Source organism: Microcebus murinus, chromosome 5 (genome assembly GCF_040939455.1).
Source record: "Microcebus murinus isolate Inina chromosome 5, M.murinus_Inina_mat1.0, whole genome shotgun sequence".
Taxonomy (NCBI): Eukaryota; Metazoa; Chordata; class Mammalia; order Primates; family Cheirogaleidae; genus Microcebus; species Microcebus murinus.
Genome location: NC_134108.1, coordinates 67,246,621 through 67,318,709, shown reverse-complemented (window position 1 = coordinate 67,318,709; position 72,089 = coordinate 67,246,621). Strand labels below are relative to the sequence as shown.

General features: G+C 39.1%; 1 protein-coding gene across 1 annotated transcript; it reads right to left on the bottom strand.

Annotated features, from left to right (window-relative positions):
* Positions 1–21,923: 21,923 nt before the first annotated feature.
* CNR1 (cannabinoid receptor 1) lies at positions 21,924–45,575 on the bottom strand. Its single transcript, XM_012750964.2, has 2 exons — positions 44,842–45,575; positions 21,924–27,858 (listed from the first exon to the last, which is right to left on the bottom strand). Exon 2 carries the CDS (start codon positions 27,793–27,795, stop codon positions 26,380–26,382), a length of 1,416 nt encoding a protein of 471 aa, XP_012606418.1. The 5' UTR covers positions 27,796–27,858; positions 44,842–45,575; the 3' UTR covers positions 21,924–26,379.
* Positions 45,576–72,089: the final 26,514 nt, after the last annotated feature.

Here is a 72,089-nt window from a genome sequence, read left to right as displayed (position 1 = left end):
GAGTCAATAGTTTCATGTTGCCTTGCAATCCTGCAGCTATCAGTACAAAATCGTATGGCCTTTTAAAAGTCCTGATTATTGATTCCATATCTTGACTTCTGACAACTGCTGAATCCCTTGCTCTACAAATGCCCTGAGTTTATTTCCCATTTGCATCCAACTTTATGCTTTCATGTATTTGTTTCTTTTCTTTTTTCATGAAACCAATAGGCCGTATCTCCTCTCATGTTAGCTTTAGGCGTACTTTCCAAAGAGGGAAGTTTCTGCCAAAACCCTGCAGTTCACACCACATACACTCTCTCTCACACATACACAGAATGAGAGAGAGAGAGAGAGAGAGAGAGAGAGAGAGAGAGAGAGAGAGAGAGAAAATGCACAATTCCAAAATTATACCTTTCTTCAAAGACAAAATTGCCTTTGTGTCCCCTTGCTCCCGGAGCCCCTCGTGTCTGCCTGCATCTGTTTTCTTCACCCCACTCATCCTGGTCTTCTTGCTGCTTTATTATTGGAGATCCACTCTTAGAGCCCTTCCAGGGGGAGTCCAGATTCTTTCCAGGGTCTTTCAAAGACTAGATTCTAGGAGTTGATGGGAGTTTCCCTTTCAGTCTCTCCAAGTGATCAGAAGCCCAGTGATACTAACCAGACTTCCCATCCACCTGATGCATTTGTCAAATCCCTATCGGTTCCATTCAGGTGCTGGGCAGGAAGTAGAAAAATTTCAGTGTAAATCATAGCTGTCAACCAGTTCTCTCTGACCCCTATTGGCCCTAACCAGCCCCAGAAGGGCCATTAGAGATGCATTGTGCTGAACTAGCATATATGTTTGTCACTCTCCCAGGGGAGACTTTCAGACCCTTTGAACCAAGGGATAATCATCTTTATCAACTTTTTAAATGCAGATGGTGGCTTTCTCATACATGCATTCCTGGGGAGCATATATATCTTTTCCTCTGTGGTCATTTTAACCACAATGAGAATGCTAATAATATATTTTATAGCACCTTTCATCCAGGAATCTCACTGTACTTTATCAACAGTAACTAATTGAGAGAGACTGCTGTGTATTTATTTAATAACACAGTTGTATCCTGTGTTTTAACAAAATGTTCAGTTCTTAACTGTTTATTATCAATGTAATTTCCTTCACATAATACAAATTAATGAGGAGAGAGAAAAGCAAATTTGTTTTTCATTAGTTACTAATTTAAGGATTTCCAAGCTAATTAATCAGAGCTCTTCCAGCCCATCTAGCACCCCCTCAGTTCCCATGTACTCAATGATCAAACATTTTTCTTCTAAGAATATCATTTGCAGTTAAATATTGGATTCTTTAACCTATACCAATTGCCCATTGGCTTATATAGCTGCATATATTTTTTTTACAGTTCTATTTTTTCTTCTTCCCTCTTCCACATAACCCACAGGCACCTGATACCAACAAATTGTCAATGGAAAAGAACTCAAACTCTGTAAAATAATTTAAAGAGGTTTATTCTGAGCTAAATATGTGTGACCATAGCCTGGAGAGCCATGCCCAAGAAGCCTTGAGCAAGTGGTCTTGTCATGGTTGGGTTACAGTTTGGTTTTATATATTTTAGGGAGTCACGAATTACATGTAAAGTCATAAATCAATACATGGAAGGCATACATCGGTCTGGCCTGAAAAGGTAGGACATCTTCAAGCTGGAGCTTATAGGTTATAGGTGGGTTTAAAGAGTGTTTGATTTGTAATTGGTTAAAGAAATGAAGCCTTGTCTAAATGCTTAATTTTAAGTTAAGGTAGGGGAGTCTATTAATCAGAGCCAAGGTACTGAACATATATGGGATGTATATAGTGAGACTCAAGTGATCATTTAAGTAAATTGATGACCTACAGGTGTTGTTTAACCATTGTCTTAGATGACCTTAGGCCTGTTAATGATTTTGTATTTTATTGTTACAAAGAATAACTCCAAAGGGGGGGGGGAGGGTGATAAGGCATGTCTGACCTTCCTTCTCATGGCCAGCAATTTAGCTTTATGGTTTTTCTGGTGCCCTTGGCCAAGAGGGGGCCAGTCAGTCAGCTGGGAGAGCTTAAAATTTTATTTTAGTTCACAAAATATCAAAATATACATGCTTTCTTGCCCATTTTTTTAGCAACTCCTTCTTCTTTTTTATCTAATCTCTCAAAAAAATATGCTTGTCTTTTTTTTTTTTCTTTCTTTCTACCTTTGAATTTAACTTAGTGGCCTCAAGGGAGATATCTTTCAATTTGGAGTTAACTCCAAATAAACACACAGAGATGATAACTTTCTGCTACTGAGGAGATTATTAACTGCTCATACAACTTTATCACAGAATTTTTTTTTTTTTATGTTCTGACAGTTGCTTGTAACGTTTGTATTTTTCCTCGAGTTTTCCATCAGAGTTTCCATCATCATCACACATCTTCTCCTTTATTGGGCCCACAGGCAAAACCCAATTAATTATTAATTGTGCAATACGTGGCTTTTTAGCAGGGAGAGAGATCCCTCTCCTTTCATGGGAACTTCCTAGCAGGTGTCTTCATGGGTGTGCAACCTGTGCGGTCTCACGGGGCCTATGCTTAGAAGGGCTCCAAGCTGTATATAATGCTCTGTTGTCATGGTCTTGAAAGTTTTAATAATTTTTTTTTTTTTTTTTTAGTAAGGGGCCCAGTGTTTCCATTTTGCAGCAGGCCCCACAAGTTATGTAGTCAGTGCTACTTCTCTGGTGGTATTTACTTCCTCCTTCCAAATCAAACACAGCACTGATATTGCCCTGGACCCCCACATAAAGTTGAAGGGGTCGGACTGGCCCCTCGCTGCGTACTGTCAAGGTGGGGGACGCAATGGGTTTCTCGCATCAGGAGGCACTCCTACCATCCTGTTCACCTCCACTGAGAGAACCTCTTCTGAGTCTCCTAGGCCATTTGGTGACTTTCAGGCCAGCACATTCTTACCTCCAATATTAGACCTCACTTCTTCTCCTAGGACTCTCCATCTGAACCTTGTCTCGCTCTCTCCTACCTTCAGGTGATTTATCCTGATCAGGTGATTGGGAGTGACACAACCCAATGATTCAAGGGCACAGACACTGAACCTAATATCCAAGAACATCTGGCCCTGAAGTCTGAGCTCCAGTATTCAACATAGCCTGAAAAGAGATCTTCTGGTAGTGACTAAAGTGGTATCTGGAAGCAACTGCCACCAAGAGGTGACCTGAGGGGAAAAAAAGAAAAAGCTACTTCAAAAGAAAGGAATTAAAGGATGATAACAGAATCAACAGAGATAAAAATAAATAAATAAATAACTGCATCTGAGGAAGAGGCACATACTCATTACTTATGAAGATATATGCATAGTATGCAAAACTAAGTGAAAAGAAACAAAGAAGGTCTCCCAATGAGTGTAAAACTGATTGAAATGTCAGCTGTCATCTCTGTTATTTCAGGACCCATCTGTGAAGGAGAGCTGAGACTCTATGAGAAAACAGTTCTGACAAGAACTGGACTTGTCTTTCTCTTTTAAACACACAAAACAACAACAACAACAGCAGCAATGACAACATTGTTCTACCTGGCTCATTCTGTTAGACGAAGGTCTTTATCTCTTTTTCCCTAGACACAGTATCTAGTACTCTGTGTGTGCTTTCAAAATACAAGATCAATTCATGACCCTTCTTCTTAGCATCTTTGTCTTCTGCATTGACAATGATATTCAATGCAGATGCAATAAGATTTGAAGAGTAATGAGCTTGCAGTAGGCTTCTCAGATTCAAATGCCCATTTTTGCTGTCACTCTATGCCTCAGTTGCTCTATGCCGCAGTTGCTGTATCTACAGAAAGGTTGTTGTGAGGATTAGAATGCCTGGCACATCCTAAGCACTCAATAAATGTCAGCTATTATTGTTGTTGCTGACTTCCCTCTCTGCCTTGTGAGAGAGCAGGGCTGGCTTGTGCAGTGTGCACTGAGGCGCCTCTTTCTGGGGCTCCAGAGCCCCATTTCCTACTTGAGGCAGGGGCTATCAGCCTCCCCGGATTCTGTAGCAACCTCACCTCCCATGGCAGGAGCAAAGTTTGATTAGAACATATAGCTTCAGGGCCCTCTTCCCAGTCTCTTTCACCTTCCGGGCAAAAGTGATATATTCCATGCTTATTTTCTGAGGAGACTTGTCAGGAAGAATGTTTCTGACCATTCGCATTCAGAGCAGACTACAGAAATACGACTATACTGTGTGGGTAATGTTATTTCCAGGTATTGACAAAGCTGGTGCAGTGGTGAGTGAGACAGCCAGATTGGGTGATATATCCAATGCATAAGTAAAAACAATGCATATTATACTTGGGGAAAACCTCTCTGGGAAGTCAGCGGGATCAAATGGTGGTGATCCTCACATGACTGATAGGACTACGGCACCCAGAGAAAGGCAGTAGTCAACTTTCTCTCCACATTTCTGCAGCCCCTACAAAGTAATAAAATCAAACCAATCACAAAATAAAATATTTAGAACATATATTTTAGTCTAACCTGCTAACATAATGATAGACCTTGGCATTTTCCATTGTTTATACTTTCTTTGTGGGAGGAATTCTCCCCATTAGGTGACAGCTGTCCTTGACGCTAAAATAACATTCAATCTCTCTTCTTTTTTTTCAAATGCAAACCAGGCACATTTGTGACTTGCTTTCATAGTGTCTAAAACACTTGGGTTTTTAATTCGTTATTTTTTAGAACAGCCAAGCTTGCTGTTGGAGAATTCTTTGAATTTTCAAACAAAGCCCAATGCCACAGAAACCCTGCAGAGTACCAGACTAAAGCAATGTTATATCCCAAAGAAGGTATTTGATTTCAGGAGCAGCCAAGCTAACATCCATCAACAACACCCTTCACTGCCCCCACAGATGCACGTAAGTGGACTCCTGCTGGAGGAGATTGTCATGGTCTGTGACCTTCCTGGTTTCTCCCAACACGAGTCTCAGATGCTCAGACTGCACTTGCTGCCCAGAGTCAGAGAGTCTCCAAAGAAGAAGTCGAATTATCAAAAGGCAATTGCGATGGATAGGAGACAAAGGAGAAGAAAAACAACCTTTCTGTCCCAAGCTGCTTTCCTCAACAGTCTCCATCCAAAGGGGCTATGTGAGAACATAAGGGAGATTATGACAGCAGGGCAGAATCTTCTAAGCCACCTGTGCTCCCCGAACACTGCACTGTCAACAACTGAATTGCCCATTGCTTAATCTAAGCTTTTTGAATACTTTGCACTGGTTAAAAAAAATTGAAAGTTTAAAAAAATACATTCCAATCCTTATATTTCCTCAGATCACAGCTGGGCGACCCTTTCACTCTTTTTGGTGCAATGGCCCGTGAGGATGAAGGGACTGTAGAGATACAACATGCTGGTAGCGTGTATTTAACCCACCGGTCTGTGACACTAATGGAATACATCGCAGACATGGTAATATCAAACAATTTGCATTAACTCTCCCTCGTCGCTGGCAATCATGCTGCGACAAGTGTCATCTTCGATGAGAAGATAACCTTAAACATCCCATTTTGACACAAACATGTTTTACTACTAATAAGGAATCCCAGAAAAACAAGTGCTTCTACATAGATCGCCCTTGCGTACACTGACCTAAGGTAAGGAGATGACAAAGCTGACTAATTAGCAAGATGTTTGGAAGCTAATACTCAGCAGTGTCTACACTTCTGATTTCCATTTGCAAATAGTTTTATTTTTCTCTGATTGTAATGAAATCTGAAACTAGTAAGAGTTTTGATTGGCTTTAAGAGTTTTTTTTTTTTTTGGTTGTTTTATTGTTTGTTTTGTGGAGGGCAGAGGGAGTTGGGGAGCAGAATTTCCTTCTAGTGTGAAGATAAAATGTTTGGTGTAGACGTTATGTACACCTTTGCAATGTTTATCCTACCAATATTTCATTAGTTCAAAAATTAGAAGGATTTGATCTCCTTCCATATAAGGAAGACTGGGGATGGAGCCCTTTAGGGTCTAGCTGAGAGAGTGCTTCTTATTCTCTCTCACTTGAGGGCTTCAAGGTGATGAAGTTTCCAGAACTTGTGTGCAAAGGAATTGTAGTTAGAACAAAGGAAAACAGTGGGAGGCAACTCATTAACTCCACAAAAGCCTAAATTAAAAAAAAAAAAAAGGCAAGATGCACAGCCAAATGTTTCAAGAACCAAAGAGATTCAATGAAAGAAAAGACTCAAAATAGAGGAAAGGTGAGCCAAGTGAATTCTCTAATTTGGGATTCTGATCCTCATTTTTGCTCTAGTAAGGTCCCCATGGTCATTGGACTTGGTGTGTTGGGAAGGGCCAATTCCAAGCGGCCTACATGACTCCTTTCCATATGTGGGCTTTGTTATTTTTATGTGGCACCAAGACATGTCCAAGCGTCCTGCATTTGGACAGAGTTTTGTCCTATGGGAAACCTGGAGTATAAAAATATGGGTCAACAAAGAAAAGAGGCACAATTTCTATGATGGGGCACATAATTCCTTAGTAGACACACAGGTCTTTCCATCATTCTCTTGCACTTTAAATTTAACCCTATTGCTATGGTCTGAGTGTGCTCCCCAAATTCACGTGTTTGCAACTTGATCCCCCTAGTTCAGCAGTGTTGGGAGATGGGGCGCTAGGGAGTGTTTAGGTCACAAGAGAGTGGCTTTACTCTCTTCCACTCTCCTGCCATGTGAAGATGCAGTAAGAGGGCACTCACTAGATGCTGGAGCCTCGATCTTGGACTTCCCAGATTCCAGAACTGTGAGAAAAAAAATAAATTTCTGTTCTTTATAAATTATCCAGTCTGTGGTAGTCTGTCATAGCAGCACAAAATGAGCTGAAATACCTATCTTCCTAATTGGCTCCAGTCACTGGGTGGGGGATGGGAATGCTGAGTGCACCCAAAAGGATGGAGTTAGAGCAGAGCAATGGAGGGTGGAGGTGAACATCTTCACTGTGGGTAGGCAAGGTAGAGGGATTCTTATGGACAAAAAAGGCTTGGAGTAAATTCATGGGGTTTGAGACACAGCTTAGAAGATAGCTAGGTAGAAAAGATAGCTTTAGTGTACATGAGAATGGTAGATATTAATCCAAAATACTCAGGAGAAAGGATGGAGAGGAGTGGAGCAAGGTTAGGTCCAAGAGAATAAACCTAGGTCTAGAGCCCTCCAAAGCACATGTTTAGTGGTCTCATTTTTAGGACTGACTGCCAAAGGGCCATGTTTGCCTTGACTAGATGTCAATTGAACCCAGTTCAATTGGCCTCAATTGATGGGCCTCAGTTTAAACAGTGTTAGGCTAAAACTAGAAGACTTGAATTTTTTAAACTGGCCAGGCAACTTACTACCAATAAGCTTTAGGTAACTCACATCAACTATTTGAACCTATAGAGTTACCTAGAATAAAAGGGCCTACTACCTGGCTAATCTTTCATGTGAGTTATTAAGTGGATGACATGAGAAAGCATTTGAAATTATTCTAAAAGTACTTTCTAAAAATACTTAAGTGGACTTTCAGCAACACAGCAGACTGAGAAGACAAGAATGGACTCTCACATCGTTACAAATAAAGGTGCTGGAAAAATATTTCTTCACCAATTATTTAGTATATAGCTTAGTCCAAAAAAATGAAAAAGAAATCCTAAGTGGCAGAAATTAAGACAAAATCCAAAACCAGAACAGTAAGTAGGAGATGATATCACTTGCCCACATGGGTTTCAATTTAGTGAAGGTTTAGATGTTGGTGACTGGAGACATGGCCTTGGACCTGCGTGAAGTTGAGAGTCTGAAAAATAAATCTGTGCATAAAGCTTGGAACTATAAAACTCTGCCCTGTTTGTGAAACTTTGCCAATCAGCTCTGAAAAACAGAAAGAAAGCTCACTATTTGTCTAAGGCCTTGGGAGAAGAGGGAAGAGTTACTTATGAGAAATTTAAAGCCTCATGTAGGTTTTGGCAAATTTAAGTATAGAGTCTGAATTCATTCTGCTAGGGTGGTACAGAAGATTTAAGCCATGAAATTAGCATTAGACGCTGGTTTCGCACTATTGAATGCCTTGACATCCTCAGTGAAAACACATCTGAAAGGACTCAAAAGCGTTTTTCCCCCTTCCAGATCCAGAGCAATCAGCATCTCCAGGGGAAAATAGGCCCTGCAGAAGATGAGTTCACAAATTAAAAAATTACAAACCACACGAGGAAATGAATCACCATGAAGGAGAATCAAGACATAAAAATCAAATGAAAATTAGCTACCCAAACCTTGAACATAATAAATTTGAGACTATGTAGATCTTGCAAGAACTAAATAGAACTTTTGGAAATGAAAATAGAGATTAAAATAAAAAATGCTAAAAAGAATAAAGTTTAGTGAGATAAGAGGTTTTATTAATGTATCAGAAAGAGGCATGTTTTTATTTTATGCAATAATAACTATTATGAGAATAATGGAATTGTATATAATATTTATGAATGCCCACTATGAAGATCTATATTAAGTTCTAAAGATGACAAACTCAGTTAAGACCCACCCAGTCCCTGACCTTGTGGAGCACTTATTTGAGGGCAGACAAACGATGGTGGGGAAAAAAAAAACCAAATGAAATGTTATAAATGAATAGGGCACAATGAAGCTGTAAATGAGGAAGTGATCAAGCCTGTCTTCTGGGGTTGCAGAGAGGGCAGTCAGAAAAAGCTTTGTAGAGCTGGAGATGCTTGAGTTGAGTCTTGAAAGATGAGAGAAAGTTTTCTTGAAAGATGAGAGGAAGACCCATAAAGAGGGAAAAGACGTTAAAAGGAAAAGGTGGGTGCTAAAACAGCACAGTGTGGCTGGGCCGCTGGGCGTAGGGGTAAGGGAAGGGTAGAAGAAGTAGGCAGGGGCAGACGGTGAGTAGTGTATGGTAATTTTATTTTTTAATTTCCATTTCACTATATTATGAGGGTACAAACATTTTGGTTACATTTTATGTCTTTGCCTCACCCAAGCCAGGATTAGAGGCATGCCCCTTCCCCTCTACAACGTTCACTGCATCCATTAGTTGTGAGTTTACCCCCACCCCACCCCAACCGCCTAATCCCTGGAGAATATTACTACCATGTGAGCACCATAGTATTGTTGATCAGTTAGTGCCAATTTGATGGCGAGTACATGTGGAGCCCATTCTACTGTACGGTAATATTTACTAGGACGTGTGAGGGAAGCAATAGTTCATTACTTACTGTCGTGAAAACTGTCTCAAGTTATTTAATCTCCCTGGATCTCAGTACTAGAAAATCTTCAGAATATTGTTGTGATATTAAATGAGATTGTGCCTATCAACACGTGGCATGTTTTAAGCACTTAATGATCACTAGCCCTTGTTATAACTGCTAGTCTTATTAAGATAAAGAAGATTTTGAGAGAGATGGAAGCAGACAGGAAAGCAATAAATATCACAGCATTTATTCATGCAACAAATATTTTGAGACAGTACGAGGAACTGGGGGTATTGTAATGAACAAGATGGACTCAGTTCCTGCCCTCAAGAAACATTCTCAAGGAGAAGATAAATATGAAATGACTAATCATCACCTTAACTTAATTACAATTGTAACAGATGTCACCTAAAAAGACAGAGAAAAATGCATTGTCTTGATCAGCTACACCTGGGAGCTTGTCAGAAATGCCAGTTCTCAGTTTCTACCCCAGATGTACTAAATTGAAAACTCTGGGTCTTAGGCCCAACAATCTGTGTTTTAACAAATGCTCCAGATGATTCTAATGCAACAAAATATTGGAGAACCACTGCACTAGGCTTTTATTTGTCAAGTTTAATGGAGGCAGCTCTTCATTGTAGTTGAAAACACCCAAACAGCACCTGGAATGGAGCCATTGAGAATTACTGAGCCCCAGGTACTCTTATTGTGCCTTCAGCTTTTCATGGGTTTTTCTGAGAACTAATTTAAGTTTATGAGGACATTGTTTCTTAAATTGAATCTTGGTAAATCTTAAGAAATAAATCAATAATTAATTATAGTCTGACTTCCCCTCTTCACTACCCTCTGGGAAATAGGATACGAGCCTGCTGTCTCCAGCAGGGGGCTCCACAGTCATCCAAAGGGCAAGGAGAGGAGGGTCCCTAACCAAGATCAGGAGTAAAGGGCAGCCACACACACACACACACACACACACACACACACACACACACACACACACACACGCCGACTCTGCTGAGAATACAGCCCACAGCTTGCACCTATTGCCCAGCCCTTTTATGCTACTCAAAGTACCTAAGTGGTCAATCATAGAGTGCCTTCTAATAAAAAGTCAATCCAGTTCATTGCAGGGCTTCTATTTTGTGAGTGGGCATACAAATTGGGACAATACTACTTGCGGCCATCCTGTTTTAGTCTCCTCCAGAGTAACACTCAGCATTTATCTTAAATATATCTTGAAGAAATAGTCAATGAACATTTGTTCCTAAGGATGCCAAATGATCAGCCTGCCCAGGGCTACCGCAGGTCCAGGTCAGCCCACAGCAAACGGGCAGTTCTGTGTCACAGTTTGTGGAGAGACAGCCTGAGGACGTGTCGGTGGTTCACTCTCTAGGACTGCCCACCTCAAAGGAGAGGCAAGCTGCCCACCTCACCGAAGTTTCACAACGATTTTAGGTTGAGGCAGCATCTTGGAGGCTGAAGATAGTCTAGAGGTCATTTTTCATTCCCAGAGTTTGTTTGAAAGGTGGTTTTGGAGGAAGTTTTCCTATAGATATTTTGTTATCCATGGTTATTAGGTAACCAGGCCAACCCACCCTGTGCCTGAAGAATAGTACTAATAGACACATAATCACTATCTATAAAGGACAGGAGGAATGCATTTGGATGCCACGAATACATCCCTCTCCCTTAATGGTAGGGTCACTGGAAGCAGCATTTGGTGACTCAGCATTGGGCTGGGGGAAGAGTAGAGAAGGAAAAAGGAAGATAATATCCTTCAATAAGGGGATAGTGGTCTTTCACACTTCTGTATCTGTAGAGTGGAAGAAAACACTTGACAACAAACATAAGAAGTGTCCTCTTAATGTTCTGCAGGCATTTTGATTTTGGGGTAGAGGTGGAGGGGTGAGTTGGATTCCAGGTCATTTTAAAGCCCAGGGGTGAGCTGTCTGTTTGGCCGCTTTTGAATGTGGTCCCAACTGGAGGCATTGGCCTTCCCTTCAGATGAAGGATAAAAAGTGATTGACATATGGAAAACGTTTTGTGCATGTGGCCAGAATATTGGAACCTAAATGAGATGCCTAACATTCTAATGTAAATACAGAAACATGTCTGGAGTTTGTTTTAGAACAAAACCACAATGAAAGTGCTCCTGATAAAATTTTGCCATGAGGGGTGGAGAATTCTCTAGGTCCAGCCCCTCTTCCCTCGGTATTTGCCCAAGGTCATACCACGTGTGGGGGCAACAAGGGGAGGGATTGGTTGCCATGGACCGAGGAATACCCTATGACACAGGTAGAAGTTATCAAGGTAGAAGGTACCTACCTCAACAGATGTTTTTTTTTACTGTAATAAACTGGTTATTTTGGGAACAGATGTTCATAATGATAAGGAAAGATGAGAATAATTAGATTTTAAGCTTCAAATTATTGATTCACATTGATCTTTATGTGCAATTTCTTATGACCTCTCAAAACTACACTATAAGGTAGACACAAATAGGGAAAACTGGAGGTGGAAAGAAATCAAGATCACAAAGTGGTGGGACTGGGTTTTGAACCCAGGCACTCGGACTTCAGAGTTTATTCTTTTAATCAACTAAAACCTCATACATTTAACTGCCTTTGAATCTCTTTGGGTTTATGGAAAAAGGGATGAAGTATATTTTTACAGTCTAAACTGCCACAGGTGGAGGAGCCTCTATAGTCTAAACTTTGCACTTAATCTCAGTCATTCTGCAAATTTACATATCATGTAGTGAGACTAAGGGAATTTTCAATGCATTGATTTAATTTGGAAGAATATTTGCCGACCCCTTAGTCATCACTGATTCCAAATCCATCACGAATGCATTGTTTAAGGAGGATATTACAGTGGCTAGAATGTTTTAATTCCCAAATCTAGTATATATTTGTACATCACCTTAAAGCTAAGAAATTCTCAGGTGATTCTAGTATCTACATTAGTAAATGATAGTATCTAGACTGTAAATGGCAGGTAATGGCTATTGCCTGATGAGTTTTTAAAATGCAATTTGTTTGTGAATGACTTTTGACTTTTTGGGTCAAAGAATTGTATCAATTAAAACAGAAATGAAAGGTTCTGACATGACACCAGCTATTACTGGGAAATAGGAGAACGTGCGTACAATAAGAACCATGGAGATCAAAGGGCAAATGCACTCAATTGAGTGAAACTAATAAATTATTGGAAAACACTTTTCAAGTAGGAAAAAAGCCATATATGTGAATGACAACATTATTACTAATTTTTAAGGCATATAGAACTTCTCACATTGCAGCACATCAAAATCATCTTTAACCATTTTTATCTGGAAAAAATGACTTACTATAATATTTTATTTAGGAACTGAAATTCTAAATGCAGAAAAAGCACTTATTTCATTGATGGAGCTGGAAACTTAAAAGGCATTAGATTAAGGTGGTGAAAGCAACCTACAGACCTTCTTATAAATGAGATCGAGACCTGCACAGGAGAATTACCAGAAGAGCCTATGTCTTATCTGAAGTGAAGGTTGACAATAGATCAGGATCCACAAAGTAGAAATACATTATTTAAACAAAGAAAATATATATAGTATCATAGATTAAAGGATCCCCTCCCTACATACCAGAATCATATTGCTTTTAAATCTACCTCATGACACCCTAACAACTGATGAAGAGAAATCCTTGTCTCATGTTCAGACAGATTAAAAGAATCCACATACTTCTTGCTACCCTCTTATTGTTCAAAGCCTTCTAACTCTCCCCAAAATATGCTTTATCCTCCAAAATTTTATATTCTATATAATTACCAAATTAAACCTAAGTTTCCTAAGTCAGACATTCTCAACCAATGTGCCAAAAATAGGCTCTGGCAGTGTGGGATTATTTCTTTCAGTCCTTAGAGTGGTGAGATAGGGCCTGAAGCCAATGAGTTTCAGCCATGAGCAGCTTCAGCAGTTTATTCTAGCATATTATAGAAAAACCATTTTCTATGCATGCTGTGACAATTTGTAAAAGTTGAGGAAGAACTATCCTGAGTATAGCAGGTGAACACTCTGATCAATATTATGAGATCAGCTAATACCGAATTAGGAAGCATTTGGAACAGGCACAGCCCATAGTGAGTGAGGAAAAAGTGATTGTTTAAAAAATTCATATCATTGAAGCTATAATTAAACAGAATTTACACTAAGGTATAAATGACTGATATTTTCAGTGTGCCATGAGAGTGTTTGCATTCTAATAAAGGATCTTGTTAATCTGAATTAATTTCTAACTGGATAAATCACAGCTTCTTTCCTCCTAGCAACCACCCATTCCTCTCGTTGTGCAGTTAACACTTCCCTGCCTTGTAAACAAGCCCTACACGGCATAAAATACACAGATAAATACTGTTTTATAATGGAAGGCTCTTCTCACCTATACTTCTCTATCCTATCATCTTTATGAGTGATTTCATATCTCACAGGATTTGGTAAAAATAGTCATTCGTGGAGCAAGAAATGATACTTGGCAAGAACCATAATGGATATTCGAAATCAGGGAATTACACATATAAATCAACAAACAAATTCTGGTTGATTCATGCCAACTATCACCAAGGAACAGAGTAAGACATCTTGTCTTCGCACAGTGCTTTAGCATGGTTAAGAAGTCAAGGACAATGTAGCACTAAGCACTTATACCAAAATTTCATAACACGGTATAGGAGAGTTGGGAATCATTGTATAATCCTGTTCTATTTGAAAAGATGTTGATGTGCAACCTAAGTTTTTCAGCCTATATTGCACAGACTCTCCAAATTAAATCTCAAATTTGGACTAAAATAGAGGTATCAGTTACATGGAGAAGTTTCAAGTATTCCTCTAAATCCACTGGGAATCAACTTTTTTTTTTTTTTTAATTTCAGTGCCTTCAATTCTTTGCATATATGCGATCTTTGGAAAAAATAATATATATTGCAAAGAGTTTGACATTGTGTATAAATTCCTTGCACATAGATTGACTGCTACTGAGTCACCAGGAGGCTCTGGGGAGAGTTAGGTGGCACTGAATTTGATCACAGAAGACAGAATCATATTTTTAAAAGAATTCTTCAAGCAATCCAGCTATATAGCAAAGGTTTGCCACTTTCCCTTTCAAATCCTTGAGGCTGTCAGTGCACTTGGAGGTGGGTAGGGAGGATTCAAGCAAACTCCTGGGGTGGACTCAAATAAAAGGCTTGGGCCCTATTGGAGGATCATGGGAGGACATAGTCCATCCAACATTACTTGCACTGCTATCTCATTTCCCAAGCCCTCCTGAATAAAACCTTCCGTTAACACTGTAGTTTATAGGCTTAAGGGGTGGGCAAAGGAGTGATCTAATTTAATCAAAATGCTAGCCTATAGGCTCTGCAAAGCATCTCAGAGAAGGATTACTCTGTAAGGGGCAGGGTAGAAGTACAGCCAACATCAAACGCAGCTACTAAGTCAGGCCTTAAACTCCGGCCTGGAATCCTTTCTGCCAAGTCTCTGCAGCATTAGGGAGCCACTGCCTGAGGAAGGAGCTGGTGATGATGTCATTGCTGGAGAGACTTGGGAGAGGATGCAAGGTATCCTGGTAGGCTGAGGTGCCTAGTCTTCTTGGCATGCAACAGACATGGACAAAATCATTGCTGAATAGAAGTAAAATCCACTCTGGCTTGCCTTGCCTTGTTTATTGTGCTCTCCTTGTTATTTAGGAGCTAATTATGCAGTCTGCAGAGTGTCTCTGCTCCCAGGCCTGGTGCTGCCTGCTCTCTGACCATTTGCCTGCCTGTTATTTCCGTCAGCAGACAGAGGTCAGCAAGAGAAGGCATCAGACATTAATCAGCCTTCTCTCCCACTTGTTAGCATCAGTTGCAAAATCTTTGATGAGGACAGAATGTTTCATACTTGGCTATCAAGGATTTGAGGATCTGGGGATTATTTATGGATTTCATTACTCAGTCTATTCCCATCCACTATTATTGTGAAGAGCTGAGGTTTGCCTATATCCCTAATGCAACTGCAAATTTGTAGAGGGATCCTTTGACCTGAAGAGCTGAGCACGTTCAGGTCATCTTATTGTTCTGTGGCAAAGAATTATGGGTTACAGAATACAAAAATATGCAAGAAACGCTTATGTAGGGTTGGAAGGTAAGATGGTTGAAAACGTTTAAAGCGTAAGGAACATCTCATTTTGAACGATAGAGTTGTTTCTGAAAAGTTTTTGTAAATTTAGATTTAACAACATTTAGTTACCTTTTAAATCTACCAGCAGAGTTGACAACCCAGGGCTCACAGTACTATGAGCTTTTTTGCAGGTGCATAGTATTTATGTGAGGAAATAATTCTCTCCTCATTTTACTTTTTTATGATTTTAAATTTTAATATATCAAGTTGTCTTAAAACACCTGTATAGCTAAATCTGCCAAGATGCTTTTCATTGAATATCTGGCAGATGAAGGGACTCATTCTCCCAGGGAAACATAAACTGCCTGGCCGTTTCCACTCACAATGCTAAGAAGTGCTCATTGTAAATTGAACATAAAGTTTTCAATAGGCCACACCTGATTAGGTCTCTACACGTCATGAAAACTCACTCTCCATATGTAGGAGAAAAGCCAGTAGACTAGTTCATAAAGTCTTATTTAGAAGCTTCTGCTTTGCTTAATGTTACATCTATTCTTGTTATATTTACATACATTTGGGTGAGAAAGGACTACATATTTGTTTTTAAGTTTCTAAATTTGGTATCTTTGCAAATACTTTAATCACTTGCCTATAGAATTTTCATTTAGACCCAGAGTCAGAATAAGTTCATTTTGACATATCAATTTCATACTCTTTTCTGCTGTGTATACCCAATCTTTGCTCTCCTATTTCTAGACAAACACTAGTGCTTTTGGTTCCCATTTTCCAGATGATCGCTCTGTCTTTGCTGTCATTTGTGCAGACAGCTTCCAAGTTCTAGCACAAACATACAGTGTCGTAAAAAATAAGCCAGATTTTGGGAAAAAAATATATTTAAAGCATAGTAAATCTGCTTTTGCTTGCTGTTTGAGTTTCTCTTGGCTCACTGCCTGACATCCATTAGGTACACTCTGAATAGTCTAGCCCTGGACATAAAGGAGAGAACTTGCTTTTTAGAAGTACTATTTACCGTCAGAGATGATAGAAATGAGAGCAACGGGCATTGAGGCTTGTTGCCAAGTCTTTTGGTCCACAACACTCCCTTGGCTTTGGTATTCATTCTCCTCTTCACACCTAAGATGAGAAGTCATATTTGGTTGCCTAAGCATCCTTAGGTGCAGGCCTAGAAGCTCTTTTGGTTGTCCTTTAACCTTAAAAAGGCTAGGCATGTGCTCATTTATAAATAAAAAATGAGCTTATTCTGACTCTGGGTCTAAATAAAAATTCTATAGTCAGTGGTCAGTTAGTAACCTATTCAACAAGACAGGGGAGGGACAATTAGCAATAGAGAGCCCTGGAAGCTGTTTCCAAGGGTGGACACCATATTTGACCCATAGTATTATTTGTTTAGCTCCCAAGCACCAAGGATAGTCTGTTACTATGAACACAAAGCCTCAAGATGCTTCCTGTTCTACTTCAGAAATCTCCTGGGGCCACCTTGTTAAAGAATTTACTTTCATAATCAGTTTCCAGGAATCAATATTTCTTTTCCTATTTCCCCCTGCTTGGACTTAATGTGATTAGAACAAAGAGTTCTCATGCTTTGGGATTGATCAGAATTGTGGCTGAAGAAAACACTGTCCAACAGTACTCCCTTCATGTTTGCACTCTGCTTTTGTCCTTTCACTTGGATATTGTAATGGTCCTAAGGATTGGGACTCTGGGGGAAATAAGTTCACATGGGCCCCATCTCCTCCTCTCTGTGAGGAGCAACTTGTGCCAAGATCTTTGTTGAACCACATTTGCTGCAACGGCCGGGTGTCACATCACTGTCATCCCTCTTAAGAGGCTGTCCCTGGAAGACAGTGGCATTTTGTAGTGAGTGTGACCTATTCCAAGTTATTCCAAGGGATATTCAGATATATCTAATTTAGGTGAATAAAGATGAAATACATAGGGATTTTCCCTCTGTTAAGTAATGGAGGATGTTTTGAAAGGCTTTCTCCTATCAGTGGGAAGGGATTAACACTTGAAAATATTCACATTGGATGACTGGGTAAGATAAATTGCCCGTAGCCACCCAGGTTAGAAAGATTGGGATTTAACAAGACAAGCAATCAGAGGCTGAATTGAACAGTTAAAGGATTTTGTGTCCCTTTCTAGAATAATCAGAGATTTTGAATGAAGCACTTACTTAGGTTTATAAGTGCAAGTAATAAAATCTGTCAAAAAATACATGGCAAACCTCTCTCTCTCTTAAAAAGCCACAAAATTTACACAAAGAAATTTTGTGAATATATGTATTGTGAAATCTTCAGAAAAATGGTAAAATATGCAATTAATTTGGAAAAAGATTAATGTCAGAATATTTTAAAGATTTATTCTCCTCCCTATAGTGTAATCCAAAGATGTCTTCAGTTTTTTCCTTCCTCACACTCCTAACTGAAAAGCAGTCTGCATTATTCAATATGAGTGAAATAATTACACTTGGGTCAGGTGTAGGGTTGGGTACTTTGGACAGGTTCAAAAGATTCCCCTCCCACCCCCACTTTAGTCCTTGTCTATTTGTTCCCTGAAGGATTTCTGTGTCCCTTCAGGCAAACCAGGCAGTAGCAGCAGCAATAATCTTATTTACAAGGGGGGCAGGAGGGCAGAGGGTTGGAGGCCCCAAGGGCTGGCGTTCAATACGGTCCCTGTCATCTTGAGATCAGAGGGTTTGCCCCAGCCCAGGTGAATAATGACCAAGAACACTTTGTGACTGATGACTGCTCTGTTTGGGGAGCTAATTGATGTCCCTCTGTTCCAAGTGAATAATGCCCTTTCTAGCAGTGACAGTAATGTCATCAAGAGGGAAAATATGTGGCCAGCTAATGAGGAAACAGGATATGGAGTCCCCATCCCCACCTCTGGGTGCCCTACTGGGCCAAGTGGGAACTGATGATTTTACATACGCATATAATGCTTTGTAAAAATCTCTTTGAACTAGCAGTACTAAGGAAAAGGCTATCCACATTTTGACCTTTTTGACTAATATTATGAATCTGCTCAGGCATCTGTAAATCATGGTGCAGGTGCACCAAGAACAATGAATCTCCTTAGCAGCTATGACACTTGGTTATCTATCTGGCCCCAGGACCGCATCCTCATCACTCTCCTTCAGGTACCACGGCCCAGCCACATGAGACCATGTGTCATTCACTGGACATATCACACTCTCTTACATCTCTCCTCTGTCACCTCCATCACATCATAACTTCTCCCCCTGTAATGTTATCAACAGGGTGGTTGAGAAGATTAAGTGAGATGATGCATCTCACAATAAATGAGATAAAATACTAACCATTGTTATCAATGCCAAATACAAGGTAGGTTCTCAGTAAATACTTGATAAATTGTATCTTACAATTTTAAAAAGTTCCATTTCATTGACTAGTAAGAGTATTATGTCCTGGATCCCTTATTCTATGTACAAGCTAAAAACAAAAGGCAAGTTTTTTTTTTAAATTAAATCAATTAAAATCAAAATTTTCCTGTAGGAAATGGTCAAAGGGCTGGAAAAACAGCTACTATAGGTGGGAACGAGAATTATTTGTAGTGCCCAGCTCTGGGGATAAAATAAATCCAACTTCCCCTCAGCCACTCTTTCAACTTCCCAAAGTGAGTGATAATTCATACCAGGCAAGTAATAAAGAACACAAATCTAGTTTATTTTGACATCCAAAATGGACTTGCTGAAGTTTTTGAATTGCTGCTATTTGAAAAATGAAGAAAGAAAATGCAAGTACTTGGTTAGAAACATGCACCTCATTAAACCCCATGCTCCCTTGCAATGTGGTGTGGTGAGTATTTAGAGCCAAAAGATCTGGCTTTGAGCTCAAGAAATGCAACTTACTACTATATGAACTTGGGCAAGACACTTGACCTCTTTAATCTTACATATGTAGAAATGTACTGTAAAACACTAGAACTTAGAGTATTATTTTTACCAGACATTCTGTTAGGTAGAGGTAGGGTTTTTCATCTTTAAATTTGCTAGCACATAGGAAGTTTTCAATAAACACTTATGAAATGTATGGCTTTAACACATTCACTGCCATGTGAGTTGTATTTAACTCATACTAGTTTTGAGCCCGGAGACTCATGAAAAAAAAACTTGGGCAAAAAAAACCCTGCAGTTAGTTCATGAAAATTTTACTTGTTGATATTTTTATGGTTATAATTAATATTGATAATTTAATTCTAAAAATGTGGATTAAATGAATAGAAGTCAACAAATTTCATTTTCATTAAATTTTTCCATTAAATCAGAAAGGATCATTTTGTTTTTGAAATTTTCATTCTATTTTTGTAATAAAATGCTGTGGCCCCAAGGGAAAAAAATTTTTTTTTCTAGTGCGGCAGTCAATGTGTTAAATGAATAATGAGTGAATGAAAAGAGGCACTGTTGTTTAATAAAAATAATATGGGCTTTGGAATCGGGAAGGCCTGTTCTAACCTTAGCTATCTGGTCTATACTCACTGAGCTTTCCTCTTACCTATGCCATGAACTTAACACATCACAGGGTGGCTGTGAGAATTAAAGAATACATGTAAGGTGCTGGCATACTGCCTGCCATTCGATAGACACAGCAAAACGTAGCTTCTTTATGTCTGATCATTAGCTAAAAAACTGGTGAAGACATTAACCAAATAAGTAAGGTGAAATGAAGTATTTCAACATAGATTAATTCTAATACATTCTAATACATGACATTGGTTATAGGACTTTACAGTTGTCAAAGCTCTTCAGAAGGTTTTATATCATCTGATGCTACTGCTATTTTCAGAACTTTTACAGATGAGAAAACCAAATCAGAGGTTGCAGCTTGTCCAAGTCCAAACAGCTAGAAAGTGAGTGATCCGGAACCACATCCCAGGTCCACTAATTCTTCCTCCAATGTTCTTTCCAGTACAATAGCCACCTCTGTCGGTCAAAGCTGGGCACCTCTGACATTTGTCATGATTCTGATGTTAGCCAGAAAGACTGTGTACCCAGTAAGGAACACATGAACATTTTTCAAATGGATCAGGCTTACCCAAAGATTTAAAGAGTTCTAATATTATTAGTAAAATAAACACCCGAAGTTCTGCATTAGTCATTTGTTTCTTAGTGTTAAGAGAAAAATCATTTGTTTGCTCTGCAAATATGTGAGCATGTGCGATGAGTGAGGTGCTGCAGTTAACACTGGAGAGTTGCAGTGTCTCGTTCTCCTCTCAAAGCCTGCAACTGTAATATTTTAATCACTCTTCCCATTGGCCAGTTTCTTCTCATCATTCCCTTTTCCTTTGGATATGTCACAGGAAACTGTGCATCTTACAACCCTACATATTCATTACTTAATCTTACCCAGAAACTTTTGAAGTGGTTAAGACAGCAGCCCAATGACCTGCACCTCTGAGATGTTAGGAGGCCCACCCATTCCACATGTTCATCACCTCCTAAGCTAACCAGATAGAGACACTCCAAATATCCCTTGTTAGAACTCCAGGGACAGGGAATTGAGGAACAATAGTGATGTGTATTGTTCACTTTCTATAATCCAATATGGAGCCAAGAACTTCATATGTATCATCTTCAATCCAAGAAAAACTTTTACCATAGAATATTCTATAATTGAGGGTGGAAATTTTCTAGTCGTAGCTATCCATGAGGAAAACTGAAGTTTCTACGTATCTCAATTGGTTTTGTTTCTACATCATTCTCAATGTATATTTCAATATAGATGATGATGCATATCATTGATTGGGGATCAGCTTTTGGGTTTTGAAAAGCTATATGAAGAAGCCAGGTGTGGTGGCTCACACCTGTAATCCTAGCACTCTGGGAGGCCAAGGCAGGAGAATTACTTGAGATCAAGGGTTTGAGACCAGCCTGAGCAAGATTCTGTCTCTACTAAAAATAGAAAAAAATAGCCAGGTGTGGTGGTGCCCCCCTGTGTAGTCTCATCTACTTGGGAGGCTGAGGCAGGAGGATCACTTGAGCCCAGGAGTTTGAGGTTGCTGTGAGCAAAGCTGATGCCATGGCACTTTAGCCTGGGCCACAGAGCAAGACTCTGTCTCAAAAAAAAATACTGAAATAAGCATCTTTCTCCCATCAAGTTCTAGTATAAAATTTAAGAGATAGGAATACATATCTTTTGCTTTTTATTAGAAGCATTCAGCTTATGCGGCTAGCCACAGTGTTTACTAAAAGAGGCAGAAATATCAATTTTGATTATAGTTATTAAAAAACAAAGATAGCCTATTGTCAATATTTCAACATAATCTCTTTTCAAATATTGGCCAATTCATTATTTAAAATTTTTAAAACCTTTCAAATTTGAATGCAAATGTATTTTATTTCAGATAGTAATTATATTTAAAGTTCATTGTAATGCTTTTTTTTACTTCATTATAACATTTTAAAGGTATTTTCTCTTATATTGCTTAAATAGAAATTATGTGAGTTTTTACAAACTATGTTGAAAAGCACTTATCTCTTTTATGTGGTTCAAAATAGATGATGTTTATAAACTCTTCAAATTTATATTTTACTATGTCCCAATTTAATTTATACATTGTGAACAGTGCATTTGTTTTAATTTACTGTAAAATCATTAAAATCTTTAATGAAATAATGCTTTTAAAAGGTGTGATAGCCTGTTATGCTTTATTGTATAAATGATGGTCTTTTGTGTGTTTTTTCTATGTTAAAAATGAATATAGTAATCATTCTGTCCCCAGTATTCAAATAAAGTCATAAGTGTTTTTTGAGAAACAAATCAGTTGTTCATCAATCCTTTACAAATTAAATCCCTAGTATTTTACCATCAGACTGTGAAATAAGGCAGAATCAAAGGTGTTTCATGTTCTTCATGATAATCTAGAATTTTTATTTATTCCAGGTAATTTTGGACAATAGACATGATGAGATGTTTTCTCTTTGAATAAATAACAGTTTAATTACATCATTGAAATAAAATATACTGTGGGCTTAATACATTGTAAATATTACAGAAGTACTACTTCGCTATAGTAATTTAATGACTGAAGCTACATTTAATAACAATCTTACCAGTACTTGTATACAAAATATTATACATATCACTAACGAAGATATTGCAGCAGCTGCAACAATGTTACCAGCTCAACAAACATCTAACAATACAATATTCTTCTAAGAGGAAAAGTAATAATGTTAGATTTACAGACAATAAAGAGTTGTTTTCTACGTTAGATTTACAGACAATAAAGAGTTGTTTTCTACTTGAAACATTGGAAATAAGAATCCAGATAATCTGGTATCTTGATTCATACTATTACAAGAAAAGGTTTCCTTTCTTGGGGAATCTGGTCCCCAGTAGGCCTAGCATAGAAAGTTTACATGAAGATAGCTTTTAGGATGCCACAGCAATGTAAAGAAACTCTCCTATCTGGAAACTACTGATTAATAGGCCACTGCTTAAACATCCGACTTTTTGAAAACCTATTTACATACATTCAGCCCAAATCAGTAGATAGAATGTGTTGTCTATATTACAGTAGGCATTGTTAACATTTCATCAGAAGGCCAGTGCAAGACAATTGTTAATAGCCACTGTCCAGCATTTAGGAGATTGTAAAATATCATACAAATGTACAGCTAGAGTATGAGAAATCCAATTTTGTGCATGATATTGGTGGTGTCTTCTACGGACATGGAATGGCAGAAATTAATCAACAGGACAGTAACTAGAGTGCTACTCATCCAGGGCCTAGTTTTCATCCGGTGGGTTGGGCATATTGCCTGTGGAAGTCGGTTTAGGCGGCAAAAATTCCTTAACATTTAATATCAGATAATCCTTACTCAAGGACAGGCTTGGGAATCATCTCAAATGTAGGCAGATGTCTGTAGCATCTCCCAGATCCATATTTCTTTTACATATATTTCATATGTAATAAAAAATTAGAGGTTCTTGCAGATAGCTCTTCTTGTCTGAATGAAACTGTTAGTCTAGGACTGATTTATCATTACTCTGAAGAAACTGAACAGGTTGGGAATTTGGCCCTTTCTGAAGACATGTGTGATGGCAAAATGCATGGTCAGGACAAACATGCTATCCTCAGAGGAAAGTACATGCCTCGGATGTCAGACCTTATACAACTTTACTTAAATTTAAATCATATTTAAATTAATGGAGCTAATTATGGGGCTAATTAATGAATACTAACAAATGTTCATCCTGATGAGTATATTAATTGAGAGGAAGATTTTAGTCACTTGGGTTAGGAAATGATATGAAAAATGTCAAAGTGAATCCAACTAATTTTAAACATTTTTGAATGAAGGTAGTATAACACATACATGATGGTATTTCACAGATATTTCTTAGAATATCAATAAGCACCAAGTTTAGTGCTGTCAGCCCCATTGTCCCTTAATTGTTTATATATGATTTAGATCTTGAAAGCACAACACACTATAAAATCTACATTGCATATGCACAAATACAGTTTCAAAAATGAATCCTGAAGTTTTCCTACCTATAACAAGAATTTCATCTCCACTAGGTCTTCATAGCTGTGAGAAGAGCGTTGGTACTGCCTGGTGAGATCTGAGATGTGTGGATTAATATTCAGGGTGATGCAGGACAAAAGACTAGCAATTCTTAAATGGAAACTAGACCCTGGTGAGTTTTTTTCATAAATAATCATCTTTCCTTCTAAAGAGATCTTATTAATCTCCGGCACCCTGAGCCCTCATCTGCATATCACAGCGAGGTAAAATGGGGGAACCAGTGGGCAGATTCAAGCTGTACAGATGGATGGCCAACTGACAGCACCTCCACTTGGTCCACAGACCTCACTCTGCCTTAGACCATAAACTGCAAAAGGGGCACTGCCCCATCAGGCTCCTTGGGTATTTTGAGAGCTAGGAATCGCCAGACAGACGCTAGCTCTCCCCTTCCCTTCATGCTATGTAGGCCTCGGAGCCTTGTAGGAGTCTTGATTTATCTATCTGTATGAGGAGAAGAGATTGTAGGTAAAATTTTTCAGGGTCAAGTGGCTTCTTTAAGCAGTATCATTCCTTACTGGAAAAGGGCCCAACTCTGAGCATCTATGGCATCAGTAAGGGGTACGAGACTGAGTCATAAGAAGAAACAAAGCACGTCATCTTCATGCTGTAGCATACCTTGCTGGCCTCGAACAGGGAAGTCTATTCCGCAGCCCAAACCCACCCAGACAAAACCGAGCACTGGGCTGCTACCAAGGGCATCTGGGTGAAGCACAGCAGCAGCGTGTTTTCTAGGCCCAATCCCAAGTGTGTCAGCTCTTTGCTGCCCTTTTCTGTCTCATCCACTGTCTGATTTGGCCTTTTTAGCCACGTGGGCCAGGTGTGACAGTCCTACTTCATCGTGATGTGTACAGCACTACTTAAACTGGGATGGCATTACCTACACACACAAGTGAAAAATGTTCCCATCTGTTTTATTTGTTTTGTTTTGTTTTTAGAACTATCTTCCTTTTAATGACTTATATCTCCATGGATCTGATCAATATTGGGTGCTCAGAAACCAAAACACTCTCATTTCCAGATAACATTATAAATAAAAGCCTTTTTTTTGAATGTCTGTCACTGATTATTCCTTGCTGAACACTGGTCTTATGTAATACCCAAAGATCAATTTAGTAATACTTGACTCAATTTCCTAAGAAGGGTTGGGGGTAGGAATTTTCTGAATGGTTACAGTCACTATTCCTATCAACAAGATTTCTGGAAGAACTCAATTTTAGAAACTGAATTCATGTGCAAGAGTGCAGCAAGTGATACAGTTTACACTTGGTCACAGTTTTCTCACTTTATGACATTACTGTAACAGTTACAAGATAGAAATACACACATACATACATTTATATTCACATTCACACATAGTATAAATTTACTGATCCAGACAATACTTTTCAATAAACAAACAAACAAACAAAACCAGAAGACTGTTGTTTGGCCACCCAGGCATGAAATCTACTTAAACCTGGAATATAAGAATACAATACTCTTCAAGTAAACAGCAACTGCACAGTGGTAACAATATACATTAAGATTGACACATGCTGTCTTAAGAGATCCAATAATAGCTAAAGACTAAAGAAAGTCAGAGATGTCACCCTAAAAAAGTCAATATGCTTTCTCTCTTCCATTCTGATTGTAATCCATTACTCAACAGAACAGCTATAGTCCAGAAGATAATAAATGTCCTCCTATGAAAATGCAGGACTAATAAATTTGTAAGTGGCAATGAATTCTGCTCAATACTTTGAAGTCTTCAAATTCTTCTTGTCGTATTAACAGAAAAATAAATCTTTATGGTTATTTCAGTTTCAAATAGAGATATCTGAAGAAATATTAAGGTATCTTAAGCTATATCATGGGCAGTAATATAGAAAAAAAGGAGTCTCATTGGCGTACATCCACTGCTGTGTGTTCCATTGTTCTCATAAAAGTCTACCTTTCAGTTTTGCTGAATTAGACAAATATAAATAACATAATATAAACACTGATACACATCTCACAGGACACAACACATTTTACAAAATATCTCTACTTTAGTAATATTACTGTTGTAAAAATGGACATCTCTGATACTATGGACAAATACATTTCACATTATAATGAAAGTTGTGGGTACAAAGGCATTACTCATTTGATGATATTTTTCTATGGGTACTTACACTTCAAATTGTGTAGCCAAAGGGTCCCCTCCTATTTCATTGACTTTGAAGGGCCGTTCAGTCACTTAAGCAATAGGCTTTCTTCACTGTAAACCCCTGGAGAATGGAGTTTGAGTACCTAAACTATCGAAACATTAGTGAACTGATAAATGATCACGGTGACAATCACCTTTTCACTGAGCATGGTAAACTTAAAAAAATATAACCGATGAGACAACAGACTCTTCTAGATCTTGAGCTTTAAGGGAAAAAAAAAAAAAAAAAGGATTTCTTTTCCTGTGCTGCCAGGGAGGCATCAGGCTCACAGAGCCTCAGCAGACGTGTCTGTGGACACAGACATGGTTACCTTGGCGATCTTGACCGTGCTCTTGATGCAGCTCTCTGCAGCCCTGTGAACGCTGGCTGCGTTGTTTGCGTGTTTGTGCAGGCAGTCCGAGTCCCCCACGCTGTTATCCAGCGGCTGTGCCGTGCCTTCACATGAGGGGAACATGCTCCGGAAGGCATGTCTCAGGTCCTTGCTCCTCAGAGCATAGATGATGGGGTTCACGGTGGAGTTCAGGAGGCAGAGCATGCAGCAGAAGGCAAACACCGTCTTAATGAGCTTGTTCATCTTCCCAAAGACGTCGTACACCATGATGGCAAGCAGAGGGCCCCAGCAGATGATCAACACCACCAGGATCAGGACCAGGGTCTTGGCCAACCGAATGTCCATGCGGGCTTGGTCCGGCCGGGTCACCTGTACCTTGCCATCCTCGGACGTGTGGATGATGATGCTCTTCTGAGTGCCGCGCTGAATCATGCGGACGGCGTGGCTGTGGGCCTTCCAGAGGATGTACATGTACGCGTACACGATGAAGAGCAGCAGCACGCTGGTGACCCCGATCCAGAACATCAGGTAGGTTTCGTCAATGAGTGGGAAAATGTCTGAGCAAACGGATTTCAGTTTCTTGCAGTTCCAGCCCAGGAGAGGCAGCACGGCGATCACGATTGCTATGGTCCACATCAGGCAAAATGCCACCACGGCCTTGGGCCTGGTGACAATCCTCTTATAGGCCAGGGGCCTGTGAATAGATATGTACCTGTCGATGGCCGTGAGAAACAGGCTGCCCACGGAGGCGGTGAAGGAGGCTGTGACCCCGCCCAGTTTGAACAGAAACACGTTGTGGCTATCTTTGCGGTGGAACACGTGGAAGTCAACGAAGCTGTAGACAAAGATGACGCTCCCCAGGAGGTCTGCCACTGCCAGGCTGCCGATGAAGTGGTAGGAAGGCCTGCAGCGGAGGCTGCGGGAGTGCAGGATGACGCAGAGCACCAGCAAGTTCTCCAGAACCGTGAAGGTGCCCAGCGTGAGGGACAGTACGGCGATGGCCAGCTGCTGGCTGGGGTTCAGGATCATGAAGCACTCCATGTCCATGAAGTTCTCCCCGCACTGGATGTTCTCCTCATTCTCCTTGTAGGAGAGAGACTTGTTGTAAAATTCTGTAATGTTCACCTGGTCTGCTGGGACCAGCTGGGGGTTGTCTCCTGCAGTCATCTTTTCTTGGAAGGGACTCCCCCTAAAGGAAGTTAGAGGAAATTTCTGTGGGAAGTATCCTAATTTGGAGGCCATGTCACCTTTGATGTCTTCGTACTGAATGTCATTCGAGCCCACGTAGAGGAGGTCTGTGGTGATGGTGCGGAAGGTAGTGTCTGCAAGGCCATCTAGGATCGACTTCATAACCTCAGTCTTCAATTAGGCCAAACTCAGAACCACTGAGAAAGAGACCCGCAGGAGGGAATCCTAATAGAAGGGAAAACAAACAAGCTGAATGGTAAGAAAACCGGGAGAATGATAAAAACAAAGCAGCACACTGTAAACAATGCAAACATGCACCATCATGGCCATTCATTCCTGTCTCTGACCAAAGGTCAAGTCTTTGTCAGAATCACTCCACAAGATGAGTCAGTCACTCAGAGAAAAGCACCCCAGAATTGGGGGATGGAGTGGCATATATACCAGAAACATACAATTCTTTCATTATTCAAGCTCTCTGGGTTGAAGTCACTGCGTGAGTCCTCTATGAACCTCCGAGGTCAATGTGGGGGTGACGTATATTTCACAGCTGTGTCGGGAGGTGTTGACCACCCGGCTTGGCATCTGTTGTCACATATACACAGCATGTTAAGGCTAAGGGGTGCTGGGGAGAGCTGATGGATCACATGGCCCCTGCTCTTGAAGACTTTACCTTGTCAGGCAGATAAGACCAAATGCAAAAGACAACTGAAGAACAAGACCCTGTAGCATCAGGTGTTGCGATGTGTGGTCTGTGTCTGCAGAGGAGGAGGAGGGGGAGGCTGGTGGGAACAAGAGGCAGCTCCAGACCAGGGAGGGAAGGTCTGCTCCACCAAGCAAGTGTCCCCACCCAGGGGAAACTTGGCCTGAGCTGTAGCTGACATGAACTTCTAAAATGTCTACACCAACCGAAAACATGGGTGCAAAGGCCACACTTGCACTGAGGCTTCGGGGAAGACTAAGATCTTCACCACTTGGAAGGAGCAATGATGGAGGCTGCTTCCTGGTAGCCCTGGCCACAAGGACCAGGGTGGGCACACACCCTGCCAGGTGACAGGGAGAGAGGCCCAATGGCATCCCAAATTTCCATGCGAACGACCAAGCCCAAATGTGAAGGGCTCTTCAATTCTAAAACTAAGCACTTTGGATTTGTTTCAAAATAAACAGCCAGAGAACTGATCTTACTGTTTATAAACATCTGTTTAAAATATGGCTATTCATCTCTTTAGTTTATTAACAAAAATTAGAAGTACAGTGATAAGTACAACAAAATAATCATAAAAACCATTATTTATTAATTGTTTGTTATTCCTAACATAGCACTTTGTATGGGGCAGGGGGAAAATAGTCATTACCTTGGGACAAATTAAAAAGTGTTGGGTCCTTATACTAGAATACAGAGATCCTACCTATCTGAATTAATAATTTGCTTATCAATGTGTTAGTCATTTAACAAATTATGGAGCACCCACTATGTGCCAGGCACTGTATTAGACACTAGTGTCTTGACAGCATCCAGAGAGTCCCTGCCCACCTGAAGGATCCGGTCTAGCAGGGAAGACAGACAGCTGACCCTGTAATAAGGAGAAAGCATGGAGACAGCTAAGACTGGAGACACAGAGTGCTGTGGGAGCCTCCAGGCTAGGAGGATGGAGGCTTCCCCAAGGAAAGGATGTTTATGCCAAGAATAGGTAGCATTAGCGTGGGTGGGGACAGAATACAAAGAAAAGATTTTAAAATTAATATCTTAAGTGTCATGATTTTTTAAAAGAGTAATTTGGAACAGGAATAAAGCACTGAATGCGGCCACCTTCCCATCACCTGCCACCTCCAAGTCCAGGCTTATTGCTCGTCAGAATTAGGGCACCTGCCTCCTCACCAGTCTGCCTGCCTTTCTCTGGTCCTATTCCCTTCTGGTCACTTGCCACCAGCTGCTGGAGTGATCTTCACAAACAAATGGCTGATTAAGTGACTCTCCTATTTCCTCCTCTTTGCTCTCCAGGACAAATATAAACTTTCGGGCAGTTTCCCATTCAGGCCCAAGCTCTCCAGACACACATGCGGCTCTTGTCTCCACCTCCATGTTCCAGCCCCACTGAGTGCCTTTCCAATTCTGACCCTCGCTGTCCTCCCCAACCCTCTCCACATTCTGCTCTGCCCAAGCGGGAAAGCTTTCCACCTCCCACCAACACGCCTACAGGATGGAGTCCCGTAAAAAGCCTTTTGTGATCCAGCCCCTACCTATCTTTTCAATCCTCCTCTCGCCACCCCAGCCTTGCCACCTGGGCCGTACAAGATGGATCCCAGTTCCAGAAACACACCAAACATTGCTTTCACCTCGATGCCTTTGCTCTCACTGCCCCTTATACTCCTCTGTCCAAACACCCTTCCTCTCCCTCTGCCTGGTCAACTTCTCCCCATCAGTTCAATGGCACGACTTCCTGTAGCTTCCTGCTTCTCATGGGGAAGAAGTACCCTCTCTGGGGCTCCCAGAATACCCAGATAGAGTACTGTGATGGCACATACTAAATTTTCCAATATTTCTCTGTGTTTGCATCTCTTCTTCAATAAGTATTGTTATCAGCATTACTTAGTACTATGGCTCTTTGCTATATACTATATACTAATTGTATTTCAAGAATATATCATATATACTAATTACTATAATATATACTACTGATTATATCTCAAGAATATTCATTGCTTTAATCAGATCGTAGCCTGTTTATTCAATTTCATTTTTGTCTCAGCACTGTAAACATGAATCAAATAGAAGATACATACATGGGTGAGGGAGTGAGAACCTTTATGGAATGTCTATTATATTCAGGAATTTGAGAAACTTTATATATATTCTAGCACTAAATTGCCATGGCAATCTTATCAGGTGCTTATTTATAATTCCCATTTCACAGATGAAGGAATGGAGGCCATTAAATGTTAAGTAAATGGCCCAGAATATGACAAATTTGCAAGGAATCCATGTTTCTCAGACTTCAGAGTGTTTTTAGATGTTGTGTGCTGTGTTAAGGATTAACAGTAATTAGATTAAAGCCATTTTGCATCTTATATTATATTCAAGTCTTCTTGCCTCTTAAAAACATAAATTAAGGCATCTTGCCAATAGTAATTAAGACTACCTCCTACTAAATCACTATTTCCTATCCCAGCCCATCTAACTAAATCTGCCTACGTGCATGGCCCTAAGGATTAAAATCGTAGTCAGTATTTGGAAGAGTTCTAAAGCTTCTTCAGTAAAGACAAAGGATCACAGACCTTATTTCAGTAACGAGAAAACGTGTTCCTGTGATTTACTCTATATTAAGATTATCACATATGTGATCAGAATTTCCCATTTTAATGCAACCAAGCACTTTCATTAAAACAAACTAGCTTGTTAAAATCTAAGCCAGGGCATGGTGTGGCTATAAGGTAATAGAGTAATTTTTGCCCATTATAAGCCAAATTAATTAAAGAATGCAGTTTTAAAAATACATGGATTTTGTGTAGTTCAAGGATCTTAGTAATGTCAAAATGCCACTGTGCACAGGCTATTTTAACAGTTAATAGGATCATGGCAAGAAAACTGTTCTTTGCATTTTGATAATTCTTTTCTTTATTTCCACATTTGGATTATTACAGTAATTTTCACATTATTTTTTGCATCAACAATTTTCTTTGTGAGTTTATTAACAATATAGCTTAGGTTTTGGGGATGTGGCTGCCATTAATTTTGTTTTTGTTTGCTACTGGGAAAATCACGATTGGAAATTTCTAGCAAGATACGTAGATGAACCTATTAAAGAAGCAGTTGGTTTTTATTATCATCAAAGAATGACTGAAGGACATTTAAGGGAATTTTCCTAGAATTCTTCTTTTAAAAATATAGCCAACGTATTCTAACAATTTAAGCTATATAAATCATTCCTTCATAGTATCAATAATAAAAATATTTTAATGTGTGTAATCTATTATTTTTTTAAAAATCACTTTAATTTTTAGAGTAACATCAACTATTTTTTTGTCCATCTCTTTACATGCAAATCTGTCTCCCCATCAAAAAAAACCAAACCCTATATATATATATAAAATACCAGATTATAGTATCATCAAAGGAATTTTATGGGTACAGCAGCTGCAGAGTTTTTCTTAAAAAATGTTTATCCAAAGTCCATATCTTTATTTCCATTATGTAACCATTAAGGGTATAAAACATCCATGTTTCTGATTAGGCTGAGCATGGAGTAAGTCCTTGAAACAAAACTTCAAATTGAATTAGAGCCATTTCTACATAAGTATAATTTAATAGTAGTTATTTTAGTCTTAGCCCCACTGAAGATCTTCCTTGTTTTAGAGAGAAGTTTCAATAATTTAAGTGTGTATCACTTGCATCTGGAGTCAAAATCTTTGTGGTTCTGGCCTGCATAGCATGTCTGGTGGAATAGACAGTAGGCTGGTATTTGCTCCTTGCAGGATGCCACATCCAGAAAAGCAGCAAACCCTCTAGAAACATCAGAAAGACTGGGACTTCCTGATACAGTTATAGATTGTATTGGCCCCTCACACTCCTCTAATATTCTAAGTTTATTAATGATTTAAAGAGAAAATGCCAAGCTCATAGTGTTTAAATTGGTACGCGTCTCTACAATGTCAAATGCAGGAGTCCCAGGCCCTTGCTTAACTTTGTTGTTTTCCCTGTGTTGTTGGTTGTGTGTTGTTCTGCTCTGCTGGACTCATAAAAGAGCCTTATGAAAAGGTTCAAGAGAATGAAGGTCCCAGTGGATATGTGTTTGTTATTTTCCATTCATTTCTGGGAACAAGTCTGGTTTCTACTAATTTGATCAAGAAAAATACCTTGTTAATGCATTTCTCTAAAGTTAGTAAGGAAAATTTTAGTTGACTCTTATAACTACATTATGTCTAAGTCATGTCCTCAATACACATGGCAGACCTCACAGGCCAATATCATAACTGGATGAAAAATGTTTCTACTCCAGTTGAAGGGGCAATGAGTCTTTTCTCTCACAGAATCATTATAGTTTTGGAATTATTAGCATAATTTGGTCACTTTTGCATCATCTTCTAAAGCAAGTGAAATAAAGAACTGACTTAATTATATTGAGAATTCAGACAAAAATACATGATCTTTCTTCCTTGTATTAACATCAGTTTCTTTTCCTACATATAAAAGAAAATTCCATTATGCTGGTTATGCTTGGTTGGCTCTCAAACTTTCATTCTTCATACATTTTATAATGTAAAATACAAGTTATTTAATATATCATTTCTCTGGTCTATTCTTTACTAACAATGTGAGTGTTAGACTTTTCATAAAAATATATCAATTATGAATTAAAGAAATTAAGACACTTAGGCTGTATTTCTGTTCAAATTTAATGTTAAATATGCTAATTATTTAACATTTAAAGGCTTGTTAAGATTTAATTTCAGGGCTAAAGAAAATGATGCCTTGAAATTACACTGGCTTAGGCTCTATTTGGTGGTGCTGCTATAAAAAAAAAAAATCCTGTTGCAAAGATGAATTAATGATACAAATGAAATCATTTGTTGACTTGTGTAACAAGTTCCATTTATTATTTAATTTTGGTGTTCTGATTAGATATTAGATGTTTCCTCCCACTAAATGCCTTGGCCTTTTTCTTGAGAGAGATACCTTTTCTACATAGTCTGCAAGGAAAGCAATTATTAAAGTGGTCTTCCCCTAACAGAGAACACACAAAGTTTTCAATTAAGTGAAAGCCATGGCCCATATACAAAATACACCACGAGATTGTCTTTATCTTGTATATAAGATTTGGCAATTAAAAGCAGACAGTGATATATTATCCTGGTCAACAAAATATGTAAAACCCAGTAAACACACTCTTATCTTTCCAGTTCATTACCGAGCATTCCACAGCCATAGTTAAAAGCATGCTCCATGATATCCTATCGCACAGCATGGCTTTCAAAACTTTTTCTTCCTTCATCTATCAATGAAAGAGTATTTTCTCTTTCATTCCATGAGTGTGCAAATTAAGTTCCACTAAAAGCCAACTCTTACTTCTCCAGGTTCAAATCTGAGAGAATCCAGGTGAGTAAATGTGTAATACAGAAAATCCTAATTCCCAAATATCTCCACCTAATAAATATTTGAATGTTTATTATGTGCCAGCCATCATGTTAAGTGTATATATATTTCTCCTTAATATTTACAAAAATATAATGTGCTATTACAATTCCCATTCTACACACAAGAAAACTCTTAGGTAAAAAGTGCTTTGCCTGGGGTCTCCAACTAGACGGGAGGGTAGGAACTTCCATCCAGGTCTGCATTACCCAAAGTACGTGCTCTTAACACAGACGTCTGAGAACCATTTAATAAGACACCCTTTCTTTCATTTCCAGGGAGGGAGAAGAGTTGGTTTCAGGAAAAGAGGTCATAAACAGTACATGATAATTTTACACACTGAACAACTAAATCTGAAGGAATGATCTGTTGACAGCAAAACGGCTGTTTATAGCACTTGCAAATCATCCTTGCCCCGTGATCTTCAAGAACAGAGTATGACAATTAACCATAAGCTATAAGTCCTAACCTTGCATTAGCACCTTGTTTGCAGTAACTACTGGCAAATAATAAATAAAGTCTAAGTCCTCTTTGCCACTATTTTTTTTAAATAAGAGAAGGCTTTTTTTTTTTCTTTGCTTCACTAGTCAAGTGTCAGGATTGTAGATGGTAATGACTTTCTGCAACACCAGGGAGACATGAAGAGGTCACCTTCTTTAGGCCTCAATGAGACATGATGGTTGTTTGTAAACAAAAGCATGAAACATCCATTCCTTACATGGAGAAATTCAAGCTCCCTTGAAATCACTCAGCTTCCCACCCTGAGCACTGTGTTTTTCTTAGATCCAGAGGGAAGAAGACTCTCTGTGGCCAGTTCCTAAGTTCTTGGCTGGAAGCAAGGTAGAAAAATAATATAAACCTTAGCAGGGCTCCAACAAATGAGTGATTGTTATAGATACCCAGTGCCCAATGGGCATAAAGCTGTGTTACTACAGCAATGTGGCTGATGGATATAAAGTTACAGGCCTTCATACATTTTTTTTTTTTTGAGACAGAGTCTCACTTTGTTGCCTAGGCTAGAGTGAGTGCCGTGGCGTCAGCCTAGCTCACAGCAACCTCAAACTCCTGAGCTCAAGCAATCCTTCTGCCTCAGCCTCCCAAGTGGCTAGGACTACAGGCATGCGCCACCATGCCCGGCTAATTTTTTCTATATATATTATTTGGCCAATTAATTTCTTTCTATTTATAGTAGAGACGGGGTCTCACTCTTGCTCAGGCTGGTTTCGAACTCCTGACCTCGAGCAATCCGCCCACCTCGGCCTCCCAGAGAGCTAGGATTACAGGCGTGAGCCACCGCGCCCGGCCCCTTCATACATTTTTATTGGGCATGTATTCTGTGCCTAGCACTGTAGACATTATGTTCTAAGCCATGAACATTTTCTGTACTATATGACCTCTGAAGTATATCCATGTTTCTTTCACACCTGTGTAACAGAGGTGGGTCAGGTCAAAGAAACAAGGGAAATGATTCTCTATTCCATCCTACCCCATCAAATAAAGCCCGTACATCTGTCCTTCCCCTCCCACAGATGAAAGACTAGAATAGGATATGAAGACATATAATAGGAATATATTTAATATTGGTTTGTGTAAATCCTCTTCCATGTATGCTTTGAGGTTTTCTCCCAGGAGAGATGATGGGCAATGCTGAGCCATCCTGCAGCATGAACACCTTCATGCCATGAACCCTTCAGACCGTGAACAACTTGAGAGCTGGGATCCATCTTGTATGGCTTTGTAGGTCCTCTGTTTGGCACAGTGCCTGGCACAGAGTAGGTATTCAATGCCTATTTATTAAATAAACATTGGCATGCATTGGCAACATTGCAGATCCAATTTAACGGAATAGCTTTTAACTATGGACAGTTTTTGGTAGCATAAAGCCAGCTGATCATTAGGGCATTAAACCTGAGACTTGGTCTCATATAAACAACAATCTGAAAAAGTACCTAAGTGTGAAAATTACATAAAATGCATCAACAATTATTTACCCCAGGATCTTTTATCTCAGTATCAAACAGAAGTTATAGTGATGGCAAGTGCATGATATGGAAAAAGATTAGGTATTTACTTTTTATTCTGAAACTTGTATAGCCTGAGTATGTGTTATGAACCACAATGTTTAGCCACATAACAATGATATATAAAGAGACTTTTTGTGACCCACACAACCATGAATAAATCCTAATTATATGTTGTTGACAGACCTTTAAAGATAATATATGAAATTTTCATTATAATGGACTTTTTTCTTCCCCAAAATGCACATTAATATGCATTAATCTTTCCCATATAGATTTATCTATCTCCAAGTGTGTTTTCAAAACAACTTATCAAGATAGGTTATATGAAAATTCAGCCACTAGATGGAGTGGCTTTTATAAGCCCTTAGGAATCAATCTGTTATTCCATTCAGTGGACATAATTCTTGCTTTGGTCGAGCAACTTCTCCTGATACAACATTTTATGTATTTTACAACTGAATTAATTAAAATATAAATAAGAAAGTATGTTTTGGAGGGTTAAAATGGATTATTACTACTGCCTACAAAAACTAAATTTCTAATTACTTTTCTGAGGCAAAAGGGCATTGAGCAAATTTAATATATTGATAAAAATTAATTGTGAATATTGGGAATTCTGCCTTAAGAAAGTAATTAAGAATGAGTAAAGGAAAGTATTCTACTGGAAATAAATATGTTTACACCGAGAGATGTTAAAAGTAAAAGGGGAGGTCTCAGGAGCCCAAAATCAATTCTAATAACAAACTCAACTAATTTCTATTTGATGAAATATTTGGCTTTCCAATTTCCAAATATAGAATCACTAACACAGGTTGTAACTCTGTGATTGAAAAAGAATGAAAAATTATTTTCTTTTATTATAGGGACTAAAATGGATATTTCACAAGAGAAGTGAATATGGGTTCAGATACTCATACAAATTAAGGACACAGTGGCTTTGGCTTTCTAAATAGTTCAATTTCCTTCCTATCATTCTCTCACTAAAATAAAGATGTTTTATTATTGTGTAAGCCCAGGGTTTACTTCAAACATGATTTTAAAAACTAGGTACTTACATAACACCTACTTTAGGTGAAATGTTTAGAAAATCTTCAGTGTGTGCTAACAATGCAAGACATAAACAGAAAAATGTTCTTTCAAGATGCAAATAATTATATACAAACCGAACTGGAAGAATGAGGTTTCAGTAGCAATGCAGAACATGCTTTGGAAACGTAGTTGTGATTAAGAAGAAAGCCTGCAAATTGGATACAAGTACAGATTTTTTATGTCATTGAAACTATAAGGTAGTTCTACTGTATTCATTCAAGGTCAAACCCTTCTTCGTGTGATACAATTATGAGATCCTGAGGAACTAAAATGTTCAGAAAAAGTGATGTGAAGATAAAGAATTAGTAAATAAGCTAGGTGCATATGGGCTGGAAATTCTAGTGTACATCCTAACGGGCAGTCTTCAAGGTCACATAGCAGCTTGTAAGGGCATGCAGGGTTATTCCATAGGCATGTGGCTCTCAAAGCGTGGTCTCCCAAGCGGCAGCAACAGCAGCATTGGAAAACTTGCGAGAAATGCAAATTTTCAGGCTCCAGATCAGATCTATAGAATCAGAAACTCTAGGGTTGGGGTGCATCTGTGTTTTTAACAAGGCCTCCAGGAGACTCTAACACACTCTGAAGTTTGAGAACCTCTATTAAAGATTATGGAGACCTATGGAAAAGACTAAATGAGGTGGGGAGGAATAAAGTTAACTTTTAAGAAGAACTGAGGTTAGATAAGAAGAAGGAATATTCTGTGAGTATAGATTTTTAGATCGCTGAAACTGATTGCCAAAGGAGCCGCTCATTTTAAAGTAGCCTTCTATGGAAGATCTTTAAAAACAAGGTATTCCTTTTGGGCTGGAAAAGAATAATGTAGCTTAGCCAGAAAATAACCATAAGAAGTGGGGAATCTCTCAAGGTTTTTCAGTCTATATAGTTCAGTTTTCAGTTCAGGGCTTCTCTGGACTTTTTCAGGAAACTTATGGCATATTTTGCCTGGTATAGGAAAGCAGCTTCAAAATGTAATGTATACTGACACAGTATGTAGACATACAGTAAGAACACTACACCATTTTCTCCTAATTCTATTACAAAGTCAATGCAAAGCTTTGCACGACTGCTAAGTCACTTCTTTCAATACCACTGTAAATGAACCCATGATTACTGGGCATAACAAAACAGAAAACAAGTAAAAGTAATGAACATTTCAGCTTATCTCTTTTAAGCTGGAAATATTTCTGTTTCTGTTCTTTTTCCCAAAACTATAAAACAATATACCAGAAGAGATTAACCCAGACAATGACAAACTAAAATGGAAATTTTGCAGTCAGCCCAAGTAATATAAATCCACTGCAAATTATCTTACAAAATCACTCTGGTAATTATGAAATTTGTATTACTTATAGTTGGCATCTTTGAAAAATACCTAAAAGTTATAAATACATAGAAATGTATCACAAAGCACTTAAATGTATGACTCTGGGCAAACTGTTCCCTCTCTAATTATTTCATCAATAAAAATGGATCACAGATTACTCATAATTAGTTACCTTAGTTGTGGACTAAAATCATTCAAAGATTTGCCCTTTCTTATTTATAACAAGTTTGACGTCATTTCCAAAAGTAGCATATATTTTCGAAAGTCAAACGTTCACGTACTCAGAGATACAGAATTCTCTGGACAACCCATTGCTTAGCTTCCTTTAGTTACATGTTAAATTGTCCACTTTTCCTTCTTCTCTATATACATATTGCTTGCTCACCACAACTTGTACAAAATGTAGAGAAAATATTTATAAATTTTGGTAGCAACATATTTAAATTAGTTGAAAATCTCATCTATTTAATCAGCCACCATGGAATAAACCCAAATACTCAGATCACAGTGACATTAAATTAAGTCCTTCTTATTAAATATAGATGAGTTAAAAGCAAACAAAGTGATAAATGCATACTACCTAAATAATCATTTTTTGGGAGATCAATGATATTGGTTTACTTGCTATATTAAAAACATTAGTTTTAGCCTCTTGACCAACAGAAATCAATGTTGTGAAATTACCTAGTACAAATGTCCATTTAAGTAGAAATTTATTTAAAACAAACTTAAAATTTTTTTTTAAAAAAGCATGCTAGAATTTATCACCAGCTGGAATATAACATTCCTTATAACTTAACTCAATTTGCAGAACTCATATCAATTCCAATTTTCTTTTCTAAAGATAGTAGTCTAAGAAATGGATGAAGAAATGATGAAGGAAAGAGAGGAACTCTCCCATTTAAACATAAACTTTGGAAAACATAACTTCCTAATTATATTGTATTTTAATTGCATTTAAATATACTATAGACATACACAGTTTGTGAAAGCATTTGTCAGTATACTAAACTACCACAACAGATTGCCTGGCACATCTTTGAAAAATGCCTCTGCTTTTCTTTAAAAAGCAATAGCATGGAATTTGCTAGTAGGAAAAAAATAGATATTATATTATCAAATTTAGGAAACTATACTGCACTTTATCTCCTGAAGTTAAAAAATTAACTATGGAGTACTATTCAGCTATAAGAAACAATGGTGATATAGCACCTCTTATATTTTCCTGGATAGAGCTGGAACCCATTCTACTAAGTATCCCAAGAATGGAAAAATAAGCACCACATGTACTCACCAGCAAATTGGTATTAACAGATCAACACCTAAGTGCACAGATAGGAATAACATTCATTGGGCATCAGCCAGATGGGAGGGGGGAGGAAGGGATGGGTATATATAAACATAATGAGTGAGATGAGCACCGTGTGGAGAATGGACACCCTTGAAGCTCTGATTGGGGGGGGGCAATATAACCTAACCTAAACACTTGTATCCTCATAATATGCTGAAATAAAAAAAAATTTAAAATATTATTCAAAACTGATAGTGGTAGTAAGGTCAAGCCAAAGATATCAAATCTCTATTCAATGAATCCAAACTCTAAACAATTAAGAATCCAAAGAGTGAAAAAATAAGGCATTAAATAATAAAATGTGCTCTTAAGGAAAAAAATATTTTGCCAATTGTGTTAGGAGAAAAGGGAACTTAAATCCCCTGTTACATTCAAAGAATGTAAAATCTACTTTAGGAAACTTATTCAAAAATATAGGATATAATGCCATAGCACAATGGGTTAAAAAAAGAGTTGGCTAAAAAACAATGGTTCCCATCTAACCAGTCTCAACTCATATGTTGAAAAAACAAAAGAAAACAAAACAAAGAAAAAACTTTGAAAGCTTTCCTAAAGTGCAGGTGTGAAAATTTCTCCAGCTGGGGCTAAAACAGAATTCATAGTATTTCCAGAACAACAGCGGTGACTCTGCCAGGCCCGGGTACTCAGGTTTAGGGAGTAAACAATTCTTCCCTCGAAAGCCCATACAAACACATCTATGGACCTCAAGAATTCCATGGCCACTATGTTATTAAATTAACATGTCCAAGTGAAACTTTTAAATTAGAGGATATCCCAACATTGTTAATCTATATGGAAAATACTTCAAATATACAGAAAACATCAGTGAAAACTAGATCAAGAATATATTTGTACATGCAGTTAACTGTCGTAGCAAAAGTATTATAATGAAATGTACTGTATTTCCTCATGAGGCACCCTATTTAGTGAAGAAATATGACCCAGGAAAGCTTTTAGTAAATATTTTATGTTAAGAACTAGAGGCAATCACACTGATTACTTTATGTAATGGCTTTGACCTATTATTACTGATGTGTCATAAACGTATCTATTATCCATGTGGGCAAGTTTAAGATAGAAGTTCATCTAACATCAGTTTGAATAGTAGCAAGGACAGTGATAGGGTCTACTAAAAACAACCTGCCTTTCCCCACACCCTTAACAAATTTCCTAAAGTTTTAACTTACTTGTGATAGCATTATAATGTGTTATATATAACATAAATATCTTGATATGCATTTTGTGATATGGTAATAATCTTCTATATTTTCTTCCAACTTGCATAGCTCTAATTTCTAAAAATAACAAACAACTAGCAAGACTTGTAAAAACTAACTTAAACTCCTCAGTGTTTATGATAAAACTATAATCAAATGTACTGATGCTCATCCTGGCATATTTGGAAGATTCTTAGAACACATGGGACTGGAATGGATTTCCACCTATCCTGGAAAACAAGAATAGCCTTGTTTTGATTCAAGGTGAATACTTCCTTTGGTCTTGAGTCTTCAGTGTCCATCTGCACAGCTGCTTGGATATTTGCCCAAATTTGTAGTATTTATTTATTTATTTATTTTTTTGAGACAAGAGTCTCACTTTGTTGCCCAGGCTAGAGTGAGTGCTGTGGCGTCAGCCTAGCTCACAGCAACCTCAAACTCCTGGGCTCAAGCAATCCTTCTGCCTCAGCCTCCCAAGTAGCTGGGACTACAGGCATGCGCCACCATGCCTGGCTAATTTTTTCTATATATATTAGTTGGCCAATTATGTAGTATTTATTTAAAATCAGAATTATATATTTAAATACATAAGGATGACTATCTAAATTTTTATTTCAGTCATGATCTACATTTGTGGAAAAGTTTGTTTATACATGCATATAAAGGTGCATTTATACATCCAGTTGTTTAAATTTATGCAGTATATAATTTGATTTTATATATATATATATATACATATATATATACACACATATATATATATATATTCTGGATGACATTTATTGTTTCTTTTAGTCCAGAAAATATTTTAGAGGAATCTGAGTTGATCTATGTTACAAAGTTAATCCAATCTAATCTAAGAATATACAGATAAGTGAATTAAATGATTATTAAATTATCAAATGATTATCAAAGAATTAAATAACAATTCAGTGGCAAAGTGTTGAATCCCCCAGTTCCCTCAAAACAGCATTCATGCAGTTATAATACAAAGTTACCATTTTTATGAGAAGAGATTAGAAAAGAACTGGAGATTCAGAGGGCAAATTATGAAGTTAAAATTTTGCCAATACAAAGTATATGAATTGATTTTAATCTCCTCTTATTAAGTTCGCTACCAGCCTTAAGTCAATGAGAGAAAAATCAGCAGAGCTGGCTATTTCTCTAAATATACATATGCAATAGGTAAACCTGGTCCTAGCACAGTCTTTCAATGTTGGGTCCAGGTTGCTTCAGAGTCAAAAGCAGAATTATAAATAATTTAAAACCAAAGGCTGGTTTCACTCTAACTATTTGTCAGTTCAATTAGAAAATGATGAATACAAAAATAGAAGAGACAGACTTACACTGGTGGAGATATGGCATCCTTTTTAGCAGGGAATGAAAGCTCTCATCTGTGTTCTTTATGCAACTGAGCTAACATAATTATCCCAAGAATGCCAGGCAGCAACCTAAAGGACAGGCTCCATCTTATTAACCAAATTCAAGAAGCTATAACCAAATCTCATTTTGCTAATTATGCCCTGTTAGGTATTTCCACATTCAATTTGTTACTCCTTTTTGTAGCATTCCTAGATAGGTAGTTATGGGAAATAATCCTGTTCCTTATAAGGCCAACTGTTTTCTGATAAGAAACATTTGGTAAGCGTGGTGAACTATAAACTGCTATTATAAGTTCCATTTCATAATAGTTTATTCTTACACAGCAAAGTATTCCAATTCTAATTCCAAACACTAATATGCAAGACAACCAAAGGAACCTGTCTAAATTTTCTGGTGGTTAATGTTAATTCTGAGTCAAAGCAAAGAAAAATGTCACAGGATTGTTTTGAAAGAGTTTCTCAGGCTTTGCCTTAGTAATTAATAAGCTGACACTGCATACTAAACACTTATCAACACAATCAATGGGGCTGCTTCCTTCTTGAGAAATAGGTAAACCAATTCAAGGAGTTTTCTTTTGGAATAGACTGTAATATGCCACAAATATAGTGGTTCTTTTGGAGAATTTCATTCCCAGCAGTTTCGTCTTGGTAACATTTAACAATTTCACTATTTTAACATTTTGAAATGCCAAAAAGAACACACTGATCCTGCAGCTAGGCTTATTAGAGAAGAGTAATCTCACTGGCAAGACAGAGAGGAACACAGTCCACTGGGAAAAGGGTAACAGAAAAAGACAGAAAACAGTGGATAACAAACAAAGCCAAGCAGTACTCCAATGTGAGATCTGATTTTCACCAGAATTTAAAACTTTACACACTAAATTAAATAATACCACCCATGGCATATTTAAGGTTCTAGTCATAACATTCTTTTTATATACATATATATTAATGCTATTAAAATTCAGGGGCATGAATATCTAATTGGCCTTCCTAACAACGAGTATGCAAGCATAGTAATTTTATTTTTGAAAGGTCAGACCTGAGGATTTCCACCCTGTGGCATCATTTTACCCCTACAGAGACTTAGGAACACAATGAGACCTCTCCCCACCAGACACTTGATACATACCTCAGCCAAGATTGCTCCTCGCCTGGAGTGGGAGACATCTTTGAAACAAAAAGAGTCCATTTACAGTAAGTTCTCCTGATAGCCTAAAATGGATTAGTTTTTTAAAATCATGTCCAACATCAAGCCTCTTGTTCAACTATGGTAACTGCCATTGTGCCTGCCAATAATCACCTGCAGTATGCAATGCTTAAAATTCTAGAGGTGCATGTCTTCTGTTCATGTATAGATATAATCAGAAAATAATTTGTCTCACTTTAGAAACTATATATGACCTTTTATTTTTATAAAATTGCTCTTAACTGAGTTGGGAGGGAAGGGGGAGGGGGAAGGAGTACCAAGGGAAAAAAAAGGACAGAGGAAAAAAATCAATCAGTATATCTTCCCTTGCAAACTGTCAGTAGGGTGGGATTAGAAAAGCAACACTTTAAATCAGACAAAGTCCTATGGGAACCTTAAAGGTTGGTTGCTCTAAGCTTCTCAATATTCTGCAAAATAGATTGATGTCAGTGGTGACACCACTGATACTCAATGTCCACTGAGTTTCCTCTAAGAAATTGCATTTCCTCCATTGTTCAAAAGATATTAACTTGGTAATAAAAATGAGAAGTTATGGGACCCATAGAGATATCTTTCAACACCTTTAAAACCAGTAAATCTGTTCTAATCTCTTATTGGATTAAATGCCTGAGGAGGATTAAAATATCAAGAAATCAACAACAAAGGCAAGAATAGCACTTATTTGGAGGAAAACAAAAAAAGATGGGAGGCAAAATGATTAATAGGTTACTAAATATTTTTTTGCCTTTCTCATCTGTTCAATTTAAAATCTCAGAGAAATAATCTATTACCATTAGAAACATTCGTGTCGCTTTTAAACTTTCAAATGACCAAATGACAGTTTCTCACGTCTATCACAGCAAACACATTTGCATTCAGAAGGTGATCCATTTATGATGTGTGCATTTTAGCAAGAAATGTCTTTAAAATATGCAACATCAACTTTATTTGTCTAATGGCTAGTTCTGAGTAGTTAAATGGTTCCATCAACATTCAGATTTAGGTATTAGTTAAATGCACATTTGTTTTTCCTCAAGGAGAAGTGGTTCCTGCAGCTATCTTTTTCTATATCAAAAGTTTATTATCTGATATACGTTTCTTTACATGCCATTTAATATCTTACTTTAGTCAGTTTCTAGGTTTGGTGCAGAGATCGATGTATTTCTCTGGGAAGACTTAGTTGCTGATACGGGTTATAGACATTAAGCATTAACTCACGAGCCTGTTGTTTCAAACATGCACACGTACACGTTTCCCACAGACATCAGTGCATACAGAGAGCCAGGTGCACACACATTCAGTAAATAGTAAATGGTAGAAACCTCCAGAAGTAGCTCGGACCACAGTTAACAGGCTGGGGCTACACAGCTAAGTAAACACCAACACACGATTCGCTCACACGGAATAAGAACTCCACGAAGGACACTTGGGGACCACACTGGTCAGTACCCGAGGGGGCGGGAGGCGGAAAAAGTATTTCCAAACGCAACTCTGCCACGTCTTACCCTTCGCATCCCCCGGTCCTCGGGGCAGAAGCTCCCTCGGCACCTCTCGCCCAGCTCAGGGGCTGGTTCGCTGCTAGAACGAAAAGCAATGTCCCCCCTGACTACGGAGAGCTCTGCAGGGAGCCGAGGCGCCCCGCCCGGGCCAGGGGAAGGCACAGGCGCCGCGGGAGCCAAGAAGAGGCGGAGGCGGAAAAGAAGTGGAGAAGGAAGGGGTGGCAGAGGGAGTAGCGGGGGAGAGGCGGCGCCGGCGCCGGGACGCGGGCACAGCGGGTGGGGTGGAGCGGGGTGTGCCTCTGGCGCTCGGTCAGTAAGTCAGTCGGTCCGCGCGCCGGCGTCCCCTGTGTCCAGCGCCCGCCCGCGACAGCGACCGGGACTGGCGCCCTCTGCGCTCCGGCCGCCAGCGAGTCTCGCCCCTTTCCCGGGCTCTTCACTGGGTCCTCCCGCTAGCCACGCCTGGCCCGGCGTGGGGCCGCCGACTCCGCCAGCCCGGGCGCCCGTCGCCTCGCCCCGCTCGCGCGGTCCCTCCTCTCCCTCCGCTCGCGCTCTGTCTCTGGCTCCCTCTCGCTCCAGTCCCATTTATGAAGCGCGGTCCCATCACGTGTTAATGAGCCTTTGTCCTGCCCTGGCAGCGGCGGCGGCGACACAGACCCCGCCGAGGGAACTGCGCGGGGAGGGACCTGCGCGCCGCGCCCGCGGCTCCAAACTTTGCTTGGCGCAGGGCACCCGCGGCTGCGCCCGCCCTGGGGCCAGAGGGGACAAGCCTCTCTGGCCCGCGTCACCTAGTTCTCCTCCGCTTCCTCCTCCTCCTCCTCCTCCGCTGCAGCGCTCCCGAGGACCCCCGCTGCCATGACCCCGCTCTCCTCCCGGATACCCTCACACCCTGCCTAGGCAAAGAGGGGCTCGTGCCTGCACCGCCCCCGACCTCGGGGCCATTAATCACGCGCGCCCCGGCAGCGCGCAGCGCCAACACCTTGTGCCGGGGGTCACGTCTGGGGCAGCGGGCTGTGCCGGAAGGGGAAGGGGAGCTGGAGGGGAGAGGCCGAGGCGCGCTGGGCCCGAGGGCTGCGGCCTCGCGCCCCATTTCCTCCATCCCACGCCGCCCCCGCTGTGGTCAGCAACGAGCTGGGCCCGGGAGCAGGAGAAATCCTGGGACAGTGCTGCGCAGCCCCCGAGCCGTTTGCTACCTGGCTGTGGCCTGGCGGCCACCTGTCCTCCGCCCTCGGGGCGCCGCCCAGCTTGGCGCTGGCGCCTTCTCCAGCCCCCGCCGCCCCTGCCCGGCGCGACCACTCGGGATCGCCCCACCCGCCAGTCCCCGGCTGCAAACAGTTGGGCTCCGTAGGCGGCTGGCTCCGAGCCTCGCTGGCCTGCGCGCCCCCTCCCCTGCCTCCCCGGCCCCGCTCCTCGCACCTTCTCGCCGGGCGGGGGGCTCTCAGGGCTCGGGGGCGACCGCCGCGGGCGCCTGGGGATCGGCGGTGCGCTCCGCGGCCGCGGCAGGAATTAGGGGACATGCTCGTTAATTGGTTCCACTATCAGCCGCCGTCTGCCTCCCGTGTGCACGGATCAAACCTTAATTGGTCTTTACATTTATCATGGTGAATTGCGAACCTACAAACAAGTCCCAGCCGCTGCTTCAGCAGAGAAGGCGCTCCCTCCCCTCGCCCCCGAGGCCAGGGCCGGGCCGTGGCGGCGGCGGTCGTGGTTATTTAGACATCTTTATCTCCTGTGAGTTGGGTCGGGAGAGGACCGCACGGTTTCCACCTGACGGAGCCACGTCACAGCCACGGGCCACAGGGGCCCCACCGTAGGCACTTGGTTCGGTTCCCGGCCCTCCTCTTCTTGGCCGCCTTGGCGTTCCTTTTATGACACTTTTGCGGCAAGGTCTGTCCCAGACATCATCCCGCACTTCCCTCTTTTACAGACCTCCACCATCCTCCCTTCCCTGACCACAGCCCAACAACAATCGTAATATATCTGGGCCCCGTCTTTGGACTACGTGGTGAGAACCGGGACAGCAGGCCTCTCGAGGAAAGAAGGAAAACTGGTGGGCAGGAAGCTGCAGATTGGTGGGTTCAAGGCCCTTGGAGGAGAGAAGGCTGTGAATTTGTTTTGGAAATATCAAGCCAAATCCTAAAGACTGCCTGCAGATAGCTAGTTCAATCTTTGAAAAGTAAACCGCTTTAGGCTAGAGAAAGTATTTCCCACCAGGCAAATGGCCCTTTGAAATAGAGTCCACAGCTGAAATGATCACGTTCTACTAGGTAGGTAAATGGAAAAGGTTATCAGCAAAGATCTGATGGACCCATCGGTAGATGGAAGAATGATCCAGACAGAGGTGGATAGGTGTCAGATTGTTGCTGGACCTCCGGCAGGCTCTACTCAGCCATCCTTAGCCCACCTCTGCACACAGACAGTGTTATCTGGAGATTTAAAGGGAGGGGGAGGAGGCTTCAATGTCTGTTGCTTTTTTCTTTTAGGGGTCATGGCTGTTGGATTTACCCTCACCTCCCTCCTGTTGACAGGAGGAAATATTTGCAAAATTTGGCCCTCCTTGTGACTTCCCAGATTCTGATTTCCCAAGTGTGCAGAAGACTTGATAAATAACTTTCAAGTCTCTTCACTGCCTGGTAGCACAGGTTCAAATGATTGCTCATAATTAAAAGAACGGATCTAGACAGCTCTTTTCTCTTTTGGTGAAAAGGACATCCTTCAGTCACAAGAAGCCTGGGGGAGCTGGTCTTCTCAAATGTTTTTAGGCAGCAGGCTTTTCACCTGGGTACCGACACCCTCCCCTATAGCTGGGCAGAGCTGTTTAGCATCACTCAGCTAGACCACACTGACGCACCCCAACAGAGCACTCTCCCACAGATTGCTCTATACTCTTGTGGTGGTCAGCCTCAAATCTGAAGGTGGGACCCATTTACAGCCTGTGGAAGGTACTTCATGGAAATCTCATATCTCAACTCAGCCAACTTTTGTCTTTTCATAAAGAGGCACCATCTAATTATCACACATATCTCTAAGTCATCTCAAATCTCTTTGGATTGATGGCGGGTTTATTTCTTCACTGAATTCTAGGAAATTCCAAGCAGAAACCTGGGATCAGGATGACTTGCAATCTGTGGATTGGTCAAAGTGACCTAAGGACAGAGCCCGTCATTCAAAATCTATTCCAGCAGTGGCTCCGGGGCTATCCGCCTATTACCCTGTTGTCATTCAGGATGGTGGTGGTGGCAGGGAATTGGAGTCTGGCAGCTGGTGAATTATACTGACTTTCCATTTAGAGCTCAAGGATAATGCTCAGTAATGGAGTAAAACTTTGACTTGTAACCTGGCATTTTATCACCACAAGTGAATGCTTTGTCAAAACCGAGAGAGTTATTATGTTGTTTGACAAATACCATTTTTGTGGGCCTGCTTGCACGTCTTTAAAATTTTGTCAGGGTTTTAGACTGGCAATCAAAGAGCTGCAGTATGCTTCCCTTAGATGGGGGCAGCTGGAAGAGGGGCAAACAGCAGGCAGTGTGAAGGCAATATGCTCGTCAGTGCCTTGGAGTTCACATTTTGCAAGGATCACCTTTACTTGGGAGGAGATGATTTAGTTTCCACACGCGCTTGGCCATCCACTATACTCCTGAGAGAGCAAGAATGACAAATGCAAGCTGTCAGCAGCCCTATTAGGAACATCATGTTGCCGGCACATATAAATTTAACACAAAATGTTAAATGGCCCTTGGTCACCACAAAGCTAGGTCGAATTTGAATCCATGACCTTTTAGGGAAAGACCCTGGCAGTCCCTTACCAGGCTTTGCTAGTCCCGTCAGTGTTCAGTTGTCTGGTTTTTTAGCTCTTTATCTTTTTAAAATTAGAACAGGCCTATGATGAGCCAATTTGCTGCCGTTCTATGTAATTTGGGTTATTCACTCTGAAATGTAGAGGATGAGAGCACAGTTAAGACTTCATATTTCAACTTCAAAGAAGGATCTCAATTTATGCCTACCAAAGTGTTAATAGTTACACTGGACATAAAGCATGAGGGACACACGTCTGCCTCAGTGACATAGCTGTTGATCCTAAAGCTGCGCTTCAAGGTTGGCTTTTTTTGTTGTTGTTCACTTGTCATAGTTGTCGTGCCTCTCTCTCACTCCCCACATGGGTGGTCTGTTGCGGATGATGAGTAATGATTTCCTGGTTTGGGAACTGGTGAAGCAAAAACATCACTCTCTGGTAGAGTTTTGGGGGTTCAGTCCAAGTTTGGCCCTCATGTTTTATTTGATATTTTCAGTGCGATGCTCACACCACGGGGCTGGAACGCTCGCTGATTAAAGACATTTTCGGAATGATATTATGACTGCACGATTTCATTCTAATTCGGAGCATTGCTTTAGAGTTTCAACAGCTGTTATTGGCTCTCCTTCGAAGCATTAAAGCATTTTGTTTTTCAGTGGCTCTACATCACTAGATGGGGATTTGCCTTTGCATTCCCAGTCTAGAGGGTACATACTTGTCAGTGAGCCTGGAGACTGGTCTGGGGCTCTGTCGTCTGCAGCGTGAGGTCCGAATGCCTGCTTGTGAGATGATCCACCTGTGAGGCAAGCGACTGAGACAACCTCCCGCACCGCTTCTTAGTCCTTCTCGAGAACCGCAAGTTGGTGGTGGAAAATGAGATCTTTTCTCACTCCACCATCAAAAATTAAATTTCATGAAACCTGCTCTAGGTGGAGAAGCTGGTTGCCAGGGTAGGGAAGGGACAGGTGAAGAAGTAAGGGCCATGGGCTTCTTTGACCTTGGGAGACACTGAATTATATTAGGCACAAAGAAAATCACTGCCACTGCTCAGTGATCTTTCTGTATAACTAAACATACGCTCATTAGGGCTTTTTTTGTTGTTGTTCACCTTCTCACCTTCTTTCATTAAACCTCGATCTTTAACATCCCAGCTGAGCAGCGCAGGGAAGGCTGAGAAATGACAGGAAGGCATTTTTCCTTTGTTCATATGTTTTGTTTTGTTTTTCATCACCAAGCAGAGGATCAGTAATGAGGAGATGGATCATCCTTTCATTTCAAACCATATGAGGAGTATGTTCTAACAGATAATAAACAAGCACATAGTGCAAATAGGAGAGTGAGAAAGCATGTTAATAAAGCTTTTGTTCCCCCTTGATTAAACTCTTACAAACTAGTCATCAGAACTCTATAATAAAAAGGCTACAAACAACTAAATAATTTCACTTTTAAAAAATAGGGCAAGCAGCAGTATTATAATGTCAAAATATGGCAAATAATAGAAAAATAGTACTAAAAGATATATACTTCTTAAAGAGTCACTTGGCCTTTCTTCTGAGTGAACCCTCTTCCTAGTGTTCATCGTTTATTTCAACTTCAGTTGCAAACTTATAAAAGAAACAGAAATGACCATCCATCTTGGTCTATGAGAATTAAATGAAGCAATATACATAAAACCCCCAGCCTGGTGTTTGGAACTTAGGCTCTCAATAAATGATTGCTGTTTTTATTTCTCCCACGACTTGTGTTATACTATAGCTGCATCTGTGTTAAGTATAAGAGGACCACAGCGTGGCTGAAGGCTCTTTAATTTCTCAAATCAGAGGACAGACAGCTGATTTGTAAATAAAGCACTCACATTTGGAGGGTTTTGGGGGGCTCAGCTGTGAATTCTTTGCTGTCTCTCCCATTCTAAACAGATGCCGTAGATTATCTGCTTTGCACAGTGGCCTGGATGTACTGATACCTTGAGAAGCCCCCATTATCTACTCCCTGCAGTTCACTAGCTTTTCCTTGAAATGCAGCTGCCAGTAAAAATGAGAATTGGCAAAAGCCAATGGGGTGTATGATTGGTCTGCGGGTTTGTTTGCTTGTCTATTGTATCTAAAACATTGTTAAAGAAACAGGTACAGCTCAGGCCTTATTGAAGAATTGAAAGTGTTAGATTGTTTACTATTTGTTTGTTTGTTTAAACAGCTATCGGTTTATACTGAATGTAGGTGAGACTTGGGAGCATAATATCTGGGAACGTAGATTTTATCCCCCAGCTCCAGCACGGATGGCCCAGGCTGTCACTTACCATTTCTCAACCTCACTTTTCTATTCTGTAAGATGGGAATGACACTAATCTAAGTTCCTTTACGTAGTCTTTGAGAATGTCTAATAAGATTGTAAAGGTAGAAATACATTGAAAGAACCTTCATGAAAAATTCAAACGAAAGATTTTATTATCACTAGTAATTTATTTCATTAAATGGTTCACTGATTTTTGTTATACCAAATTACATAGAATATTTTAATTATTCTGTTCATTTCAAAAAAGAACAATAAATAGAGTGAATCTTAGAGCTTTGATGGCATTGATTTTGCATAGGTAGAAAACCCATAGATGTGCTAATAATGAAGTTGAAGACTCTTAAGCAAGAATACTGGATGTATGTAATGAATGATTATGTATGTTGAAAAGAATTTTAGTTCATGGCATGTCTTTTTAAGCTCTTTAAATTGACTAATTACTATAATCTGAATGTTGGTGTCCCCACCAAAATTCATACGTTGAAACTTAATCCCCAAGATGATGCTATTAAGAGGAGGGGATTTTGTGGAAGTGATTAAGTCATGAGGCCTCTGCGCTCATGAATTGGGATTAGCATAAGAGAATTTGAAGGGCATTGCCTTGCCCCTTTGCCATGTGAGGACATAGCATTCACCCCTTCTGTCATACCTTGGTCTTGGGCTTCCCAGCCTTCAGAACTGTGAGAAATAAATTTCCATTCTTTATAAATTACCCGGTCTACAGTATTTTGTCATAGCGGGCAGAATGGACTACAACACTGATCCACCTGTGATTATTGCTACTACGTGCTGCAGACTGTGGCCCACTGGGGGTTTCTTGTTCAACTCAAGGGGACATAGTTTCCTTACACACAAAAATCTAGAAAACCCATGATTTATTTTCTTTTAAATATATTATTTTCCTCAAAACTTATTGCTGAGTGTTAAGGCTACATAACTCATATACTCCCTGTAGTAGGCATCAAGTAAAAGAGTGGTAACTTCAGGTCTGTGTTGTGTGTGGTTCACAGGCATCAGAAGAACAAGTGTAAGTGTAGAAATCCCATTTGAGAAGTTAATTTAGGAGAGCTATTGACAATTTCCCAGATGATTTCATGTATCAACTCAGCACAACACTCTAGGAAAAAAATGATTTGATAATTTTGTAGTGTTAATATTATTAAAGAACATATAGGGGGGAAATGAACCATTGGTAAATGTCATTTAAAAAATAATTTTTAGTTCTAAGCTTTCAATTATTATTGAAATGACGAGAATTCTGACGTTAAAGCCATGCCTAAAGTACTCTGGAGTCTTCTTCTGTCACCTTCTAGATGGGAGAAGGCTTTCTTTCCCCTTTCTCCAGTTCTTTCTCCCTTCAATAGCTGTTTGTGGTTAATAAGGAGACCATGGGGTGGGGTGGGGTAGAGATATAGAAAAGAAAAAATAAAGGGAAGGAAAAAAGAAACAGAGGGAAAAGAGAAAATAAGGAAGATTTTCCAGGAATATGTCTATCTCTTAGTGTCCCTTAAATACTAAAAATGAGAAACTTGAGATGGTATGTGAAATTTGTGACCTGACACTTTGCCTACAATGTGAAACAATAATGGTGCTCAGCTTTCACAGGACAACCCCAAGAGTCTGACTTTGGAGAATTCCTCACAGATTCTGTAAGGGCAAGCCCTTGACTAATTTATTTCTTCTCTAAAAGACCTCAGAGAAATGGACTGGTCTAGGAATATCCCTGAAAATAAGAGCACATTGAGACAAAGAGTGGATATTTAATTTTATTTGATTAAAAAATGATTGAAAGATAATACAATGTCAAGGTGACATCTTTCAGTGACATGGCTGTATGTTGGGGCTAATGTGCTCAATTGATTGGGTCACTGAATCAAGTCATGGGTTCAATACTGAAGTTGATCATCTCATTTTCAGCCCTTTATTATTACTTTTGAGCAAAGATGGCATTTAAAAGCTACCGTTTTAATAAGCAATGAAACATGCTCATTAGAAAGAAAACCTATGTGATAGAAAGTTTAAGTCAAAGTACCTACCCTACACCCCATCTCTCAACTCTTTAACCAGAGGAATTTGCTGTTAAGTGTAATGTATATCTTTTTTGGACATTGTTTATATGTATAATTTGTTGGGTATGTTAAAAGACAAATTCCTAGAAGTAGAATTTTTGGGTCAAAGTTTTGTGCATTTCACACATTGAAAGAAAATGCCCACTGTGTACCATGCCCTTTAAACGGATCAGATCATTTCATGTAAGCACAGGCTGGTGTAAGTAAAGACCCAACCTGGCCCCAGCTCTAGGAAAGTACTGGGATAGCTCAAAGATAGTAGTCCAGGGTCAGTATCAAACCCCAAGGGGCTTTGGAAATTTCTAGAAGAGGAGGTGTTCTGTTGTAGCCATGTTTGGAGGGTAGAATAAGGGGCTGGGATTTTAGACATGATGCAATGTTCAGGGCAGTTCCACACAATTAAAAAAGTTGTCTTGTGTCCCATACAATTTACAAATCTTTGGTGGAGATTCATGTTGGTGAAGAACCTGCTTATTATTCTGGGCCCAGGGCCTAACAACATTTTACATGTAAATCCAAAGGTCTGTTTGTTTCTTTGTCTTGGCTTTAGTATACATTGAACTTACAACCACCATGTAAATGGAGAGTTAAACACTTCAGAAAGGAAAGAGTGCAAGTGCCGATACACATGGCTTACTCTACAATATGCTAACAGTAGGCCCAGATCCCCGTAGTTACAGAACAAACTTAACTATTGTGTTAATTACATACTTAGAATATTATCTGGTTACATTTTAGGATATTTCTCAGTCTCTTCCTTATTCTCCTGAGATGTTTATTACTGTTTTCTGACTTTAGTTTTACCTAATGTGAAAATCCTTTCTCCAAAATATTGACTCTGAAATTTAGAAAAGAATTAAGAAACCTGAAGCTATCACTAAAATGTCAGCTCCATCTACCAGAATGCAAGTTTCATGAGTATAGGGCCCTGTATGTTTTATTCATCACTCTAGTCCTAGCAGCTAGAATAGTGCCTAATCAGTTCCTGATAATATTGATTAAATTAATGCATTTAGACATGCTGTAATGAATCCTTTCCATTTTTTTTAGGTTTCAGAGATGTAACAGATGTTCCTGTTGTTTTACCATGTAACTGTGCTTACAACTCAAGAGCCAGAAACCTTTTTGTGCAACCTTGTTTAACCCTAATCTGCTAGTTTACTCCAGTATGAAAAACCAGCCTTGTGGAAGATCACTCTTACTTAAGAATATTGCACAGGTTTATATTAATGAATATAATCTAGGAATCAAAAAAATCCCTCTTACGTAATCTCATTCTTGAAATCTTTGGTTAGGGTTTTATTTTTTTTTTTTCAGTCTTTCTTTTGCAAATCAAATCCATTGCTCTTATTTCTCTTTTAAAGCGATGTGAAAAACCAAGTGTCCTACATGTTGACATCACCAAGATGGTATTACAGTATGTTCTGGGGGTATAATTCATCAAGCTTTGTCACCTGTGCTCAAGGTTGGTACGCCCTGGAGTGTATCAGACGATTTTCCTCCAGCCTGTGCTATAACTGCTATTTTTTTTTTCAGTTTTAAGTATGGAAGGAGAGTGCAAGTATCAGTAGATAGATGACTTGGCATTGCTCCCTCTGTTTTATCAAAAGTACATATTTGAAAGACTGGTTCTCCATCCATACGACAGGTGACATAACCCACAAGACATCACTGCCTAATCAAAAAGGTGTATATAAAAGTACTGATTGGTCCTAAAAGAAACAGAAAATAACAGGCACTGTTCCTATGTTTCTTCATTTATTTATCTATTCTTTGGGGACATCTGCTGAAAATTATGTATCCTCTGTAAATTTTATTCATTCACAGTCATGATATGACCATCATATAGGGACCCAAGATAGATATAAGAATAAATAAAATGAGGTCCCTGGCCTTGAAGATTTTATAATGTGGTGGAAGAATACAGATATAGATACAGAAACTTATATGCAATAGAAGAAGTCCATGAATTGGGTAGAGCGCTGTGGAAACACAGAAAAAAGAGTAACTAATTCTTCCTAGAGTGAGTGTTGGTATGATGGTAGAAAATTAGAAAAGGCTTCACAGAATGAGATTTGACCTTAGCCTTGAGGAATAAAAGGTATACTAATCATAGAAAACATTATATGTAAGGCTCAGAAGTATAAATAAGGATGATATATCTAGCCAATGCAAAGTTTGGAGTACCTAAAGGGAAGAGTGTGGAAATAGGCAGGGGATGACGCTGAACATGGAAGTTTGGAAACTTTTCTTAAAGGGTATTATATTTTGGGCTAAGAAATTTAGACTGAAGGACTTAACAGATTCATTCATCCTATGGAGGCTGGAGTGGAAAGAAGACAGGCTGAAGATATAGTGACCATTAGAATGCTTTTAGGAAGGCTTAGGAGGAGAGAGAGGTAGCAAGGGCACAACCCAAGGCATTGGCCTTCAGAAGAAGTGAAAATCGCAAAAGCCTTTAGGGCTTTGCAGATAGCTTGACTAATTATGGGGCTGAGTATAAGACAACAGAAAGTCCTGGGTACTGCAGTGACAGAAAGACTAGATGCCTACAGGCACTCAAATTCAATTTAAAAATTAATTACAACAACAGCATCTTTCTTGGTCAAATAAAACTCATCTGGGCAGCAGATTTGGTGTGCAGATGTCAGTTTGCCACCTCTTGGTCAATATAGAATGATCTATTTATTCGCTTTTTGATGCCCTCTTGGAAGAGAGAGTGTCCCTGATCTTCCTGGGCGGACCAAGCTAATGTTCAGTCACTCTGAAAATCAAAGACTTTGGTACTTTCTCAACTTCTGCTTCTTTAGCATAGACTCATTTCCTTTTGTTCTACCTTCAGTGTGGCCAGAGAGCATTTGGGTTTTTTTCTCCCATTCTTAGTCTTTCATATTCTTTACCTTGTAATTCAAGAACAGTTTGTTTAAAATCCGCATGGTATGTGAGATTATAATAATAACTATAACTAAGATTTGCATAGCTCTTCATGGTTAATATGTACTTTCATCCCCTTTTTCTCAAGTAGATAAGGCAGATTTTTCAGATAAGAAAACCGAGACTTCATTTAAATGACATATGCAAGTCATACAGCTAGAATGATGGAAATGGAACTTCAGTTTTGTCTCACTAAATCGGTTTGCTCTTTTCTTGACACCATTGTGCCTCCCATGGCCTATTTGCAAGTCGGATGACTCATCTGCATATTTGTTCTGTCTAAGTACAGACAAAAAGAATATTGATTCAGAACTTAGAAAACAATGGCATTTTAATAAAAATGACACTTTGGAACTTAAAAACATTAAATTAATCTTTTCTTTAAACCCACAATTTTGTTGAGTTGACAGTGTGTTAAAATAATGAATATTTAAAAGTTCGTTTTTTTTTTCTTAATATGGAAAATTTCTTTCAGTGTCTACTTTAAAAACTCTTGAACTTTGAACTCATTCATTTGTTCATCCATCCCAACTTTCTTACCAGATATAGTGGTAGGAACACAAAAAAGAATGAAACATGATTTCTGGCAACAATACAGGATCCAGGTAATTTCTGACTCTCTCCCTGCTGGATCCAAGAACTGATATCTTCTGAAGGCTTTTTCCTTTTATTTCTTTAATCCTAATGCCCCTCTGAAAGAAGGATTTATATGGATATACCAATCTCTGATAGAACCAACTCAAGTTGTACTTAGTTGTAAGTAAAAACTGGGAAGCATATAGCATCCTTTGAGCAATGGGTAAACAGAAAAATCGTGTTGCCTACAAATATATTTTTAAACCAAAAAAATGTGGAGGGTGGGGGTGGTGATCCAACTCAGAGAACAGCCATTTTCAGTAGACTGTTTTGAAAAGTAACTAATTTGTCTTCTTATTAAGATTCAAGAGAGAATTGCATTTATATAACTTGAATAAACAATTATGAAAATCTCAAGTAAAGGATTGTCTGAATTTGAAAAACATGACTGCCAAATTTAAAATAGATGGAAGCAGCCAATAGGAGGGGACTATTAAAGAAAATCAATTAGTGAAGTATAAAATAATTTGCAAAACTCTCCCAGAACACAGAAGAAATGGATAAAAGATTGAAGTAATGAGGGAGATAATTAAAAACATGGGGAAAAGATCATGGAGATTCAACCAAGGAATATAGAATTCCCCAAAGAGAGAACTAAATAAATAGATGGGCCAGAAACAAAGATCAAAGTGTTAACGTGAGAAAACTTGGCTGATCCAAAGAAACTCAGTCTAAACATCAGACACATTAAAAGTGTGAATAATATTCCCAGGCAGATGTCATAACAAACCAATAACAATGTTCAACCATTAAAATAATGTAAAAATCCTAGACGTTTGCAGCACCACCCCTCACCACACACACACACACACACACACACACACACACACACACACACACACACACAAAATAAAACCAGCAACAACCATCAGGTTATCTAATGTGTCAATTAGGATCCCTGTAGGAAACAGGAACCACTTCTGATGGTGTCATAAAGAGACTTCAATAAAGGCACTACTTACCAAGAGCGTTAAAAGTGCAAATGAGGAAGGTGAGGCAAAGAGATTAGCAAAATTGAGAGGCTGTCCATGCTTCTTGGGCTGAAGAAACAAGGAGGGAAAGTAGAGTTAGCAGAGCCCAGTTAGCTAGAACCCTGGAGGAAGGGCCCTTTGTGTTCTAAAGTAGCTGTGCTCACAAAGGGACACAGCTACTACCGTGTTTCCCCGAAAATAAGACCTACCCATAAAATAAGCCCTAACAAGATTTCTAAGCATTTGCACAATAGAAGCCCTACCCAGAAATAAGATCTAGGGATGGGTGTGGCTATGCAGCGTATCTGCACAACCCATGCATTTCGTGGTGGAGTGGTAAAGAAGACAAGCAGCCCTTCTCATCTGCCCCATTGTGACAGCTACTATCCCAGAGGTGACCAGAAAGGTGCGGGCAGCCCCACCAACAAGGTTGTCTCCCCCTGTCAGGTCCCAGCCATGCTGTGCGTGCTGCAAGCTGAGGCTTTGAAGGGAAAATAACACATCCCCTGAAAATAAGCCCTAGGGTGTCTTCTTGAGGAAAAATAAATATAAGATCCTGTCTTATTTTCAGGGAAACACGGTACTGGAGATTCTGCACTGAAAAAGGGGAAATGGAGAAAAGGTAACTTTGGCCTCTCCACTCCTGCCCTCTGATCTCTTTCTGGTACTTTCCCCTGGCTGAACCAGGAGCCGGTCTACAAAGGTGATTACAGAAGCAAAACACAGCTGTGAGCTGTCTAGTGGTCAGAGCAGGGTAGAGAAACATGGAATGGATTTGGAGGGTGGGACTTATATAAGGAGATTAATGAGTATATCCACTGAGGATCAATTTCAATTGGGAAATATCCAATTAGCTGTTGGGGCCGGTGGATAGGGGAAGACACTAGTACATGGATTCCATACCAATTAATTTGTTGTTCATGTGTGGGTGAAGTAAAAAAAAAAAAAATCAAGGATAAGCATGGGTTTAAGTAAGCTTCTAGAGGATTCAGTGAATACAAGACAAGCTCAGTCTCTGCTCTCTGACCTTACAGTCATGTCAAAATCAATTTGTAATAAACAATATTGTGTGCTAGGAGGAAAAACATGTCTCCTACCAACTTAGTTCCTACTGCTTGGGGACCTGTGAACTAACTGACAATAGATTAGTACAAGGAAAATTTATTACCTGAAGGAGTATCTTATGGAAAGAGTAGCTCCCAGAATAGTGAGGGGTAAAGGTTTATGTACCAGCCTAATAAGAGGAGCAGAGGTTTGGGCTTCAAAGGAGGAAAGGTTCTGATGGGGCTTATTTATGAAATTTTTCTACGTTGTCCTGGTGCCCAAGGTCAGTGCCTGGCTGACTGGAGACCTCCTCAAGGGGCTTTTGTGTCAGCTGACTCTCATGAAGCTCTGTTCTGGGAAAGTTCAGAGGTTTCTTTCTGCATCTTCAGCAGCTCAAACACTCAGATACTTCGAAATATCTTTATAGCAGTCGAGTGGGCTGCTGGTCTCTTCACAGGGTTATGAAAGCACGAGCAAAAGATGCTATGGGACCTAAGTGGACACACAGGTACTACAGTAATAGGGTATTGGGCAGGTGGGAGGGGGGAGGGGGGCGGGTATATACATACATAATGAGTGAGATGTGCACCATCTGGGGGATGGTCATGATGGAGACTCAGACTTTTGGGGGCAGGGGGGAAATGGGCATTTATTGAAACCTTAAAATCTGTACCCCCATAATATGCCGAAAAAAAAAAAGATGCTATGGGAACGCCTTAGAGGGGAGCAACCTAGTCCAGCATGGTCAAGGGGACTTCAGGAGGAAGAAGGATGAGGAGATGTTAATCTGTCAGAGCACCTCAGGACAAATCAAGGACAAAGGATCAACTCTATGTACTATCAGGTTGGCACCCAATAGGTATTGAGTAACAGGACATAAGAGTTAATTAAAATAACCTAAGAGTCTTAAGAACATTTTCATAGGGAACTGATGTCATACCTACATTTAAGAAGCATCTACTGATCATCCATTATGAAGCTGGCATGGGGGACATAAAAACAAGTAAAATATGTTCAATCCTATGCTTTTGACTGACAAGTCACAGAGGGAAGTGGGTAGAGAATTAGAGAAGCCAGTGATGAGAGCTGTGTTCAAAGCACTGCAGGAGAGTGTGATTGCTGGGAGCATCCCAGCTTCTCACTTCCATGCTGGCAAGAGGTTTGACTTGGTGAGCTGCCCTCAGAATTTTGCTGTTATATGTTTGGAGGAACTTTAAATAAAGTGTCATTAATAAATTTCATGTTAATACTTATATCATCCCTGTCAATGAGAATTGTAGAGGGGAAGAGGTTTCTTTCTCACTCATCCCTAGGTTCATGGTTGAGGCCCCTCTAACAAAAGACAGATTAACAAAAGAAAAGCATATACAAAAGTATCTAATACAAGTCTTACATGACACAGAAACCTTCAGAAACAAGGACCCAAAGAAACAGGGAAACTTCTGTATTTTTATGCCAAGTCTGATGAAGAAGTGGATAGCTGTAGAGAAGTATGATTGGACAAAAGAGGTATAATCTAATGGTAATATGCCAGGAGGGACTTAGCAAAGCCTACTTGTTCAGATTCAACTCTGTGTCTCCAGGTCTTTGGAGCTTATATGAAGGTCTTCTGACCCATTGAAGGGAAGGTCAGAAACTTCTAGGTTTTATAGCCTATTTTAAGGGAGAAGGGCAGGAGAAGGTCAGAGAGAGACCTTCATGTTTCTGTGGTTTTCCCAAATGCCAAAGTGCCATATTTTGGGGTGGCATGTCCTGAACACCATCAGAATCATATTTTCAAAAGTATTTTAGCAAGTTGGCAATACTAACTCTGCTTCCACTTTTTCATCTCTTTTTGCTGCTAAACTTGATAATGGTAAGAGAAACAGTGCAGCTAGCACTGTTCAGTTTTCCCAAAATTTGAATAAATTTGCTGTCTTGTCAAAAATCTTTTTTTAAACTTTTTATTCAAATAAAGGAAACATAGGGCATTCTTTAAATAGTTCTACATGAAAAGTATACACTATGTTGACTGGCAAAGATTTTTCTCCTTGACCAAACTTTAGTAAGTCTCCTCTGAGTCTTTCTTTCTTCCTTCCTTTCTTTCTTTCTTTCTTTCTTTCTTTCTTTCTTTCTTTCTTTCTTTCTTTCTTTCTTTCTTTCTTTCTTTCTCTCTTTCTTCTTCCTTTTTTTTGATTCCTACTCTCTAAAGACTCTTGATGGTATTTTATTTTATTTTTTAATTGCCAAATATTAGGGGGATACAAATGTTTCAGTTACATATATTGCCTTTGCACTACCCAAGTCAGAGCTACAAGTGTGGCCATCCTTCAGATAGTGTGCACCACACCCATTAGGTGTGAATATACCCATCCCCTCCTGCCCCCCCCACCTGCCCAACACCCAGTGAATGATGAATGTTACTTCCATATGTGCACATAAGTGTTGATCAATTAGTACCAATTTGATGGTGAGTATATGTGGTGACTGTTTTTCCATTCTTGTGATACTTCACTTAGAAGAATGGGTTCCAGCTCTATCCAGGATAATACAAGAGGTGTTAGTTCACCATTGTTTTTTTGTGGCTGAATAAAACTCCATGGTATATGTATACCACATTTTATTAATCCACTCATGTATAGATGTGCACTTGGGTTGTTTCCACATCTTTGCAATTGTGAACTGTGCTGCTATGAACATTCAAGTGCAGATGTCTCTAAGTCCTCTTCTTGACTAGATCCTACTTGGGCTACTGTTTCCATCTTTGTAGAGTCTAGTTTTAGCAAGACTCCTGTCAAGTTAGGTTAGCCAGAACCCCCCACTCTCCATATCTCATCAGTTACGTCTACTCATCTCCCACTGTCTCCCAGGTGATATCTGGTGACCCTAGCCTGCTTATTAGGTCAGTTTAGTGCAGAATCACCCTACCATCTTAGTACTTTTCCATGCACTAACCCCCCAAATGTGCTCCTTGTCTATAACTCCCCACTTATTCTTACTGTATTAGGAGTTAAAACCAATCTCTCCTCTGCTGACACTCTCCCCTGAAGTAATCCCTACATCTATCACAATAGTCCTGAATAAGGTCTCCCTTACTGTTTTAACAGGTGTCAGAATGATATGATATATTTTTAACATGACACACATTTCAGTAGGCATTATTCTTAACCATTCTTTAAGGTACATACAAAGAAAAAAGAAGCACAAAGAAAGCAAATGATGACAAAAATGTACTTGGTAATAAACTACATATAACCTGAAATTCAGATCAGTAATTAATTAGAATTTTTCAAAGTTACTTCACCTCGGGAAAAACAAGACTTTTATTATATTTATAATTAAATTTGTAATTAAGTACTCTATGCATGTTATGTATAAAGGTACGTTTATGCAATGTAATTTTAATCAAGTTGCTGTTATTTATCAATACAAATAAGAAAAATGCAAGTGGGCTTTCACATACTGTCACTTTTGTGGGGAAATGTAAACTGGTTGGATAAGAAATATGCTGATTTTACTTATTTTCAAGTTATGAAAATAATGTGATTTTTTGGTAGTTCTGAAAATAGTCTCCAATGAAATATATGCATGAAGAGAGCCATTAAGTCATATTTTATCTTCTTTATCTTGGCTTGTGATAAAACATTCCCTACTGTTAAAAAAAAAAAAAGTGCTATGAATTGAAGAGCTAAGCTCTCTTTATCAAGGGACTAATGATTCTCCTGTTGAAATATAAATGGAGCAGCCTTGAGTGCTTTAAAATTTGCAAGGAAAGACTGTGGAATTGTCATTATTCTGTCATTACTGTGGCTTCCCACAGGACTGATTGTAAAGGGGGAGGGTGTTGAACTGAACCTCTAAGCACCAAGGACAGCTCCTGCAGCGCTGAGCCCATGAAAAGGGCCTGGTAGGGTCACCGCAGATTCCAGAGATGGCAGGTGAGGAAGCAAGAGTGGAAAAGAGTCTTGGAAGATCAGATTAGAGAGAAGAAGCCAGAGTAGGCGCAGAGGCCAAAGTCACTGTCAGGGTGAGTGAGGACATGTCTGTGTGTAAAAATGTGTGTGTCTCTCTGTATTTTTGCCTGGGGAGAAGATCAGATTGTGAGCAGGCATCAGATTCTCAAAGGGGTCAAAGACACTTATCCCTCCCCATGTCAGTGCCCCCGCCACCAAAACAAGCAACCAACTAACAAAAAACCACTGAACTGGAAATGAAACTTTGCATTTCAGGAGTTCTTATCATCTGAATGTGAACTGTCAACAGAGGCCACTTGAAAGAATTTATTGTTTTAGACTTGTGCTAAGAGCATTGATTTACCCAAGATTATGTTTGTAATTTTCTTCTTCTCAAATATATGTTGTTTCTTCCTAAATTCTGTCATACTAGAGAAATTGAATTGTACATCTGAAGTGCATCTGTGTTAAACTAATGGGTAGGATCGAATGAAGGCATGTCCTCTGAGAAGAAATAGGATTTCAAAGACTAGATTCAATCTGTCATTCCTGCATCCCTCCTCCCCTCCTACCTTCAGACCCCAGCCCAGGTGTGGCACCAACAAAACCCAGCATTTTCCTATCACATTGTACTACCCACATTCCTTTTATCTTTACTTGGGAGATTCATTTTCCATTTTTAATCTATTTGGGCACTTTCTCTCTCTGTCCACATCCTATTTAATGTGTAATAACAAAACCTGGGCACCACACATAAGCAAGGTGTCATTATCAGCGTGGTGTTTGCTGTCCATAGCAGGCTGGGTTTGCTAGGCAGCTTGCAATCCAGGCATCTGGCAACTGCTTTTTGTGTAAGGTTAGATCCATGGAAGTTCTAAGCAGCTTTCTCAAGAGGCAGGTAGCATCAGAGGGCACATAAAAATGGAAATGGTTGGCACAGAACTTGGTGACGGGGCTCCTTTTATTGTCAGTTAAGGACGTATTCATCATCTAGCTAGAGGGGAGGCATGGACGCATTCTAGATAGCTATAAGTTTCATGCCAAAATATAGGCACACTTTGCTGGCAGTCCTTTTAATGATAGGATAAAAAGCTTTCAGAGATGAGAAGGTAATGGTGGGGAGCAAGAGACTGTGACAAAAATAGGGACTTCATAATTTGCCTCTCCTCCACACTCCTGAATTAGAATGTATGGGAAATTGACTCTGGGGTAAAGCTATTTCTGCTCTTCTCCCCTCTCATCCATTTAGAGCAGATGAAAATGCCAAAAAATAACAAACCCAGAAATCTTAATGTATATAATGGAACAGAGTATTAAAGAAATGAACAGGAATAGCTAAAAATATTTTACTTGATAAAAATCTGATATAACCAGGAAATTCGCTAAGGTTGGAAATTAATCCACCTCTTATTCTACAAGCAAAACTAGTTAGGCTAAGGATGTGGTATATAATGCAGAAAAGGATTTTTCCCTTTTTGGAAATACTGTTTTCCAAAATAGGTACTCAAATGTTTAAAGATGAAAATTGATACTAGAATTTTATGTACACATTTTTTTTGCGTGTATTAGAACTTCTAAAGCAAAAACCCTAATACACTCCTTGAATTTTATATTTCATACAAAGAATATTAAATGAAGTATTCAAGAGTGCTTTAAGTAGATTTATTTTCTGTGGCATCATACTAAACCCAAATCGTTTTGTGGTATATGCAGTTTCTCTATGTTGCTTTTTTTTTACAAAATACAATTTTATATTTGCTTTTGTCTTAAAGATGATTTTTAAATAATTTGACATTATGGTCAGTTCTACACTTCACAAGTTCATTTATAAAATTTGAATATGCCTTTATAAAATTTGAATATGCATTTATAAAATATATAAAATTTGAATATGAACAATTTGTTTGAAGGAGGAGCTTCATATCAGAAGAACAATTATTCAAGAGGGATTCTTTTCTCAAATATTATCTCCTACTATTGTAGTTTGAAATTTGGAAGGCTTTGATAATGTCACTTCAATAGTGTATATGAGAATAGTCTGTACTACAAATCAAATAACTTGAGTAAAAATAGATGAAGAGCATTTACCATCATATTTGTTTATATTCTTAAAACAAATATTTAATATATTTCATATAGTAGCTCTATCTACTGAAAAGGTCTAAAAATAGTGACTGAATCAATAGCAATGAAGACCTCCTCCAGCCAGATTCTGGTCCCTAAATAGCCATTTCCCACTAAAATGAACCAGGGCTTGTTGGAGAAGTTGTTGATTTCAAGTCAAGGGCAAGATGAGCCTGGCTTATCATATATGAAAGCTAGGAAGCTATTAAAGTCAATTGGAGTCATGTCAAAAAAAAATCAGGAGCCAATTTGAAGAGGCTTTCACCCACTCTAAGATGAAATCATTGGATTATCTAATATATTTGATGGTTGAATTGAAACACATCAAAGATATTTAAACTCTTAAGTTCATAATGACACTGAAGGAAAAAATCACTGGGAAAAAAACACTCATTGGTCAACTTTGTAGGATGCTAGGGAATCAATTCATTATTTTGAAAACTGGCAAAAAAGGGAAAGAATCAAGCATTTATTCTGGTTTTCTAATATGAACTGTACCCTGGGATAACTAAATATTTGAAGAGGGAAAGCTTAATTTACAGAATTCCAACCAATAGTTGTTGAAGGAGCAATGGAATTAGAATGTCACCATTTTTCAATCTTGAATGAAATAATAGATTGATTGATTGCCCATTATTCAGCAGCAGTGATTATCATGAGCTGCTTAAATCACAAAAAGAGAGACCACCAGACATTGTCTGTCTCTTGATGATGTACACGCCACTAACCATGAACTAGTCCTGGCAAAAACTGAGCCTGGCGCACTCAGCCCCTATAGCTAGCTACCAAATTATAGAAAACACAGATGACAGAGGAATATGTTAAACTACTCCATGGAGATGCGATCAGCAGAATCCAGCAACTCCACAGGACAAACAAGAAACCAGTTATTTTCAACAAGTAAATTACAAGGGAACCAGAAAAGGGGAGAAGCGTCCATAAAATAAATGAGATTTGAGATATGTGAAGCACTTTCAACACACGAATCTTATTTAAGGTTGATTCAAATAATTAAACCATTTTGAAAATGATGGGTAAAAGGAGAAATTTGAACATTAATAGGATATTTGATGACAGTAAGCAATTTTTGTTAATTTGGTTAGGTGTGATAATAGTGTTGTGGTTACATTTTTAAAAATAATTCTTTTAGAGTTAAATGCAGAAATATTTACAGATAAAGTTTGCTTTAAAATAGTCCAGGTGGTTAGCAGAGAGAAGAGATGTGGGTAGGGTTATAGATGAAATAAATTTGGCCATGAATTGATGATCATTGAAGCTGGGAGCTTGTCCATGAAGATTCACTATTTTGCTTTCTCAACTCTCATAAATGTTTAACATTTTCCATAATTGAATGTTTAACAAATATTTTGAAGGTTTTTCTTTTAAAAATTATTCTAATACTTTTTCTTACCTATCGATATTAAAGTAAAAGATAACAATTATGACCAGATCTCAAACAGAAATGACTCAGAAATCTTAGTTCTTTTAATTGTTCAGCAGTCAAAACAAAACTCTGTTGCTGAAGATGTATTTCCTCTTCTAAGACATCTGACAGTCACTGGAAACTAGCAGTTAGAGAAAGAATGTGCTTTCCCACTTTTCCAAAGGGAGACAAGCTCGGTTGCAATAGCAAGTTCTGCTGTGTGGAACATGCTCTTTTACTCTTGGGTTGTGACTCAGGAGCTATTGGATAGTGAGGATAATAATTTAATAATGCATGTATGCTTTAATAAATGCACATTTATTTGAAAATCTTCAGAAAAAAATTTCAGAAGGAAATGTAAATATGCAAACTGAATCCAAAATTTCAAAATGTTATAAAGAAAAACTTTTTGTTATTTATTTATTAATGGATCTAACCACAAGCTTTGTTTGAGTACCTATTCTATAGATAAGCAAGATAAAATCTCTATCCTCAAAGAATTCAAAATCTTAAAATAAAAAAAATCAATGTTTATAACTTTTATGAATATTATAATAGTGTCTGTCTTTTTACTATTTTGCCTTAGCACCTAGCAATATCTGGTACATAAAAAACCTAAATAAATATTTCATAGATGGATGGATGGACAAATGGTGTTATGGAGGGATGTGGTGGGAGATAAAATAGGAGAGATAAATGGAGGTCAGATCAAGAAGGGCCAGGCATACCATGCTAGAAAAATCTTCTTTATCTGGAAGACTAGGGGTGTTTTTTGTTTTGTTTTGATTTGTTTTTTTTTCAAAAGACTTTATTTTTTTAGAGCAGTTGTTAGTTCAGAGCAAAATTGAGCAAAAGGCACAAGGATTTCCTATCTACCCCCTACTACCATAAATGCACTGTTCCCCAACTATCAACATCCTGTACAGAGTGGTACATTTGTTACAATCAATGAACCCACACTGATACATTGTAATCACCCAAACTCTACAGTTTACATTAGGGTTCACTCTTGGTGCTGTACATTCTATGGATTTTGACAAATCTGTAATGATATGAATCCACTATTCTAGTATGATACAGAATAGTTCAAATAACATAATAGGATTTTTATTACTTAATAAAAGATTTTCTGTGCTGTGCCTATTTATCCTTCTCTCCTCACTAACCTCCTGCAACTACTGATTCTCTTACTGTCTCCACAGTCTCTTCCTTTTCCAGAATGTCATCAAGTTAGAATCATATACTATGTAGCCTTTTTACATTGGCTTCTTTTACTTAGCAATATGCCTTTAAGCTTCCTCCATGTCTTTTCATGCCTTGATAGCCCATTTTTCTTTAGTGCTGAATAATATTCCATTGTTTGGATGTACCACAATTTATTTATCTATTCACCTACTGAAAGTCAGCTTCATAATTTTTGACAATTACGAAGAAAATTGCTATAAAAATGTATATGCAGATTTTTGTGTGGACCTAAGTTTTCCATTCATTTGAGTAAATAACAAAGAATGCAATTGTTGGATCACATGGTAAGAGTGTGTTTAGTTTTGCAAGAAACTGCCAAACTGTCTTTCCAAAAGACTGTGGTTTTGCATTCCCACCAGCAGTGAATGAGAATTCTTATGGCTCCATACCCTTGCCAGCAATTAGTGTTGCCAGTTTTAGGTTTTGGCCATTCTAATACGCATGTAGTGGTATTTCATTATTGTTTTAATTAGCAATTCCCTAAAGTCATATGATATTGAATATCTTTTCATACTATTTTTTTTCCATCTGTAAATCTTCCTTGGTGAGATGTCTGTTTGGTCTTTTCCCTATTTTTTAATCTGGCTGTTTTCTTATTATTTAGAGTTCTTTGTATATTTTGGATAACTGTCTTTTATCAGATACCTTTTTTGCATATATTTTCTTGCAGTCAGTACCTCGTCTTGTCGTTCTTTTGACAGTGTCTTTCACAGAGCAGAAGTTTTTAATTTTAATGAAGTCCAGCTTACCAGTTGTTTCTTTCATGTATCATCTTTTGGTGTCATACCTAAAAAGTCATTTCTATACCCAAGATTATCTAGGTTTTTTCCTGTGCTATCTTCTAGGAATTTTATAGCTTTACATTTTACATTTAGATCTATGATCCGTTTTGAGTTAATTTTTGTGAAGGGTGTAAGGCCAGTGTCTAGATTTATTTATTTATTTGCATATGGATATCCTGTTGTTCTGGCATCATTTGTTGAAAAAATAAGATTTTAAAAAATATTTAGGGATAAAATGATACCTCTTATGAAATCAAAGGAGAAACTTCATTTACTCTCCCAGAGTAAACATGCACTCTACCATAATCAAATTAGAGACTAATTTACCAATATTGAGCATAAAGGAATTAATGGCCTGTATCTCAGGCCTTCTAAAATACTTATTTATATACTCCACTGTTCTCAAAACAGAGATGAACCTCACTGTTTTCAGTTGTTATACTGGTATGAAGCATATTATTGTGAATTTAAAATATGTAATTGAATTAGTGAAGAGGGAGTCACAGAAAAGATTTCTAAATACACAAAACAAAAATATTTTATAAACTAAAATGAAATAAAACTGTCAGTTCACAATTGATTGTTGTTTAAAAAAACATTTAAAATAACAAATAAGATTTTTATTGCTTAATAAAAATGCAAGCTATAAAAGATAATTCTATCAAATAATTAAGAGCATGAAATTGTTGTTGCCACTCAAAAATTACAAAAGAAGGAATAACTCTGTTATACTAAAAGGAGGAAAAGACAGACATTATCACTAAATACAATTCATATGGTATCTTGTACGCAGATAACAAAATCGGAAGTTCACATGTACTCTAAATGCAATATTGATAAAGCTAGTTCATAAACATGACCAATTCTTTTTACTAAGATTTGGGAGCAAAAAGAAAAAGTAATATTCATTCATTCTTTCAATATTTATTGAGTCCCTACCACAGCCAAATAAAGAAGAGAGTATTATAGTAGATACAAAGATATAGCAGACAGAGAGGTCCACCCTCAAGGAGCAAACATTCTGCTGGGATAGATAAGAACCTACCAAAATGACTTACAGGTAAGAAAGAAAAAGATCTAGAGGCAAAAGAGGCACAAATTAGTTATTAGAGATTGCAGGGAAGAAAAAAAAAGTTGCAGGGAAGAAAAAAAAAGTATTTCCAGCTGGGAAAATCAGTAAATATCTTATGGAGGAGAAAACATTTGAGCTCAATCTTAGGGAAATAAGGAACCCTACCATCATTGTCCATGGCCAACTGTGAAAAGCCTGCTTGTTTCACAGATCCCAAATACCTGACTTCATGTCCTCTTGTGGCACCCAATTCTTGCTTCTCTTCCATCTTGTAAAAGCTCTGTTCCCCTTAGGTTCATGCCATTGGACTATCTACCCTTTTCCCCTCCTTGTTGCTGTCAACTAGTGGCCTCTGATCATTCCCCTCGAATCTCTGCTGACCTGGGTGCCTGGAACATCTTTCTCTGTACACTGACCTGTTTTTCTTGCTGGATTCAACACACATAAAGACAGGGCTGCAACTTACAGCTGTGTGAGTTGAGGGATCACAGCATCAAGGATGCTGTCATTGATTTGCACAGATATTTCAACAGATTCTGGCAGATGATGATAAAGCATCTTAAGGAAATGGCACCACTTTCAAACTTGACAAAATCACCATATTGACAAGTAGCAGCACTGCATATGGATAATTCATTCAATACCCTGGCCCCTTTGTTCTTTGACCTCCTCCCCATCAATTATCTTGACCATGCCCCCCCCCCCTACTTCAGCCATATGATCCCAGAGTCACTCTTTGGGTTTCATCACCCCAAGAAATTATACTACCTCCAAAACAATGGGTCTAGAGACCCTACTGTCCTACCTTGACCCTCTGTCTTTCTATCTCACTTACTCAAGTATCTCTTTGAAACTATTTTACTGTAGAGTTGATACTACTAATTCATTTTCTCTTCTATGTTCTCTCTCTTCATTAGTTCCAGTGATCTTTTATTCTCTCTTATCTAGCTTAGATTTCATGGTCTTTTATTAGACCCATTCTGCTATAAACACTTTCAACATCCTTGCCTTACCTTCCTCTTTCACATTCTCTAGGGGAAAAACTAATTCTGGATGAACCTACAGCTGCCTTAGCTAGGTTGGCACTCATGCAGCTAAGTATTGCTGGAGAAAGCCTACAGCCACCATGGTTACCTCCCACCCCATCCTGCAGGAGACTTCCCCTCACTCATGTTATTCCAGCAATTCTGGTTTTCTGATAGATCTTACAACAAACTGAGTTCTATCGCCCTGAACATACTGTTCCCTCTTCTTGGAATGCTTTTCCTCCAAACACTTAGTATGGTTAGCCCCTACTTGGCCTTCAAATTTCAGCTTAATAATAATAATTATTAGCTAATACTACTGGGCATGCTCTTTGTGCTAGACATTTTATATAAATTAGTCCAATTTTCCCAGTTCCTTTATAGGTAGATAACATTATCATCTTCATTTTACAGATGAGAAAATTAAGGATTAGAGAGATCAGGTAACTTATTCAAGATCACATGCAGAGAGTGGTAACTGCTGAAGTTGGCCTCATGCTAGCTAGAAGCCTGTGTGTTTAAGTGGCCTGTGACTCTGTTCTGGGCTGTTTCTCCACTCTCACCTATTTCTCCATAGATAGACCCTCTCAGTGACACCATAAAAATAATTTCCAATAATTTTCTCAATTTGGAACTGTACATTTATTTTCTTGTTTATGCCTTGCACTTTCATTGTTTCTGTCTTCTTACTAGACTTAAATTCTGCTGGAGTTACATGTCCGTTTTGCATATCACTGTGTCTTCAGGGCCTAGCAACATGCCTAGCCTATAACAAACATCAGTTAACCCTTGTTAGATAAATAGATAACATTGAATATCAGGACGAAGTAGGCAGAGTAGGGCATTCCAGGAAGAACTCGGCATGAACAAAGGCCCAGCAGGAAAACTGGGAGCACACTCCTGTCATGGCCTCACGTGGCTGTGACGTGGCAGACCTCCCACCCTGTGTGTTTGCACCGGTGAGGTCAACAGGGCTAAAGAAGACCATATAAAACTAGAAAGTGGATGGCACCCTGTCTACCAGGGCTGAGGGCCCCTTGTGAGGTCACCGTCATTGCTCCCTCCACCCTGAGATGTGGCTCAAGTGACGATGGAGTGCTGTCCTCCTCCCGCCCCCACGTGGGTTCCTGGCGAGGTCCAAGGGCACTTCCCACATAAGTAAGTATCGCGCTATCAGGGCACAGATTGCCACAGTGGCAACTTCTGTAGGGTAGGACAGGGAATTTGAGATGGATAAGAGAGGTAAGACAAGTAAGCTGCAGCAGAGTCGAATTTTATTACCTTCGACCAAAAATCATTCTAAGACACTTAACACAGCTAAGGGAAGGGACATGCAATCTTTAAAATAATTTACAAAGATCAAAATGGAACAAGGCTAAAGTGGAATTCTGAGTGTGCAGAAAGGTAACATTGCAGCATTTGTTTTATGAGGGGACTTTTCAGGCACTAATATATCACTGGGTCATTTTAACTACAGTGTCCAACACAGCCTTAACTTTAAATTTTATAGTAGCAAGTGCAAGGGAGTCTCTAACAGGTATATACATATTTATGTGCTATGGCAAGTCACTTACCTTTTCTGATGTTGTTTAAAAGTTATTACAGTTTTACAATGTCCCTGAGAAACCTGCAGCTTGGTGCCACAAATGTAGGGCAGAATAACAGGTATTGAGATGTGGGCTTCATGGGGTGAGGAAATGTAGATTTGAACTGGAATTGTAGCAAAAATTAAGGCATGGAAGTAGTTGTGTCATAATTGTTTAAGCCAGAGTTCTCAGATTTCCACTCACAATCTGTGCTGAGCAGCAACTGCCACCATGAAATCCAGAGCTCGTCTTGGCTGCTGAGAATATCTTCCGTGATGAAGAGGCCCATAAGATTCTAATTTGCCTGAGTTTTCAGGAGGGATTTA

Coding starts and splice junctions, on each gene's coding strand:
- CNR1 (XM_012750964.2), bottom strand. CDS start 27,795: ATGAAGTCGATCCTAGATGGCCTTGCAGACACTACCTTCCGCACCATC.